The 72,089-nt window shown below is 38.0% G+C and overlaps 2 protein-coding genes across 2 annotated transcripts in view; one reads left to right on the forward strand and one right to left on the reverse strand.

Moving 5' to 3' along the window:
• Positions 1 to 46,629: 46,629 nt before the first annotated feature.
• Positions 46,630 to 54,819, forward strand: LOC110171710 (DEP domain-containing protein 1B). The gene is made up of 11 exons (XM_020937475.2): positions 46,630 to 46,798; positions 47,490 to 47,755; positions 49,214 to 49,358; positions 49,498 to 49,625; positions 49,709 to 49,839; positions 49,921 to 49,968; positions 50,073 to 50,213; positions 50,637 to 50,803; positions 51,656 to 51,832; positions 53,001 to 53,183; positions 53,506 to 54,819. Exons 1-11 carry the CDS (start codon positions 46,751 to 46,753, stop codon positions 53,668 to 53,670), a joined length of 1,599 nt encoding a protein of 532 aa, XP_020793134.1. The 5' UTR covers positions 46,630 to 46,750; the 3' UTR covers positions 53,671 to 54,819.
• Positions 54,820 to 66,192: 11,373 nt separating this feature from the next.
• The window catches only part of LOC110171844 (galanin receptor type 1), an 8,805-nt gene continuing 2,908 nt past the window's right edge, over positions 66,193 to 72,089 (reverse strand). The window contains exon 3 of the mRNA XM_020937638.1: positions 66,193 to 66,513. Within this exon, the coding sequence (XP_020793297.1) occupies positions 66,193 to 66,513 (321 nt within the window). The remainder of the gene's footprint in view (positions 66,514 to 72,089) is intronic.

Here is a 72,089-nt window from a genome sequence, read left to right on the forward strand (position 1 = left end):
GCTGCCTGACAGGTGTTGACTCTCCAGCCCCATAAATAGTGGTCTCTCAATGAGAAATGAACTAAATAAATGAAGACTGGGGCAGTAGATTGTGGCCGCAGGGCAATAACATGTGGTCATTCTGCAAGTTAAGGTGCTGTGACTTCTAGAGTCCTTGAAAAGATTCATCTGAAACAAAACAGAAAAAAACTCCATCTAACCTAAAAGCAGACAATATCTCATTCTCCATGGGTCTTATGCCACAAATGATTAAGATAGTCAGGTTAGAAGCATTCAGTTTGACATTGACATTCAGTGTTGACAAGAATTTGTCCAAATCTTAAATCTTCACCTATTCTTGCTTATACTATTTCAGGAATTAGAAGTGGAAGGTACACAAGACAAAGCGAGATGATAATGAGACATGACTGCTAAAACATGAGTGTTAAAAGTGAATACTTGGCCAGAATGCACTTTCATGGAAATGCAGGGCTCATGTCAAGCTGCGTGCAATCACCGCTAACATATGCATGACACCAGCCGGGCCGAGATGTTTGCTAATTTCCCCCTATTTTTTCTAAATTCCATTTTATTTGTACGCATTGATTTTGTGTGAGGATGGGAATAGCTGGCCATCAGAGCTGCAGGAATAAAACGCTGGCACTGACCTGTGCATAGATAATTCACCATGAAAGACAATCAATAAATAACAAACACTCCCTAATCAGCCCAGGAGCTGACAGAATGACATTCCATTATCCCCATCTGGCCCAGTGCAGTCAGAACAACAAACCTCAGAGGGCCAGGTTTCCCCAACACAGCGCTCTTACCAAAGCATGTTCTGGCCCTGTGTCACTTCATGGCACACACACCAACAGGGAAATAATTGCCTTACAGATGCAATGTGTCACTGCCGTACTAACAGCTTAAAATGTGGAAATGAGCAAAAAGGCAATAATAGTGATAACAGAATTGTAGAAATGCTAATGATAAGTCTAAGGCATATACAACATATTAGATTAAAGTGTTGGATACTGACTGGAGTCTACATGTCCATTTTTTTTTTTTTTTGCTTTGTTTTTTTTTTTTAGCTTGAAGCACCCACCCAAAGAAATACAGAATACAGAAATGTCCTGTATGGGCCAAGTGGTGACTATATATTTCCACTGTGTGAATGAGATGGCCAACTAAGCCTCAACCTTACAACTAACCAGCCATAGTACATAGTTGCAGGGGTAGGCTGTAACTCCTGGGAAGAAGAAAACCATTATCAAATGAGTCAGAATGGACAGACATCATCAGAGGTTCATCCAAAGTACTCCTCCATGCAAACACTTGTGAACAAAAAAATATTAAAAAACAGTAAAATAATGGATCCTTCCTAAAACAATGTTCACAGTTACCTTACGAGCATCTCTTTGTTAGTAAGGATGGATAGATATTATATCATTTGGAGTTAAAAAGGAGTTTAATATGTTCTTACTGAATTTTTGGTTAAACAAAAGTAGCCAGTTCCTTGCACTTAGATATCAATTGAATAAAAACTACACATTTTTAGCATGTGCCCTCCAAATGTTTTAAAGACATTATTTAAAAAAAAAAAAAACTCTTTACAACAAAGGCTTAGTGTTGAGAGATGCTAAATAAATGTTCTCATGTGAACACTTTTGATAACTCTTACAAATGAGACCCCCCTCGCGCTGTCGTACCTCCTGCTGATTCGAGCTGTACGGGCATACCGGCAGTTAAATCTCTCCGTCTAAGCGGTTTACTGTACACCTCCCCGACTGCGAGCTAACAATATACCAGTAGTCCATGTATACCCGTATTGTCACAGATGTGTTTGTGTGTGTTCTGGCATTTAACAAGGCAGCATCTGCAGCCAACAGCTCTTACTGGTGTGATTCACCGCTATTGAAAACAGGAAAACAGAATGATAGCAATGGAACAATTAACAATTGTGGTTTAGTAAAAAGGATGAATTGAGAAGCATAACCAATGCTTCTTAACATTGGCTTTGTATGACGACGCGATGGGGCGATTATGTCTGCACAAAGCAAGAATAAAAATGCTTTGTATGTCAACACGCATGATTCTGCAGATTATCTGTAATCTCCAGCCTTTGTGTTCCTTCCAGCGCAATCATTCAAGCACCTCATTGCATTAGCAGTTTTTATAATGAGCCAGATTGTTGCATGCACTCAAAATGAGCTTAGGATCACGTTGCAGTAAAAACCTATCCTTTTATAAATTTAAATATAGCACGGAAATAGCAACCAGTGAGTCATGTCTCTGTCCACTGTTCCATTTTAGAAATTAAACATTGTTAATTAATCTAATGGTGCTAATGTGGCGATACTTCCTGTCTGGGACCGTCTGCCTGGAATCAGAGTGTAACATAAGCCGCACCTCTCTGGGCTGAGAGGTGCTGCAGGCGGAGTGCTACAAGACTGCGCTGGTGTGTACTGACATCATAGACACGCTGTAGGTCTGCTTGGATGGCTTGTCTCTGCCTCTGATGGAGCATGGAAACAGACAATTTGGTATCACCAGGCCTGGCTCCTGCTACAAGGCTAATGACTTAAACATGGATAGCAGATCACAAATAAACAACGGAGCCACACGACAAGCCTTCCAGTCCAAGTAAGACAGTCTAGTAGATACACAGAGCAATGGGTTTGGGTCTGTGAAGGAATGATGTGGTTTGTGTGTCAATTGCCACTAACAGGTTCACTATAGGGCATATAACAATACAGGGAATGTTTGCAAAGATATAAATATACACATTAAAATGAAAGATGGAAGAAATCAATTTGCATGATTGATCCAAAATGTTTGTTTGGGTTGTCAAAAGTAGCAAAAATCTGATACTAATCAATACTAAAACTTGTACTGAAGCTAGATACTCATTTGAGCAGGTACCATTACTAAAAAAAAGCCACAGCACAGAAATGTCTTGAAGAGCTTTAGAATGATCATGAGCTGTTTTAGAACAAGAATAAGACCACATAAACTAGGATACACCCATGGACCATTATGGAACCTATCTGGAAAACTGAAGGATTATACAGATATAAGGGCACAGGGTAATACAGTATAAAAGAAAGTTGAAAATCACATTCTATTGCCTGTTTTTAATTATCATCAAGGTGTTGGAATTGGTATTGAGTATTGAGTCTATTCCTAGTATCAAGTATTTGTGACTGCATCGTGAAAACACTATGTTTTAAACCAACACAATGATAATTTATGATGCAGGTCCTATAAAAGTCTGTATTAATCTCCATACCATAGAGCATCCTTCTTTACACTCAGAGCATGCTTCACGTACTTTTGACATCTACTCGCTTTAAAAGTTATTCAATAATAAGTTTCTCTCAATTACTGCCACCTCTCACTTTAAAACTCCACTTTTCCTCTTGTGTCCAAAATGGTTTTCAGTCAGGGCTCATGGTGGGTAATGAAATAATCCCAAAATGACAGTGTGAAATTGGTGGTTGAACGGTGGTGGCGCTTGTCAGTGAGTCTCCATCTCGCTGTAATCTGCTGAAGTCACACACTATCAGGCCGTTGTATATATTTGTTTGAGGTGAGGCGGTTGGTGACAGGGGGTGAAATCATCTGTGTGGGAGTTATCGGATGTTCCAGTTTGTGCCCCCATAAAATCGACATTGGTCCCCCTGCGCCTCTCTATGGGCCGGTTAGAGGTGGCGAGTTGAAAGAGCAAACAAGAAGCCAAGCGGCCACTCACTGACTTAACCTCTGTCATCACAGTGCTCCAGTGTCAGCGCGGATCAAATCAAGATGAATGGGGCCTATCCTGGGCCACGGGAGGTTCGCCTCATTGGGCCCAATTTCATCAACGCCAGTAACTGTTCATATAGAAAGATTAATAGAGCATCCGAGCATGGGGCTGTGGAAGGAGGAAACGCACGGGCATACAAATAGGATTGTACGACATGGGTGAAAGAGAGTTATTATGGTGTGGTATGTCCAGAAGAGCAGGTTGAGGCGGCTCAGGAGGCCCAGCTTTAATGTCTAAGTGATAAAGGTGTATACTGATGAAATCATTTCTAAGACTGTAAAAAATAAATGTGAACTGGGTAAAACATTAACTGGGTAACGATTTCTATAAACTCCATTATACCAGTGTTACCTAGCGGACATTGTTGAGATTTAGTCTTGATTTGTTTTTAGGCTTTTGAAGTAAGACACATAATTTTTTCTTGCATTATCCAAAGTGTCAAAGCTTTTTTCATTAACAGATGGTAGATGTCAACAAACATGTGAAAAATAATCATTGTAATAGACAGTTGAGTGTCAACTAGGTAACATTACATAGCTGATCTTTTTTGGGTCATAATTCCTTAAATATTGACTTGTTTTGCATAATAAATTGTAGAAAGCGTCACTCAAATAAAACAACTGATATGTGTAAGTAATGCATGAATATAGGTATCAGTCATGGTAAACATTAAAATGCTTATTACTAATCATTAAACAGCTCAGAATACAACGTTTTAAATCCATCACCAAAAACACTACAGCCAGTGACAAAGGGACAGAAAACCTTTCAAACAAACGTGGTATCTTAAATGTCACACTTTGTGAACATTTCAATACGACGTGCCAATTACCCATTACCCAGTTGACAAAATAGTTATTTCAACACTTTTAATACATCAAAAATAATAAAAGTTATAGTTGGCCAAATAATTCTTTATGTCCCTTAGGGGTGTCCATTTTGAAAATATGTAATCACTTTAGCTAAAAACAACTTTTTTTGTTTTTTACTTTTTATTGATGAGAAATGTTATAGAATCATCCCTGTAATGTTTTAATTGAGCTATTTCTCCAATTTCACCAAAGAGTTTAAAAGCTTCGCTGGCAGTGGTTAGTTTCTCAATAAAATGGCCAATGATAAATTGACTTTTGATGAGAATGATGTTCGATATTTCAAAATCTGTAAAGCAATATGGATGAAGAGAGCTCTAAAGACAAGAAGTCAGTAAAGAGAACTAGTATATCTGTGACATAAAGTACTCATCCTTGAAGTTAAACAATTCAGTTGTATTATCATTTCATACACACTTTCTTGAAATTTGTATTGAAAATCGACTTAACAAGTGATTGTTACACAATATTTTAGGTATGCATGAATAGTAGTGCCTTGGGAAAAGGGTATGTTCACCAGGTGTTTCAATTTTACAATGAAACTGTAATAATCGTTTTTGCAGGACATAGATAAAATGGAGTCTGCTGGATGTGTGTGATATCATTTGATTTTCTATGCTTTTGTTACAGATGTTAAACCTCTCTAAGCGTGAACAGTGGGATCAGTGATTTCAAAGCAGATCATTGTCTACTTTGACTAAGAGGTTAAACCAGTGCTTTCCTGTGGCTATTATCTAGTCACAGCCATGTCAACAAGCTTATGTTTATGCCGTTACAACATCCCTTTATGGTTTTGGATGTAATCTTGTTAATGGCATAAGCTGCTCTGAGTGCTACTGCTGGTTAAGTGTGTGTATGTTATAGAGTATGTGGTTTATGCCTGCTGTATTATCCAGTCTGCAAATACATGCATATGAAATGTGCATTATTTTCTGCTATACAAATACAGTATACAGTAGAAACTGTACCACTCTCACAAAGAGTAATGAAGAGTAGAGTGGTTACCTCTTGACGTGAGACTGGCTTCACTATGAGGGTCGGTGAAAGTCTGCATGCTCCTGCATTTCTGTCGATTTCCTCCAGGTCTCTTTCATCATCCTAAAACATGTAACATGCAATAGTGAACAAAAAACTCCATTCATGAATGAATATGAAATATGGCTTTTTGCATGTTTTTTAGTCCAATCATGTATAGTGCTGTACACTGCATGTGCTGTTCCTGCGTCTCATGCACAGTCACTGACATCACATCCATTAATGAATTCAATAAATAAAGTGTTACAACAGCTCATTCATTACAGACTTTTTAGGACAAAATGATCAATCCCCCTGTATGCCCTAATGCACCTCTATAATCAATTTGAACTTCTTATGACAATTAACAAAGCTTTAGTGGCCACTCTGAAAACAGCTGACCATCTATTACGGTCTCCATCAAACTGACTGGCACTAATGGGCTGGCAACAGCTCCCTGCTCTCCCTAGCTGTCCTGACCAAACTGCATGTATGCAAACTAACCAAGAGGAAGGTTTGTGGAGCAAGACAAGGATCAATTCATATCAATTATACATGCTAACAAAGATGTATTCATTAATTCAGGTTCAAACAAGCCTTGTGCATATTCATGGTAAATGATGTTAACTATAGTGACCTCTAGGAGCAGAATTTTATACATTATTTGAATAACAAGGAGGAAACTCATTCTAGTCTGGACCTGAAAGCACCCTACTAAAGGCTTTATCAGAACTTTCACATATTTAAGAGAAAAAAGCGTGAATATTATTAAACAGGAAAGATCTCACAAACTGCTGAGTGTCTCTATATTAGAAGATAAGTTAAATGCTTTCTCTTTGTTTTTGAATTGGCAGACTTTATATGTCTTTTTCTCTGGCCTGTCCATCTCAAAGCCGTGTTTTACACAGCGGCCCCAGCGCCCACCCCGGGGCCCTGATCTCATGTCAGAGGCAGCATGTCTGCGCCACAGTTCAGCCCCGAGCATGTCTGCTGCATAATTAGAGAAGTGAATCTAGCCACTCTCCGTTTGGTAGAACAAGCCCTCCCCTCCCCCCTCTTCTGCTATACAAGGCTTAACGCCAGTGTGTCATGACTATAACAAAGGTGAGCGGAAGATGGTAATTAAAAATTAAAGTGGACAAGGGGAGGCTGGATACACCTCTTTTAACAGCAGGCAATCGGAGGGGAAAGAGAGAGGCTGTGCAGGGGGCAAACCAAATGAGGCACAACTACTAATGCTATGCTATAGGCTCTGAGTGTCATTTTACAATGGGTTTACCTGCTTTTAACATAAATGGAGGAATACCTGAAATTAAAATAATCAATGTGACAGGGAAAAAACTACTTTTTTTTTTTTTTTTTTTGATAGCGAAACAAGCAGATCACTAAAATGTGCAAAGAATATTTATAGCAAACCTGCAACCTGAGGCTGAAACAAACAGATTTGAATTATGAGGACACAGACATTTTACTATGGCCAGAGAGTGAATTCATCAGAAATTAAGAAAAAACACTGAAGTTGATATTATCTAAATTAAAATTATTATTTTTTTTCAATCACTGAGACTGGAAGATAATAAAAGTGGATTTCTCATTGATATATGGGATAGATTTCTTCCATTGGCCTCTAGGGTAATTTAATGATACCAGTCCTATAAAATTACACAACATCACTGCTTAATATTCATACAGTATTTGTGCCCATGACAAAACCACAAACAATTTAATTTCCAACATAAATGATAGGTCATGTTTTTTGTAATCATATTTAAGTTGCTTTGCCCATTTTATTACCTACTATACACAGATAACCAAATTCACAAAGAACAGGACACCTTTTCCTATTCCCTCTGGTGCTTGTGTGAGCAGAAAAGCAGCTTGTGAACAGGCAGGGGAAGCAAGCACTAACCTGGAAGTCTGTGCCAGCACACTAGAGTCTATTAAAGTGATGGCGGCAAGTAGTCCTAAATCATTCAAATCATGTAAACACTTTGCTGTTCATTGCTCCCTCCGTCCGGCCACCAGTGCACTGTTTTAGAGAATTACCTAAACCATTTACATAGCAGCAGGTCACAGTTGGGACTATTGGATTTTATGTGGGCCCCCAAATATAATTTAGCCCTCAGTGGGTGCATAGGAGTGTTTTAGGAGTGATAACAACCTCTTGCATTTACATATACATTTACTTTGTCTCTTGTCACTACGTCTTAACCTCTCTGTCCCGGTGTGTAGCGCAAATGAACCTGTCTGCGTCTCCTTTCCTTGCTGCTATACCTAACTCTCTTCTTCTTCTCATCCTCTGGCCTTAAATTGCGAAGCCCTATAGTTTTTTCAGGCCCCTCTGATGCAATTATGCAACCTGGATTGGCTTGACATGGACGCAGGATTGGAGGCGGATAGAAAGAAGAAAAAGAAAAAGCACACATACAAGCGCACACAAAGCCAATGCCTTTTGTGTATCAAGAAAATAAAGGGTTGAAATTGCCTCGGACCACTGCTCTGTCTTCTCACTATCATGCACATCGCCTCTGCATCAAGCCGTATACGGAGCTAGAACGACAGCCAGGCTTCTCTGAGATGGGACAGGATAAGACCCGACAGTTTCTATTATCAATAACAAGATAAAATACAGAGGTCTTTTATCTCTTAAAATGTAAATTTATACAAGGGTCCATATACCTCCAATGCTGTAAATATCTAACATCTCTTAAGACCGCAGAACTAGACTCAATTGATTTTTCCTCCCCTCCTCCTGGTTGCAACCATCTGCAAAATCTCCCAAGTCTGGCATAATATCAATGATGAAATTAAAAATCCTCCATTTGGTTAATTCTTGAGGGAGATCACCCCAGTTCAAGCTGTTTACTCTTTAAATTATATGATTGATTTCCTTTAAGGTTATTTGTTTATTTCAATGTTCATATCAGCTTTATCTAAATCATTTCTCAAGTTTATTGCATCGATTTGTTTCAGGGACACTGGACCTCTCTCCTCTGTTCCTTTCGTTTGTTCTTTCTGTAACCTTGTCCTAACCATATCACTTTGCCTCTGCTCATTTACATGAAATAAGCTTAGTAAATGCATTGATTTCCTTCTTTACGCTTTGGTGCCCAGTCCCTAGTTATTTGTAATGAATGTGCTTGGTATTTCATGGTGCTAAAGCATAATCAGCTCATAGTGGGCTGCATTTGCATTCTTTCATATATCTGCAACACTGCACACTTAGAAACAGACAAGTCTCAAAGTGTTTTAGGATGGAGAGTCTGATGGAGCAATGTCATATTCATTTAAAGCATTGTTGGACAGAGGGTAAAGCAGTTAATCAATGACGGGGTACTGATGAAAATATGTTTTTACTGCACAAAAATAGATTAGATACAGTTTAAGAAGTCAGATTATTTAAGGAATTTGTTACTCCACATTAAATTATTTTTCAGTCTACATCTAGTCAAAAACATCTGGAGTTGTGTTCACACCTTTTGCACATAAACCTTGCAAATTTTGGGTCCTTCTCTCAAACAGAAAACACTCCATTCCACCTTGTGATGTCATCTGGTAATACAGGAAGCGCTCCACTGTGTTTTTAAGCACCATACATCTTCATTAGAATCATCTGAATGATTTCAGCTGATCTCTAATGAACTAATGTTTTCTAGTTAAAGGTAAACTAGAAAACTTCATTTAATTTATTCATGACATCACAAGGTGGTAGAGAGCATTTTGAGCTTTGGAGATGTTGACAGACTAATAATGCAGGATTACTCAAACATGTGTGAATGAAACAAAACACAATTCAACATTTAACATGGATTAAAGCTCACAAGAGTCACATATATTATATCACATATTCACAATTAATATATTTTCAGTATTTTGGGAGTTGTCAAAAGTCCATAATATTTTTAACTTTTCCTCTGTTTAAAAATGATTAAATACAAACATAATAAGAACTTTGACCACTGTGCAATTACAGCTTTGGCATCTCTAATTTGAAGACTACGAAAAGTGAGTTATTAAGATCTTACAAATCAATGTAAAAGTGTAAATTATGGCTAATGATATATGACTTACAGTAAATGTATTTATTTCACCATTTTAATTTTAAAGGTGCACTGCGCAACTTTTCTGGAGGAGTGTCCACTACTTGTCTCTATAGAGATGTCATTGCTTTGCATGGAATGTTCCATGGTATGACATTAAACACATCCATCTTGCATTTACTCATTATGGGTGTTTCTATTGCACAAAATGTGGGGTTTTAATCTATTTTGTTATAACATTTGCAAGAGATAGCAGACCCTCCACCAAAAAAGTTACCAAGTGCACCTTTAACTTGGCTATTCATGGTCAACCTCCATTTAATTTAAGGCATCTCACATTGCCCCAAAAGTGTCTACAAAAAGGCCAAATGCCATATGGTTAGATTTGATAGCAATCTCCAGTAAATCATGCCTTGACACAAACTGCCACACAATATCATGTGCTTTAACCAGTGACCCAAGAAGTGGGCCAATCAAAGCTCCTGTCCAGTTTATAGCTCTTTGATTTTTTTTTGCTCCATGCCGCTGATCGTGGTGCAGCTTTTAGATAATACTAATAGATCACAGGCCAACGGGACGGGGCAGGATAATGGAGCTCTCATTGCGGGCTGATTAACTTGGCTGTAGGGTTTCCACCTCACCCCTTTCGGCATGATGGCCCTAATTAATAACGATTCCTCCCCAAAATGTGCAAATGGAACGATAAACGAAGGACCAACTAATTAACTGCAACCATTTCTACTAATCATTAGTTAACATCCCGTTTTGTCATCATTACACTGATGCGTGTGTAAGGGCAAGATAAAACAGGTCAGCCCTTTTTACACTGGCCCTACCATAAACCCGAGCGCCCATATTTCTTCCCTATAAACACTAACAAGTAATTAAAGACTGGGATAAAGTTGGAAAGTTCGATCGTTTAAATATTCTACTGTAAGTGTTGCCATTAGTTTTAAGTAAGTAAGTTGTGTTTACTGAAAAATTACTTCTTTGCTGTATGACTCTGAGTTTTAGATGGGATCACCACATTCTATAGGCCAATAATATTAGGGACTTTGTATATTATGCTATTTTCTTCTCTTTGTTATAATGCTGTTTCCTCTTCAAAGGCATACGTGGAGTTTTGTTTTGTTTCATTTATATGTTTTAACACAAACTGTGCATATTTAGGCAGAGCTCTTCTCTCAAACAGAAATCATTCTGTTTCACCTGGTCATGTCAGGTGTTAATACAGGAAGTGATCCACTGTGCTTTTAAACTCCACACACCTTCATTAGAATTATTTGGATGATTTCAGGCCTGAAATTGCCCCTCTGTGAACAAAAGGTAAAAGGTAGCTGTTAACCTGAAAACTACAAACATCTGGCATCACAAGGTAGAACAAAGCATTTTGATCTTTAGAGATTTAGCAAGATTAATAAACCAGGTTTACTCAAACATGTGTGAATGAAACCAAACACAACTCCAGGTATGTTTTTGAGGAGGTAACAGCATTTTAACATGTTTTAAGATTAAGCTTATGCTCACAAAGGTCTGTCTAGAGTCAAGAGTCTAATATAGGACCATTAATACAGACAACTAAAATGAAAATTGCTGATATTTGTTATAATATAATACAGTGAGTTCTTGAATGTTTCTTAATTTCTTATGAAAATATCATGTAATGAATATAGAAAACTAAACTGGCTTTTGCCCCCACCTGACAGTAAGACATCATCACATTCTAGATTGTGAAAACCATCAACACTGTAAAAAATTAGTCAACAATTTTATGCAAATCCTTCTGAAACTGTAGTACTTCTATTTGAGTTCTTTGTCCAGCACTGTCAAATTCACTTCAGGCGCGTTCTTTACATTAAGGCAATCTACGGTTTGTCTTCGCTTTGTTGAAGACTGTCAACACAGCGTCTTCACGTCCACAGAAGTCATTTGTTTCTGTGACTTTTCGCCAGCGCACCAGTGTTTTTTATGACCTTGCAATGCTGAGGCTCATTTGGAGGATGCTGGAGATGCAGTCTTCATACTCTTGGAATTTATGTGCTGTTTCCAGATGCTGAGGAATCGACAAAGCTCAATGATGAACAGGCAGCGTCAGCCTCACTGCCAATCAAAAAGTTAATAGTCTGTCCATCGTGAAGAGGAAATGAGCCCCTGGGCTTTAGCCGCACGTCTCTCCCCACTCAAATCCAACGCCTTTTGACTCCTGTCTGCGTTCACCGTGTCAATTCTCATTCTCTTCCGGTGAATATATAACCTCTTTAGAGAAGTTTGGCCAGTAATTTTATCATGATATTAACATAATGGCTGATCTTAAAGAGGCTAAATATAAGATTATCATATGTAGAGATAGACTGATATGGGCTTTTTTCATGTCCGATGTGATTGTTTAGAATACAGAGCAACCAGCTCTGCTGATATTTTGGGGCCAATACGTAGGTACAATTTTGATTATTTTCCCCAAATTCTGTAAATAAAATTTTGTACAAATTCACCCCTAGAACCTTTTACCCTAAAGATCAGTGTAGTCACATTTTGTGTGATGTTGGTGTTATGTTTTGATTTGTATTTTATATTACGATTTTGAATGTATTTCTTATTCTGGAAAGACAAAAATAATTCGGTCTATCTCTAATCAGATGTACCAATAATTAGCCTATATTTATTGAGAGGTTAGCAACCAGTAGACATCCTTTGCCAGTCCTGAGAGCACAAACACCTTCAGAGAGTTGTTTCAGGAACATTAAAAAACAAGTTTTGCCAGAATTGTATCTTTCTACATACATATGTCTTTTAAAGGTCCACTGTGTAACTTTTCTGGTGGAGGGTCTGTATTAAACCTTTCTATCTTCATGGAGACCAAACCAGACCAAGTTACAGGTCAGATCTGTGGAGAGGGAACCCTGATCACAGTCATAATATGTGTTTTTCTAGGTATTTTTGAGCTATTAAACCACCTGTAATTGAATAAATGTAAAGTAAAGCTGTCACACTGTCAAACATTCCAGGCAGAGGAGTGATATATCCATAGAAACAAGCAGGTGACAGACCCCCAACCATAAAGTTACACAGTGCACCTTTAATGTCCCAAATTTAAATACTTTTTTTTAGGTTTTATACTAAATTTTGATTCATGGTCTTAATAAGAAGCACTACTGCCTCTTCCTTTGCTTTGCCTTCAGCATTGTCTATAGCACCGTTTCTTATTGCACACCTTCATATGTGTATTTCTCAGCTTAAGGCAGTCTTTGTCAATGTTAAATTGGAAAGTAATCCCGTTATAACCTCGCCCGGGTTATATGTGCGACTGGGTGATTAAAATTACCCCAGAAAATTCCAAAGGAGCCATTATTTATTGGTGCATGAAAGACACAAAGGAGAAAGCTGACCTTTTATTGCTAATAATCCAAAACGCTTTAGAGAACACTATGTATGGTAATGAAAAAACTGTCGATAAGCCTTTCCAATGGCCTGATTTAGTAAAACTTTTATGAAGACAGTAAATTTCATGTCTTATTTGCTTGATCCTCCCAAAGACAGAGAACATGGGGAAATCAATAGTCCTCCTCTCTGGCACTGAATTTTGTCAGCCTCTAATTATTATCTGGCTTGTGGCAATGATCAGACGGTAATTGCAAGACTTGAGCTTTAGATGGCAGCGACAAGCCCAACATCTCCATGCAACGATCTGATTCAGGCCACACTATAGTGCATAGCATTATGACCACAAATAAATCATTATAAATTGTTGGATTTATTTAGTGTTTCTTTGGTATGTACTCAAAGTTATTCACATTAAAAGGAACTATTAATTTATGTTCACACATCAGTATACACTGGAAGCAAGAAAGGTAAGAGTCTTGCTCAAGGACACAACCACAATATGCATGGTGGGAAAAGGGGATCAAAATGTCAATGTCAGTGGGTGAATCATCACTAGTACTTATTGAGAATGCATATTATCTCATTCTTTTTAACTTTTTATGTTAGAAGAAAGAAGAATGTAGCTTTAGAGTTGGCAGACCGTTTGTCTAGCAAGCCAGAATTCAGATTTTTATAAGAATGGCCATGCTGGTCAAGACAGAAGTGGCCAAATTTTGATGCTGTAGGTGTAGATATCCTGGTCTGTTATGGTACTAGAATAACGAATAGGGGGATTTTTTTCTGAATTTTTGACATCTAACTTTAGAAATCAAAATTAAACTGATTCTTATCATGTTAAGGTGTGAGGGTACTAGGTTTGCTGGTCAATAAACTCAAATTAGACAAGTGACCATAATGTTATGGGTGATTGTGGTAAACATGCATCATTTGTTGTGCAGCCTACGCTCTGTGTGTGAGAGAGTAGTGTTTTTATGTTTAAATCATGAAACTCATCCAATGTGTCCCTCGTTAATGGCTTTTGTGGTCAATGGATTTGATGCAGGTCATTTACAGCCAAACAAAAGAGCAGAGTGAAAAAAAAAAACAAAAAAAAAACTGTGTCACTACTATTGATATTTCAGGGGCTGCATCATAAAGCTCGATAATCCTCTTTGACCAACACTTAAGTGGTGAAATTTATTAGAATGGCAACTGCATTATCATAAACAATATGCCTGTTAGATTATTTTACACTGACATGTCAGGTGCATTGTTAGGGCAACTTTTTCAATTATAATTACTTATATTGCATTCAGTTAGATATGTGAAACTGTTTTTTGGGCTGTTGAGATATGATTAGGACAGGAGTTTACACTGATATAACAAATGTGTGCAATAATGAAAAGTCTTTTTTTGTAATGAGCAGAATAGTGACTAAAACCCTATATTTAATTCGACAGTGGTCACTTGTTCATGGATCCCTTTTGGACATCACTGCTCAGCTGTGGCATTGACACAAGCGTCAGACAGAGTGAGGTTGACAGGCTGATGGGGCAGTGAGGGGGGTGAGGGGTGACAAATAATGGAAGGAATTAGAAATTAATGATTTCTCCAGTATGTAAATGGCAATTAAAGGACGGGCAGCGCTGCAGGCTCTTGGGCCCAAACTGCCTCCATTTGTTTGGATAAGGCCACAGCACATGCTCACACAGCAGCCTCCTAATGCATACTGAGGCCATGACACGCTCTTATATGGGCAAAAAAGAAAATAAATCTACAGCGCCTTGGACCAGATCAAATCAATCGGCCATGATGGCATGCCCGATCATTATGTGCTGCTTTGTTTGTTTAAATGAAGAGTGAGTGTGTCTGCCATATCGAGTTGAATTAGGCACTTTAAAAACGGTTGCCCGCAGCTTTCAGACACACAGCTACAGTAAAAACACACAACAATGGCAAATTTAGAAATCAATGTCCAACTTTCATTAGAAAGGTCAGCAATATGGATACATGCTGTCTAAGTGACACAGGCCAACAAGGCATGAAGGTAAGGCAAAATATGATACGATGTTTTTGTTGTTGTTTTTTTGTTTGTTTTGAGGGTTTTTTTGAGAAACAGGAAAGATTTAGGGCTATAAAGTGGTGGGTCAGTCATTTGTATGGGTTGTTAAGTTTGGAGTAGATATAGGCACGTTTATCACCATTGCTCTGTAATTAGTAATTTTGTTTTTAGGCGGGTTTCCTGAAAAGCCTGAGTATGGAAAAGGCACATTGACTGACGTTTAAAGGTTTGATGGTCAGTGACTCCAGTCCAGTCAGCTGTCATGAAATCAGATTAAACAGCACGTTTATGGATGTATGGAAAATAACATATTGAAGGTCTTATATTATGCAAAACTCTTGTGAGCTTTAAGTAATGTTAGAATGATTTTACCTTCTTAAAAACATACCTGGAGTTGTGTTTTGTTTCATACACCCTTTTGAGTAACCTATTAACATTAGTCTATCTACATCTCCAAAGCTCAAAATGCTCTGTTCCACCTTGTGATGCTATGATAGTGATAGTTTTCAAATTAGCTACCTTTTACCTTTTTGTTCAGTGGAGGTTGGCCATTCCAAATCTGAAATTATTCAAATGAGTTTAGTGAAGTTGTATGAACTCCTCCCCCACCGGGATGAGGCCCCTGGGAAGACCCAGGACACGCTGGAGGGACTGTCTCTTGGCTGGCCTGGAAATGCCTCGGGGTTCCCCCGGAGGAGCTGGAGGACGTGTCTGAGGTGAAGGAAGTCTGGGAGTCCCTGCCTGGATTGCTGCCCCCATGACCCGGCCCCAGATAAGCGGAAGAAAATGGATGGATGGATGAAGTTTAAAAACACAGTGAAGCACTCCATGTCTTACCACATGACATCATAATGTGAAACAGAGTGTTTTCTGTTTGAGAGAAGAACTCAGCCTAAATATGCAGATTTTGTGTGAATGTGTGAATGAAACAAAAACACAGCTGCAAATATGTTTGTGATGAGGAAACAAACATTATAACAAATCAGTAAATGGCATAATATTTGTCCTTTAGCCTAAAAGAAAAGAAAATCTAAGAAAACCTAAGTATTTTATGGTGTGTTTATTTACTTGCAATTCATTATTACCAAATTTGTTAGATACTTTAACTTTCTTTAAAATTTTAATGTTAAACAATTAGAACACATGTATGCTCTTGGGCTCACCTCCATTTGTCCCTGATCATCCTTCATCGTATCACTGTACCAGGGCTTTGAAATGACACAGTGCTAATGAATCCCTCACACTAGTTAAATGAGATGATGTATGATAGCCATTTGTTTTCTTTGATCCGTCTGCTATTAGCGCTGTGTAACTGTATGACTAATTAGTATGTGAACACTTCTGAAATAATTGGGTGTAATTAATCTGTCAGCCGAGTGAAAAAATGACTGTGTGTGACAGTTATGACAAATCGGCGTGTTGATATAATTATGTGTATTATGTAATGAGGGAGCGCTCAGTGTAATGAAGCCCGCATGTCTGATGTGATGTGAATCTGATTTGCCCAGATTATTCTCGTCTTTCACTGCTTGGTTTTCCTGTTTCTTTTGATTTCAACAAGGCAAGCTGCTTTCTTTGTGTACTGGATGAGCTGCCCAAATGATACTATCTGACTCTTGTGCTTTTTTTTCACAGTGGTTTCTATAGCAACCATGTCAAGTGATTGAGGTCAGAGGTCAAACTGACCAATAGCGAGAAAATTACATTTCTCTGAATGATTCCCCCTGAGCAGCTATTGAAATGGAGCCCTGGTCCTCTGATGGATACATCTTGTCATTCACAGTTTAGAAGGCAAAGGCAAAGTACAAACATGACACTGGGGGCTCAGCTTCTCAAACAAGAATAAACACACAACAGACCAGACTGTAAATACAGCACTTTGTAACTCTTCTATCATGTGCTTCATTAACAAAACCTGTATGCAACATCACATCACTTCAATGGTCCCTCTCAAATCTTTACACAGGAGGCATCTCCAAACACAAACACCAAGTTCCCACCTAACGAACTGTGTGCAGAAGGTCAGTGTGTGTCTGAACCAGAGCTTGGTCAATCCCTCAGCAGAGTTCAAGTGCCTCTCTCCACGGTCCTCCCCCTGCGGTCCTGAGAGACCAGGGCAGCATCGGCCTGAAAACACAGATAAAACCACGCATTGTGATTTATTGCTTATTGTGTAGCACAGACTGGAAAAACCAGATAGAACAAAATCCATTGCAAATTGAATTGTCTTTCTTTGACCACTTCAAAAACATACAAATTCTATGACAGAGGCCATAAATGACAAGGGTACAATAATCTACGTTGACCTGTCTGGCAGCCTGATAAGCCATCACTAAAAGCCCGGTCGATGCTAACTATTCATTTCTGAAATTATCTCCACATTGATCCAGGGACAAGTGGCAACCAGGCAGGGGCACACTGGCCTTAATACAATAATTATATAAAGGGTTACAAGCTCATCCTCTCGGCCAATAAAGACTGTCAGCAGCACCAGGAACTGTGCAACCCTACAATCCATCAGCACATTGACCCCTGACCCCACCTTACCGCCATTCAACCGACCTCCATAAAAGTTGCTTACGAAAGGAAACAATTGCTGGATATACCTCAATGGGCAGAGGTGGAAAACCAGCTCCATGTTCTGATAGGTTTTCCACATTTTATTATAAATAAGTTAAGCAATTTAAAGCTTCCATCTGTAATTAGAGTGGCAAACCCACCCTTGAAGTATTCTCACACTTCACCACTAGATGATATCTACATTATTTCTGTCTGATAGTGACCACAGGTGAGCCTGAGGCCAGGTGAGGAGAGGAGGGAACAGGTTTCACAACTGGCATCTACTGATTAAAAAAAATAATAATAAAAAATCAAAAAAAGTTACAGATGGTAGCTTTAAAACAAAGCAAATATGACATAAAATAAATGTGTATGGTTTATGGATGTGAATGATATGCAAATCAAATCTTTTTCTTTTTTTCAGATTTTCAAGATTTTCAGCTTCATGCCATCTAGTATTACCCAGTCACTGTCGTAGATGGTCCCTCTTTACCCAAATTTTCATGTAATAAAGTAAACATTGTCTTTGCCCAGTACATACATGATTATGAAAAGCTGTTCTCCAAAATTAGACTGTACTATCAGCATCTAATTATTAAACACAAACCAAGTGACACTAATGCACTGTTGGCATGCTAGTTGTAGTTAGTAGTGTAGAAGTTTGTAGTAACTCTACTCTGGCCTCTGAAATGTGGCACATATTTATAAACTCATCATGGGGAATGGATGCTAGGACTGTGTTAAGTGAAGAATACGTTGGGATCATTTCAGTTACAAATGAATGACGTCTGTTTTTTTGTTTTTTTATGTCTAGAGAAAACACTGTAAACTGTAATTATGTAATTATAATTAATAATTTAATAACTGAATGTAATAATGGATAATGTACTTTTAAAATTCTCACGCTCTCCTCGGGGTCACATTGACCCGAATATTATTTTTTTCCTTCACGCTCTCTTGGGGCAGGTCAGTCAGACCCAAAAATCTATTTTCAAATAAATTCTCACCAGATGAGAAAATACATTTTTGGGTCTGATTGACCCACTCCAAGAGAGCGAGAAGGAAAAAAAATCTTCGGGTCAATGTGACCCCAAGGAGAGCGTGAGGGATACAAGAAGAAACTGTTGTTTAGGTCACCTCATTATGAATGGTTAGAAACAAATTTCATGTATTTTTATTTATTTATTTTTTTATTCAGTTTCTATTAACCCTAACACTTAGCATGGCAAGAATCGAGTCTGAAAGAGAAATGTACTAATTTTGATAAGAAATGCCAGATGTATTTTGTATATGATTCATCATCCGTCTGGTGCATCTTAAGGATCCCCTGGTTTAATCTGAGGAATTATCAAAAATAAATTAATATTCAAGCCACCTGCCAAGGCTGAAGGAGGCTCAGAAACTAGCAGCATAGAAAACTAAAATAACATGCCATCTGTCAATATCAGACAATTCAATATAATACTAATAACAGTGTGAAATTTTACCATTTTCAGACTTCTTTCTAATTAATGAATAGTGAATTGAGCAGTTAAATAGATAAATAAATTACAAATGGTTGTCAATTATGAATCATCTTCATATGAACTGTAATATGCAAAAAGGGTAATAATGACCAGAAAACATACACGCATAGATTTCTGATTACTGGTAAATGAGTAAAGTATATATGTGCCTGGATTAGAAATGTTTTCATTATTTTATGTGCTATAAGACTGTCTGCTGTATGTGGGAGAGAGACGCTGCTGGTTTGATTCTCAAAGTCTGTAAGTATGGCCTGCTTTAGTATTATATTTGACACTGAATCTTAATGACACATAAGCAAAAACGGGTCTGATATCAGCTTCTCTTTTGCACACCAGACTTAACTTCTGCTTGTACTATATATAAAAGTGGATAGACAGTCTGGTTTCTTTAGAAATTAAAATTTTACGATGCATATTTGAAGTTTGAAAACCTGTTGGATGCAGTTAAAGGCAGGGTGGGTGAACATGCACTATGTCCACAGTTATCTTAATAGACTAATTGATCGTCTATTGAAGAGGCACGTTCCTCTGAGCAACAGCGAGACAGACCGGCTCCCATCAGACAGGCATGTGTTATCAAACTGTGGAGTCAATTAGAGACAGACACAGGGACAGAGAGAGGGAGCGAGAGGGAGAGAGGGTGAGAAAGAGAGGGAAGGGGAGAGAGACACAGGATGGGGGACACTGTGAGGACTGGCTCCAAGCTGTCAGCAGACTGTTTCTCTCTCTAAAGTCTCCAAGTCTCTGAGAGTTGGTGCAGGAGCAGACATAAAGGAGTCTGTGCAGCTGGGAGGATGAGGAAGATGATGAGAATGCAGTGTTGAACTGTCTGTGAAATGTGAGGTCTACCTGCATAATAACATCAAGAGAGATCAGCCGACCCAGAGTCTGCACCAAAAGCATCATTATGGAATTTCAGAGACCAAAGTGTAATAGTTAGTGGGTGTGTGTACATGTATATTTGTTTGATGAAATAGCTTGAGAACCTTTCTTTCTACTTGGCTGTGTCAGGGATTGCTTTTGTCTACTTGGGCAGCTGCTGACAGAAGGAGACAGGTACTTTTTTCTTCCTATGGCTATAAAACCCAGACACACATTAATTGTATTATTATTTATTTATTTATTTTATTTATTTATTTATTTTATTTGTTTTTTAAATTATTATTTTTATTTTTTTCCCAGATAAACTAAGATCAATAATATACTGATCATTAAAAGACAAAGGCAAAGCACTTGGAATACTTTGAAAGTGGAAAAGAGCTATATAAAAATGTGACCATCTAGCATTTACCAAAAAAATTATAAAAAATCAAAAACAAAGTGAAGTAACTTTGATGAACACTTATCTTCAAGCTAGGGTTTTGACCTTTCCTACTTTTCTTTCCTCAGTCAGCTGTAATACTTGCTGACTCTTTATTAAAATAATTTTTTGTCTAGTTATAACCTACAGTAATTAGAAACTTTTTCAAAAACAAAAGGGAAGTGAATATATCTTCTCATTTAAAATAATATGATCTCCGTGTCAGGCTGTCAAGTACACAGAAGACAGACAATTTTCAGTTACATCGCTCAATTGTAGTTAAATCAAAGTTGATTGGATTCTTTGAGTTGTTTCTGCTATTTTTATCTTCATTACATTTGATCAAAATCATATGCCCCAACATTCTGATCATTACTTTTAGAGAAGAGTTGTAAAGTGAACTTCAAACTCCAACACAAATTGGCTGAAATAATGTCACAACAAAGCCAGTGCTGTTTGATGGACAGCCAAAGAGCAAAACACACCTTAACAGAGTAAAGATAAAGCTATAGAGCTAGAAGAGATGAGAAGAGACTGGTGCGAGCGACTTTAGGTTGAGATGGCACAGGGTTAGCAGCAATTAGTTTTTCACACATATAGGGTCCTTTGTAACTTTTCATCTGTTATCTCCAGGATTCGCAACATTAAGGACCACTCTAAGGGTGAAGATTTCCTTAATGTGTATTCTAAATGCAGTTGTAATTGCATTAGCGATCATTTTCGATACCGCGACTAAATAGCTCTTTTCACAAAGAGGATGTAATAAATATTGAAGGGACGCACCAAGGCTTTATCCACCATTTGACTTAATTGCTTGAGAGCGAGTGACAATGGTGGGTTACTGGACTGTGGAGGACGAGCGTCTCTGCACAAGACAAACAGGCGATGTATCTATTATCTGAGGCGCGCTGGGGTCGCAGCCCTACGCCAAGACAGGGACCAGACACATTAGAGATCATGTGCAATTTAATCTTCCACACAAAATAAAAGAGCAGGATGGACAGAGAGGCAGCCTCACAAAAGGAGAAAGAAAGGACAGGACCACTTGGACAGGATGCTCCCCAAAGGATCCACTCAGCACCATGGGCTGTGGCTGATTCTCCTCTCTCCTCTGACACTTGTATTAATGGCATTTTGGCCTGGGACTGTAGATGCTGAAAAGTGATTGTAGAGAAGCAGCTGTGTCTTACTCCTTCTTTCTCATACTTTGCTTGTGTCTCTTTCCCTGACTCCTCTGTCCCCTCTCTGTCTGTCTGCCACATACACACTGAACTCTTCTATTCTCCATCCATTCCTTCAGTCATTACTGGTCAGCGTCAGTGCTTGAAAACTGTTGTGCTTGCCGAGCCGGTGTCATCACAAGTGGAATTAGCCATTTTCCCTGCACCTGATTGCAACAAGGCGACTCATTCCCACACTCCTATACACTCCATCAAGAGACACTGACAGAGGAGCTGCACTGACTTCTATTAAAGCATGATATAACAGTGGCACTTTAGCAGTGTGGGCCAGTGTGTCTGGGGTGCACCAATTGGAGGTACAACTTTAGACAGGCCAAAGTCACAAAGCATTTAATTGTCAATAAAATATTATCTGTGAAACATACAATTTTGAAAAATACTTCCCAATACATTGTTCATCTCTCATTTACAACAACAGTGAGTTCAGGCCTAGGCCACATTGCTGCTGATATGAAGTTATGACTAAGCAGCTTTAATGTTAATCCAGGCTGGGTGCGCTTAAATACACAGTGTTCATCAGGTGCAGATATTTATGCCAGATTTGACCCGATCTGAGGGATCACATGCAAAACAGTCCACCTCAAACAAACACAGCTTACAATGAGAAATGTATTTCCTCACAGATTAAAAGAAAAATTATAATCACAAGGGATTACTTCTAAAATCTTAATATGTTTTATCTGGGCCTTCGCTCAATGTAATCTTTTGTCTGATCTGGTCATTCTTGAGACGTTTTGTAGAAGATCATGAAATTGCACGAGAAATATAAATCTGCCTGTTATGCATTTATAGCTGGGAGATTACAAGATTTGCAGAGATTTGATGTGACTCTTGAGAAGAGTCATCGTAGGTGGCCTTGACATTCAAGTTAAAATGAGAACTTTAAACAACTATTACCACTGGCCAGTGCTTTGTAAAAATGTATGTGGCCTGTCACAGGGGAGAGAAAAAAACAAGAATCCAAGGCTCCCTCCTCAGTTAATGTATCATCATCTGAGTGGGCTGAATTGGAGTTATTAGAGTATTTCACTTCATTGCATGACCTCCTGTTCCTCCTCAGATCATGAATCCTATTCATTACCCAGTCCTTCTGGAGTGCCCGCCTTTATAATATTACTCCATTTATATTCTGAAGCAGGCTCCTGGGAGAGCGATCAGCGCTCCGAAACAGCGACCCCCTATAACCCAATCACAATATTTAAAGGGCAGCAAAGAGCTTTTTAATGCGCGTCGTAGATAACCATTTAAAGTGGATTGCTTTGGTTTAATATGACCTTAACAGGCTGGCAGTCACATGTGAAGAATGAATAAGCTAATAGAAGAGACGACAGGGAGAAAGAATGAAATCAAAAAGCTGAATATGAGAGATTTGTTTCAGTGCGCCACTGGCCTCTTGACGGCTGCTGAGAGGAGCATGATAGAGAATCACAGGCGTGTGAATCAAACAGGACAGCCCATGAATGAAGCTCCTGCCTGCATTTCTCTCTCCCCCTTTGGCAGAGTATGAACTGCTTTATCATGATAAAAGACAAGACAGGTATAAATGACACATTTACATTCGGCCATCAAAGGGAAACTTGTCTCAATCTGGATGAAAGCAGCCAGCCTCTGGTCTATTCAGTGTGTTGTGTGGAGCTCAGGCACTTACAGGCTGACACGGTGGCAAGTACAATGTTTGTTTGGATTGTGCAAAATGTCAATGTGGAGGGGCTTACATGCTTCCTGTTCATGGCATATTATTTAGATTCATGGGATCTGTGCAAACTGCCATCTCAGCACAGCTTGTAGGCAAATGCATCAGATCTATTTTTAGACAAACTCAGATGACCTTGACATAAATCACAGAGAATAACCAAAGGCATCACCTCATTTGAAATATGTGTGGCTTGTTTGCATGACAGGTGACAAAACAAAGAATATTTATTGGTGTCAGATATAAACCTATAGAATATGAACATATTGTGACTAATACAAGACCCAGTGTGAGTGGCATTAATTGGGCTAAACATTTAGTTCTGTCCATGGCTAATACTGCAACATAAATTGCAGTTGCTGGTCAAAAACTCCTGATTAAGAATTTAGCGTTTAGTCAATCTAGCTCTCTTTTGGTAGATTTTTAATTAGTAAATGAGCTGCCGTTATGGAGCAATGATTGATGCCCGGTAGTAAAGCTCAGGCCCTTCAGGGTGAGTGAATGACTGTGAGTGCTGTGTATGTAAGCATGAGCATAATGCGCATGATATATAAGGGCAATCTGAAAATGAGCCAGCAAATGAGCTACAGCCATTACATTAGTGTTTCACAGAGTGGAGTTAGTGCGTATAACCAGTATTAATTTGTAATTGGACATTTTATGTACTGATTGCTTGTCAAAAACACAAGCTTTGATTTAAGCGAATGGCCAAGTAGCTTTTGCTGATGTCAAAATGTTTCATGCTGATGCAATTTTAGCAGCGTGCCTTTAGAAAATATGAAGTGCGTCTGAGGAATTATAATTTTATTTTAGAAATGTTTTTAAGTGGCATTGTGTCTGGAGCCTGTAGTTATTACTATTATTATTATTATTATTATTATTATTATTATTATTATTTTGTTTTGGGGGAAACTATAAAGGAAAAAGAAGTTGTATGGTGCATAAGCAAGCAGTTTGAGGTTGGGCCAAAACCTCTCAGTCAGAGCACTGGCACTTATTCATTGTTGTGTTTCAAGACTTTAATTGAAACTAACTCCTGAACAGGATTTATGTAAATGAAACAATAATCACATCTTATTCTTGAATTGACATTTTCAGAGATTTTAAAGGATTTCTTTTTGGGTGCATCAGTCGTGTCCAAAGAGTCTTCCACCACTCTGAGCTCTGCCCCTCTTGAAGATTTGTTATAACAGTTATATTTATGTTACTGGATTACCATTACCACTTTGAGTAGGTTTATCAAACTTTTTGGAAAAGACAAACCGATTTGGTCCAATTAGGAAAGAATGAATGTGCAAAGTACCTCTTCAGTTCTGGTTTGTACTTGTGGACCAGTGCTTATAGGGATTGATAACCTCATATTGGTGTTCAATTGGTCACTGAAGAGCCTGTATAAATCATCCAAGTGGAAATACAAAGTGCATGATGAATGCTTATAGCAGACTAATGATGAAAACAATTATTTGGGCCTTTAACTTTTTATCTGTGTGCAAAATGGAGCCATTTTGAAGACAGAAATGGTGACAAATAACAGTAAGCGGCCGTGAAACGCTGCCGTTCACACTTTTGCAGATTAACGTCATTTGTATCAGTTTAGCGCCGGAGGGGCCCAAGTCGATGATGAAGGGGCTCTGAATTGGCCCTAGCTTCAGAGTAGTGGTGTGAAGACAAGGAGAAAGACTGTGAAAGTAAAGTGCATGCTGGATATAAGGACGTATTTGTCATGTGAACTGGGAAGAGGATCCAAAAGGGTCATGGGTGAAACTAAAGCAACAGAAACAGGGACGTTACATTTCCTCTGGTCACCCTTAAATAATGTCCGCAGGCCCAAGTTATTAACCTCTTTAAAACCTACAGAGCAGAGTCGCACAAGCCTCCATCAGGGCCTGTTGTGGTCAGGGGACAGATAGTGCAGATAATAGATGTGTATGTGAAGGAAGAGTGCACAGCAGATCCAGGGATGGGCTGGAGAAGTTGCAGAAGTGAGGTAAATAAAAGCAGAAATATCACAGGCACACATAATCAATGCACTTGAATTTTGTGCCTTGTACTTGTACTACGTGTATGAAGGTGTTATGGCCGCCTATAGCATCTCAGGGCTGGAGTGAGATGTTGCCGCACGCTCTGAGGGGTGTTATGGAGGCTAAGGATGCTGGTTCACGGAGGGTTCACCCATTACCCAGGCCCTGCAGCCAGCTGGGGGGCTAACCAGGATGATCACAGCCCTGCACAGGCACCAATGATTTTCACATCAAGCCGTCTGATGTACAGCTCCACCGTCTACCAATCGCTCTCACATATCGATTCTCCCTTAAATGAGCCTTCCCCGCTTTGTACCATGAGCAATAATTAAAAAAGCAGCGCATTGATTTTAACTAATATTATGAGAGATCAGGATGTGCACATGCTTACAAAACAGCTAAGGGGCTTCTGGCCGTCATCAGCAGCAGCGGAGGGGAAAAGGGAGGAAAAGAGAGGAAACGGCTGATTAAATTCAGCCAACAAAAGGACATGGGCGGACAAAAATCACCCTCTGCAAAACTCAGCATATCTGGGAGACAGACACACTCCAGGTTAAGGGGGAATCTACAATATACACGTTTATCATGTATTGGAGGCTTTTGCCATCAGCTGTGAGACCAATAATATTTTTAGAGTGCAAACAGAATATCTAAACATTTCTTTCAAACATTTTATAGTAAAATGCATACTAATGTATCATTTAACACTTTTACTAACAAATGTTAAGTCCTTTTTTTAAACATTGTGTGAGATGTTGTGATTTTTTTTTGCACTCCATTCTTTCATTTTCATTTTTCAAAATAAAGATTGCTAAAGCTCAAACAACTAATCCAAAATACATACAAGTAAAAATAACTGAGTATGCTGGCACATAAATATATTTTCAGATCTTTTTTTTTTTTTTTTTTTTTACTTTAGGCCTTAGCTCCACCCTCTGGTTTGGTTTGGCCACTTCAGGCGTCACATTTGCATAATTATGCAGGTAATCACTGTTAGACTATACAGACTATGTCAAAACAACAACTTTTCAGGGTAATTAATTCCAATCATGGAATTCAACATTTATAACAATCATATAGTCTGCATAATTAACTGTTTACAAAACTGAATAAAACTAGTTGGTCCTCACTGTAAGCACTGTTCAGTGTTCAAAGGATCAGGTAAAAGTGTCAACTTTAGATTATTTTGAGACACATCTAGTTTTAAAGTGACTTATAAAGGTATGCAAAACAAATCTTATGATATCACAGTGGAAATAACTTTAACTGCAGTTATTCTCAATGACACAGAACATAGAGAAGAGAGTATATGGGTCCATAGACATTAAGTGCCCTCTTCGGACCACTCCCTGCTCTCCTCCCTGCCCTCCGTTTCACTGGGCCTCTGTGACCAGCTCTGAAAATGCAAATGCGACACTTATGACATTTAAAGCTTGGACTGGCGAGCCTCGACATATGCTGCCCCACTCCGCTCGCTTTAACCTGAAAAGTCAGTGTCACGCTGGGGACATGGGTGGGATTCCCTTAACACTCTGAATCTGCACACTACGGTAGCCCCCAGTGGACACTTGTCTGCTGTATTTGGACCATTGAAGCTTTATATAAATGCACTAAGGGCTATTAAGGCTCACATAAAAAGTCCAAGGCTTTCTACACTGTGGGGGATCGCTCGCAGGCTAATCTTCAGCATATGGCCTGAGAACGTCGACAGGCATGAAATTACATCAAGGACATTTTTTGATAACTGTCAATACTTGCACAAAGACGATCAGCCTTATTGACGCCAAAGTCAAGGGCTGCTGTGTTTGTTGTATGCGTGTGTGTGTGTGTGTGTGTGTGTGTGTGTGTGTGTGTGCTGTGTGTATGTGTGTGAGGGGGAGCGGGTCGAGCCTGATGAGAAGCCTGCAATGTCAGACAGATGCCAGGGAGAGCGGATCCAGGGGGAGGCTGATCTGTATCAATATGACTAAATTGATATTGATAAGCATTGGGATTGCTATGGATTGTGTTAAGCAGTGCTATATAGAGAGGTCCTCAAAAAGGGACTGTGGTCAAAGAGACACTTTATTAAACAAGTTCTGGCCAAACAGATTAAAATTGAATTTATAATTTGGTATGGTAAATTGCAGCAATATTGTTTGTTGTGGGTTTCATTTGGAGAGATCCACAGTGAGGCATCAATTTCAGATAAATTGTTAACATTCTTATTTTCCAATTTGCATAATAGGGCTTTGAAAACAGTGTTTGCTGAAAGCTAAAATAAATATGATTAACTACAAATATGCAAAAATTAAATCACTTAATACTTCAGTTATTTTGAAGTTATTGTTATTAAATATTGCTAAACACATATTTGTCTCCAAAGGCAAAGGTCAGATGAAAGCAGAGACTTCAGTGAAATGAATTTGCAAGTGCTGAGATCTCCACAGACAAAATATGCATATGCAATTAAAGAATGCTATACTGCCATCTAGTGATCACCCAATAAGTGACAAGCGCTTCATGTTACATGTATAAGGAAAGCTGTTTTAAATTGTTATATTCCATCTTTGAAAATGAAGATAGACAATAAAGCACAATCAAAAGGCTGGACCATATGAAAAACAAAATACATTGGAGTAATTAATTGATCACCATTTTTTTATTCAATTTTTATTTATCTTAGTAAAACGAACATAATGAAAAGTTCTGTCAGTTTTAATGTCCTGATCATTAGCAATGCAGACTTTTAATCACTGTCATTTAACACAAAATATATATTTTTTAAATGTCAAATTTAAACTCCAAACTCCAAACATATGTTTTTAATAACAGAGGATTGGCTGTGGACCTCTTGGTTAAAACACACAAGTTAACCATTTAGAAATGACTAAATCTCAGTCTTAAATTGTATTAATTGCACAGTCGTATCAAGTAATACATTAGAATCCAAAAATACCATTTAAAACCTGAAACAAGTGATTTCTGTCCTGCACAAACAAATCTATTTAGGTTTAAAAATCAATACTTATGACGCACAGGCAGTATGCAAGTCATTATGCAAACTAAATGTCCGTTGTGCTGAGTCCCACAGGACAGTTGCATTGGCCTGAGAGCTTCCTGTCAGGGCTAAAAGACACTTTAGTTCAATTTCACCCAGCTGTTGGCTTTAAGAAGAAACAGATATGGCATTTTTGTTCATATTAATTCAAATGTGGGCCATAATAGAATCCTAAGGACCAAATGACCAAAACGGCTTGACATTTGATTTGAAATTTGATTATTTTGCCTGGGGCTGGGAATCACAAGGTCCTTCATGATTCAATACATGATACACGATATGATGTTATCACAATAAGGTGATACATGCAATAATCAATATATTACACATTATACATGATCACACATATGTGATATGCATTTTTTAAGAACCAAATACATTTAAACAACAATATTTCTATGTTAAACCACCACTTATGAATGTATGTATACTTATGTAAATATGTGAAGTGTATGACATAAACAAGTTTCCTTCCACTAAACAAGCAACAAAATTGGAGTGCTGTTCAAAAAAAAATTAATTGCTAAAAGATTCTCTTGGCAATATATCAATACAGCAGCCCACAATAACAATACAGTATCACCAAATTTAGTATCATGATATATAGATATTTCAATATTTTTGTACACCCCTAATTTTGACTATACCTTTAACATAATCCAGTTTCTTTGAGTAAAAAATATGCAACATCCACGGAAGTTTTCTTAAGTGCTGATACTAAATTGTGATCACATGATACAGAACTAGCCTGTAACTCATGAATACACAATAGTGCAGTGTGTGTGTGCTGTGTAATCGAATGCAAAACACTTACAATGGCTGTGTCCTGTGCGGGTCAGGCCTGTGCTGAATGAAGGCCTGACGTCACCGGGATGGGACGCCTCATTATTTGTGAATGAGCCCTTTCCTGTGCTGCCATACTGAAGCACTTATAGAGCCAACCAACACCGCGTGTGGTAAACAAATAAGTATTCTTTTCCCTCACTGCCATGCTGCTGTAGGAAACCGCTCCGTCTCAGAACAACTAGATGAAACTGTGTTTGGGAGCTAAAGAGGTGGCTTTACAACCTATACAGTTTGCTCACTTATTTTATGGGAATCAGCTAAAATGTGGTGTGGGTCTGAGACAGAAGTTGGTATGTGCATCACCTGAGTCCAAATTCCTGAGCACATATGTAAGCCTTGTGACGCATGAAGCACTGTGGCTAACTCCTTGCTGGTCCAATTAGCTTCCATTACGGGCCGCTAGCGTCGCTGAAACACTGTTGACACACATTTCAGCCTCTTTCATCCAGGCTCCTTTTCTACAACACACAGTTTTTAGCTTTGCGAATACACTACATGCACAGGCTGTACTTTACAGATATCAGCTGTTATCCCCATCCGCATCAGTCCCCAGGCACTATGCTAACAGCCTCCTCTACAAGCCAATTTACAAGGATTCTGGTCATGTTTACATTAGCCCTCTCTCAGTGCATGAAAAGAGCAGGGCCGCAGCACAGAATAGAAATGAGCAAATATGAATAATTCAGTCTTCCTCCTGGCCATTAACACGTTTCCCTTGAATAAAGTGATAATAGGTTATCATCTGTGAAATGGACATTTCATAACAGACACGGGGAGAAAAGTGTCTCCGGTTACACCAGAGGAAATTAATTTCACAGCACATCTGCTCCACAAAGCCATGGCCCTCCAATGCTAAGTATGAGAAAATGTAGTCGTTCAGCTCTGCTAGCTTTCTAATTAGATTAGCATGCTTATTTGAAGGTGGGAATCTTTAGTCTAGTCAAAGGAATTAGTGTTCCCCATTACACATACAGGCCTACCTAATATTTATAATAATGAAATGACTTAGCCAATTACGAAGGGTTAAAAATGCATTACTTTACCCTATTATGTTACCCATGGTACACTGTGAATGACCCATGTTGTGCCCTGCGTCTGGATGACCAGTTCTACATAACTCGATGTAATAACATCAGTGGCACCAGTTTAGGGCTTGTTCAGTTTTTTCAAAGGAAACCGCTTTAGCTCAAGGAGCAATCAAAAGTTTAATGAAAAAAGACCCAGGCTTTCTGTCTGTCTTTGTTGAAAAAGATAAACACTGCTGAAACAAATCAATCCTGAAATTGAAAACTTGTGGAAGCAGGATAAGGAAGTGACAGCAGTGTAAACAGTTATGATTTTGATGCTATCGCCATAAGGAGGTCTACAATGGAGCAGTGGGACTAAGACCTCTGAGGGACTTTATCCTGTTAACTTTGCTTCCTCCCTTTTCATTTTTTTCTATCATTTTTTGTTTTGTTTCGTTTTGTTGTTTACTGGTGGACAGCTGTAAATGATAAGAGATTGAAGACCATTATCTGAAATGGGGATCAGCAATCCCTCTGGTGCGTGGCTATGAGACTCAAAGAATCCGACTGGAGCCTTGTGAGTGGAGAGTGGAGTGGCCCAGGAGCTTAGCCTAGACCACAGGCCCATGTTTCTGTATTGACCTCTACTTGTAATTTCATCAAATGGTGATGAACATTTTTCTTAATCACATTACCAAACAGTGCCAGGAGTGAAAGTATAAGACTACAGTATAAAGCCTAGCTTTGGTGTGAATTCTAAACGCATAAAGAGCATGTTCCAGCAATCCAAACTACACCGAACAGTTGATCAGTAATAACTTTGAACATAACCTCTACATCCCAATCATGTGGTCAGTTAAAGAGCGATGCAGATAGCACCAGTACCTTGAGGTCTGAAATTAGGCATCTAAAATACTAACTAAATAATTCATATTTGTAAGTGAAAGTCATTGCACTTGAATGATTGTGCGGTCACTGTGGTCTTTATAAATTAATGTTGGGTCAGAAGCTGCATTGTTTTGCTTTGATAAAAACAAAAAAAAAAAAATAATAATAATAATAAAGATTAATTAACTTAAGAGGACAGAGAGGCTCTGCAACTATCAACTTTCAAAAGAGAGAAATGAACATTTTCCAAATTGAAGAAGAGACCGCATATTGATAAGCCAAGTAGTACTTTGTTTAATGAGTTCATGTTTTACATTGATCTATAAAGAAGGTCTAGTGTTAGCTCCCAGCACACCTTCCACACAGACTTCCACGACTACAAATTCTAGCCAAGGTTAAACTCAAAAGGCACACATTGTTCTCAATTGCAATTCATCACTTCTCCCTCTCTATCCAGCCCAGTCTTCTCCAGATTAAGGCCGTTGTATTATAAGACACAGAATTAAGCCTGCAGTGTCCTCAAGATATAGTCCAATTCACTGCTCTTAATTTTGCAATTCCACCACTGTGCTCGGTGCAAAGCCCTGCTTCTCCATCAAAACCATTAAGGCTGTTGAAGCCCAGAGTATCATCAACAATGACAGGTAAATATTTAGGCTGTCTTGCCAGAGCAAATAAGCCGGCCAAGGTCAAATGGCTGTGTTAGTCCATTCTAGTTTAGATCCATTGGTCTTAGGTTTCAGTTGGAGCAATGTACACAAATGCCCCGCTCGGAGAGGAATAGAGAAACTTGGACTAGCCCCGAATCATGATAAACACAATGTAACATTTACAATATTTAGATAAGGACTTCATTGTCATGCTGCTTTAACTTCATATCATTTTATGCATCAGAAACAACACATCATCGAGGGACGCAACAATCACATCTCAGAAAAAGGTCAGCTTAGCCTATTTGCAGCTTGGAAAATCATCTCATCTTAAGCAACAGATTTCCAAATGTGTCATTTATCATACCATCTGTCATACTGAAGAATCGCTCCTGTGTTGGGGAAAGAAAAAAAATCATAATTGGAGTTTTTATCTTTTTCCATTATTTCCTCCCACAAGCTCTGTCAACAAAATCAAAATGCCTTTTTGAGTCACATCAGGAAGTGCAGCTTTGGGCCCAGCCTCCATGGTCTCAAAGATAGACAGCAACGGATAAGAAGTAAGTGAGTTCTTTGGTTATATGTGTCAACAAGAGACTTTATGGCTTTGAAGTAATAAATCATAAAAAAAAAACTACTCAGTTCCTAAACAATTTATAGATAAGAGAGTTAGGAATCAAATCAATTTAAGTTTCTGTACACAAGGTCCCAGTGCGGGCTGCAAATAGTCAAGCATCACCCCATCTCAAACTATAGCCACTGTAAATGCAATAGTGTGGAAATTGGGGATGTCATCCACTGCACTGTGCTGTAAGGTGAGTGACAGGAATCATAATGGGTCAAAACTGCCTTTTAATACAAGTCATCTGTCTTATCAGAAAGTAACACGCTTATCACTAAACGTACTCATATATCATAAAAAACATATGCTCTGGCATTTTAAAATCACAAAATAATAGTTTGATAGTAGTCTGTTTTTATTCTAATGGGTGCATCTGTCATTCTAAATTGCATTGAGTTCAACAAATAACATTTATTTCCAAAACATAACAACCAGATTATGCTAAAAAGAAACACATAAAACACATTAAGAACTCATTTTCTCCAGCTGTCTTGACTCTTTTCGTCATTTTATAAATTTCAGCAAAACATAAGCTGCTCATTATCATCAAATAAATGTTTGGCTTGATGTTGATGACGGGATACAATAATTAACATTCCAAACACTGCAGAGTTTGTATTAATCTGATTGGAAATGACAATGTTGTATTCCACTTGACTTTACTTGACTAAGATGTGGAGAGTGAATTATAAACTAATACATTTACATATTATTAAAGGTTTACTTTCATTGACTTTGACCTCTTTAGCATGATCTCTCAAACCGTATTTTCTCATAATATACTTTGCAGTGTATCGAATTTTGTTATTCTGAAGCATGTTTGTTTAACATAGTAATCCTCAAAGATATGAAAACTTAATATTAAAATGATGTCTTTATTTTTCCAAGTCAAAGTTGCGATTCTGCAAACTACACTTCCGTAGACGCCAATATCCATAAAATGCATTTCCTATTTACTCAATTCCTAAAGTTGCCCCAATGTCACTTCTTCTTTAAACTTGTGAATAAATTAATATTTTAAATCTAAAAAGGCGCTGCTCGGCCATGGCCCTTGTTTCGACGCGGGGCCATCCATCACGGACTTAAGTGTCAGCATTAAATTATCGCCTGCTATTATGACAGCAACATTACTCATCAGGATTAGGGCCTTAGCCAAACAGGAGCTCCGCGGCTGCCGCACATCTCCTGCTCCCATATCGATCGCTGTTCCCTCCATTACCAACACACTGGGGCTATCTGCATGACACCGGCACACCGCGCATGTTGATGATGCTCTTGTCTGTTGGTAGGATGCTTGTATCATGAGGTATAGGGGAGAGAGGGGAGGAGAAGAGAGGAGAGGAGGGGGGGCACGGAACACGGGAGGAAAAGCAGGAGATAAAGAGGGACTGTATGCAGAGGCTCTCCTGAGAGTGCAGCTATAATGAAGTGCTGGATAGGTTTAATACGAACAACAGAAGGGGCCACTGCCGTAGTCAAGTGCTGTTAATATCGCCTCCGTTCCTTAAGCAAATCAACTTATCTGGCAACGCCTGTGTTTTCGATAAGGAGCGAGGATGAGGTCCGCGGAGAACAGCGTGATTTAGATGTTGTTTAAAGTGAATATCCAGATAGCTCAAAAAACACTATGCTATGATGTGGATCTTATGTGCGAAGGGGCCTGGGTGTTTTTGTACTCGACAGAGCGTGCACTGAAGACTGGGGAGAGACAGATAAAAGTGCATTGGTTTTTCTGCATAAATCCCTCATTTCTCTGCCCTTGCCTTGCAGAAGCCTCAAACGTGCCACAAGACATTACTTAAATAATGCCTGAAGGTGCAACGCCACTGACGGTGTCCCCCTTCGTTCAATTTGAAACGCATCAAATCCTCTCTAATTCCACATTTCAGGCTTTTTAAATTGCCCTGCGCTCTGAAACGTAACCGAAGGCTTCAACTTTGTTTCCAGACTTTTTTCCCCCGTATTTTCTATTAATGTCAACTTTGAGAGGATGAGATAGGAGAGTGAATAAAGCCATTTTCTCTTTGTTGTAAATGTCTTTTCCACAGTCACACAGGAGCATCCAAGGATGTTCAAAGTGAGCCTGTTTTACAAAAGTGGACATCTTCAGGGACTTGGATGTGGCATGTGTCTCTCAAACAAAAAGATCTCTCAGGCCGCTGTTCCTTTTGGGAAAACAATGGACAGTACAACAAAGTGTCTCATTACAGCACTTTAAGTGGCCTTTGTCTGATGGTTTTAGCACTATGCTTCAAATGGGCAAAGTCAACTGAAGACACAAACTAATTCTAATCTACAGCAGTACAGGACTCAGAACAAGTGTGCAATCAGATTTGACTTTTAAGTAGTTCATCAGTGACCATTTCAATTATGTATGTTTTTTTTTTTTCTTTTAAGGACATGTGACATTCATTTAGGGGAGGGCAATACACTGAAAATATTAAAATTTTCTTGGACACAGATCACAATTTTGACTTTTCACAGTTCATGCAGTTACTATGTATATATTTCTTTTAGTCTGCTTCCGAATGCTGATGTGATTGGCTAAACCCACCTGTCACTTCTCCAACAGGAGACATGGTAATTGTAATGATAACTAAAAAGTCTCAACTTGAGCCCTCAGCTAAACACTGGCTTCCTTACATGACCTTTCGTACTACAAACAGGTCTCCAAATATTTATTCCCAGGGGTGCAAGGGAAAAAGCTTATTCAGTGTCCTCAAAATGAAAAATGTTATCAAAGAAGTCAAGGAATGTAGAGAAGACGCAGTCTTTGTTTCCTACCTTTAACTCGTCTTATCGCTCTATTACAAATCTCTCTACTCGGACCAACGTCATTTTTCTCTCATGTTGCTATCAAATGCCCCTGCCCCCATGTGTATCGACCACCCTCCTCCCGGAGATCAATACTGAGCCTATGGAGGCTGGAACAAAAACTGTAATTACTCACAAAGCAACAAATTCCTTGGCGATAACAGCTTATTTCATTCATTATAGCAACAAAGAAAAATACTCACATCCACGTACTTATAGAACAGAGGGAGTGGAAATCATGCTGGCTTATTTGCAGCTTGTTTGTCAGAGACTATATGAAACTATAGGTGATCAATGTGAAAACCAAATCCATGTAAATGAACATTTGGAGTTTTGAATTGAGAAGGCAAACTTGGTCCTCTTTATCCTTGAATCCACTCAACAATATATGGGACAAGGAGCAAGACCAGAACAAAATCCATTTTGAACTGCATCTGGAAGAGATGAATTATTTTCCACCATGAGAAATAAGGTGAGCAATAAAACCTTTCATGATACAAAAGGGTGAGGAAGGATAACAAACAAGTGGGTGAGATTTGCTGCCTTTCAGCAACCCTCTTAAGTGGTAATGGGATAACCCCGGACACGTCAAGAGCCTATCAAACTGCCCCTCACATTCGACCCCTGGGTGAGACAGGAAGGGCCCGCTTTGTTTGGAGCAATTGGGTGCTGTGTGCAGGGCCGTAATGAAGTGACCTGAAATAATGGAAAGCCCTGGGCCCCGTGCGGATGATTTTTGCTGGATAAGAGCAGGGATCCTGATTTGGAGTCACAGTTCATTTCATTTTTCGCCTCTGATGAGATCTCCTCCGTTATCTGATAAAATTGAACAGCCATTACCGACAGGGGCTCAGGCCGGCCAAGCGGTAAAGCACTGCCGACTGCTCCTAACAGAAATCCTATACACTCCACTTTGTCAGCAGTTTTGAATTCATCGTTGCTGGGGGTTGAGCCAGATGATAGGAATAATCTGGGCCCAACCAAGATTGACACTTCATTTCAGAAATCAATATTTACAATTTACTTCTTTCAAAGTTCATTCTGGGAGAAGATTCCATATTATCCTTTCCAAATAAGATGATCATATCTCTACCCACTTCTGGAATGGCTTTTCCCAAAATGTGAATTTTTTTGGTTTGGGAGGAAAAAAATCAATGTTGCCATTGTGGGTTGTAATCTGCCCTTTGATGACAGTAAATCTTTATCTTTTTATAGGCAAACGGCTGTGGGCCGCTGACACCATTTCCTCCAGAACAAAGCCCCTCGGCCCGTGTGGACTCTAGCAGATACATAGAGGCCTAATGTGGCTGGACATGCCACCGACGGGTCATTAATCAGAAACTCTGACAGCCACCTCTTCCCAATCTGGCCCCGACTTCAGCCCCTCGACAAGCCCACTAAGCCACTACCCACAGGAGGCCACGCGGAGCACGGGACACGGGACAGGCCGATTGGACGGCCACTGGGAAGACAGGATGGAGAAGATGAGGAGAGGCTCGACAAAGCCCTGGTATAAAGGGACTCTGGCCTGATGGCTCTGGCTTACAGATAAGAGATGTGGGAATCACACAAGTGTTTCAGATAGTGTACAGTACACAGCGGGTCAAGATGGGAGAGATCACAGGATAAAAGGAAATACAAATTCCTACAGAGCTAGTATGAATTATTGGAATAAATTGGAATTGAATTAATTTATTTTTTAGTAAATATAACTATTGAATATAACAATTAACAATATTACATCACCCTGGATTTCTAATCATCAATAATGCGGTCAAAGCGTATGTTTTGGAGAAGAGGAAGAAATGTGACTGTTATTTCTGTTTGATGGCAATTGGCTTTTTAATGTTAAGGACATTACTACAGAATCCATTTGTATTAGTTTTAAATACAACACTATAAAATAAAAATATATGATTGAGCAATACAAGAAAAAAATGTGAAAAAAGTGCTTCATTCTCTGTCACAGTATTGTCCAATCCTATATAAAAAAAATTCTCTTACCTCTCTGAACAGGAACTGATGCTCGGGGTTGGATACATTATCTCTGTGGCTGGAGTCTGCATGACTTCACTGTGTTGCTGAGGGCTCCTATCAAAAAAAGAAATCTTAAGTGAATCATTTTATCTGTGCATGTCCAGCTCATACCCAACTTGGCCTGTAGGTGGCAAAATAGGTCAGAGCCAGGATAATAATAGTCATAGTGTGATAGTGCTGAAAGATTTTGAAGCATCATTTGAGAGGAGACTGAAATATGAACTGATAAACTAATACAAGTCAGTCAATAGCCAATTAGTTAAGAGATTATTTCTACTGCACAGTGAGATTTTTGTTGACATATGAGGTCTGAGGGCTTCTCGATAGAATATTTACCATACAATTATTATTTGACATTTTGATTCAATAATCCCACCATCTTTGTGATAAAACCTCCTTTTGCATGTATTTTTATAGTCTGTATTGTCCAGTACAATGTACAGTCAAATACAATGAGGATTATAGTTATTTTAATTGTTGACTAGTCACTATTATTCCAATAATAATTAATAACAGCCCTAATCTAATTAGGCCTGTTATTAATTTATGTTATTAATGGCCTTTGCCATTTGAAAATTTCACTGATTTCGGTTGTGATATATTGCGCAGTCCAACAGTGCACTATAATCTAATCGCTGAAGTGGGTTTTGAGCTATTTCTCAGTGATAAACAGGGAATCCCATTTACAAGATGAGATATCACATGATCAAGGCCCTTTCAGTAGAGGTGTAGCTCCTGGACCTATTCTTTCTGTAAAGGCAATCGGTTCATTTTGGGTCTCATCTCAAAAAAGACTCTGAGCAAAATGTTACCTTTTTTTCTATTCCTTAATTTCATTCCCTAGTACTCCCCGTTTTCCTGCAACATTTTGTTCACTCGGCCTGTTTCTTTGAGCCATATAGAGGTGCGATAAAAGCAGGCATTAGCAGCCATCATCAGAGTATACCCTCAGAGGTACAGCGTGATGCAGTTAAAGGAGAAATAACTAATCACAACTTTGGCTTCACTGAAAACCTTAACGCGATTTGGAGCGAAGTTAGGCCCCAGTGAGCATGTGTGTTATCCGATTTTCATTGTTCTTTGGGATGGAAGTGATGTTCCAAATCATCTTATAGGCACAGCTAATCTGGTTTCAATTGATCACGGGTTTGCAGAAGAACCATTTTCTCATCGTCTGTCAGGTGCCCGGGGATAGCATAAAACAAATGTATCTTTGAGAGATCTATGTGATTATGAATACAGCTTTTTTCTGTAAGAGAAATCCCATTTATGAACCAAGTGTACTCCATTAATGCGCCACTTCAGCATAAGCCCCGGTGGACAAAATAAAATACTGCACTTCTTTGTATTGACTGGGTAAAATGAAATAATCTATGATGCATGAACAAGCACTAAATGAAATAATAATGTCCTTAGCGGTGAAAAACGGATTGCTGGTACAGTAATTGAGCAGATTTATTTCCACCCGTTGGTAAATGGGGAGGGAGAGGGGTGGGTGGAGGTGGCGGTCGCCTGCTGAAAACTGCCCTGCTATTTTATTTAATCTCATATTGGAGGAATTATTGGCTGGTAATCTATTGTTAAACATCATTTAGGGTGATGGATTGGGGACGTCAGGCTTTGCCCCTACACGATCAATTCATATCTCATTAGTGCGTATTATTTAGAATTGGCATAGTTGCCCTGCAGGGACACAGCTGGAGAGAGCCACTGGAGGGCCCTCGGCTGCTGCTAAAATGAAGTGTCACGTACTGTAGCTTATGACCTCATAACTGCATAATATAAAACACTTCTGCTATGGGATATTGATTCGGTTCAGGTCAATGTAGGAAAAAAAAATCATAAAGATTAAGGCTCATAGAGCTGTGGAGCCATTAGCACCCTCAAGAAAAAGCCATTGAAAGAAGAGAATAATAGCGAAGTAAGTCAGCGGTATATTATTTGCTGTATTGGGAAAACAGAGTCATATGGAGTAATAAGTGTGATTGATCCAAATCGTAAAAAGGAAAGCAAAACATATTAGTAGCTTCAATTAAATTCAACTGATGGATTATGACAGCAAGTATTTCATGTAAAGATTGGGTTACAAAAGCATTTTATTACATTGCAAATCCAATTTGATTATGAATGTTAAAAGTTTTACTTGGTAGATGGCCCACATTAAATAAGACATTAAAAAAAAAATCAAATAAATAAATATTCTACCTTTAGATACCAGGTGGCTACAGCTTAAAGCTGCTTTGGGTCGTGGGTAGGGTACATTCTGCACAATGGCCAATACTCATATCTAGGTGATGCACACACATGCTAGACTCACCAATCCTTATATTTCACTGGTGGGAGGAAGTCACAGTTTGCAGTCTTCTGAAATGGTCCATCTGCTAAAACAAGAAGGAATACATTTAAAAAAATAAAAAATTAAAAAAAATAAAAATATATTACTGAAAATGAATATAATACTGACATCAGAGCTATACCTCTTATAGTGACCTGCCTATGCCCTGCTTAAATAAAAACCTTTGTGCTAATAGGGCTGAGTGGTCTGAGATGGCTGTGAGATGTGATCAATATCCTGGAGCAGATCCACGCTGAGCAGCAGAAGCCTCCTGTGCTCACTGAGCCAGCACACAAAAGGAAAAGTGTCATATTGTGATCTTTATCCAGTAATCGCCCTGACACACAGTCAAGTGATATATATGTCCAGCTGCTCCAGGGCTTCAGCCTGTCTGCACTGAGGACCACAACTAACATCTCTGCTCACCCCAGAAACAGTAAATTTAAATATATTCTTTTGTTTTGATGAAGTTGTCATTCCACCAACATAACAGGTTAAACACAATCAGAATCAGGAAATAACTTTCCAGAGTAGTCAGTTTATATATAAATGGACATAGCTAACTCACTAGTCACCACATTTCAAATGGGAAGTGAGCACGGAGGAGCTTCCGGTTCCATAGACTCTGGATTCAATTGACTTTATATTGAAAAACTGTCACCCCTCTCTTTGTAAATGCTGCAGTGAGCTCCATCATTTTGGTCTAAAAATGTTCGGATTAACCGGCTCTACATGATCCTGATGTTTTAATTTTGCTATTATGTCTGTTAATTTTGCAATTTTGTCTGTTCTATTCCTAACATGGAACTCGGCTCAAAATAACGAGCATAAATAATGTACATAAGTAAAGAGTAAACTCCATTGTAGAAATGTTTGAGGCCCTGTCACAATCTCTCAAGTGATCAAAACTGTAGAGGAAAAAATAAAGCTAAAGCTAATTAACTAACGATACAGCCAAGCTTTATTAACATTACTACAACAGGTGTAAACAGAGTCTCTAAAGATATACTACAAGGATATGAGCCAAAGTACAACTGCACAGGACTGGAAACTTTTCTGGCAGTACAAAGCTGACATCTACTGGGCAACCACAGAAGTAAGGCACCATGGATTTATTTTATAATAATCTCAAAATTCATAACAATGGTAAAATATGCAATACATATAAAATTATAATCACAATACATCCTTGAAATATGCACAAAATTAAAACATTCAGTAGTGCTAGTTGCCTTTACAAAGCTTGTATTTGAGAGGCCTCTAATAAGTTATTCATAACGTCCATTTACCCCTCATGCATTTTTAATTGGTCAGACATAGCCTTTATGTCATGATATTGAGGCGTATATTTACTGTGTGATATTTAATGGTGCTGATGATTAATAGTGACCTGAAGGTTGGCACATTACATTCCAGTAGACACTTCACTTTCTAATTGACAATAAATAATTCTGGAAACCATTAGAGTCACTTGTGGCTGTTATAAAAGCTTGAAGATATGAGTAAAAGATGTGGTATTCGATAACCATGTTCTGCACTCTACTACTACAACATACTTCCAATGTGACTATATTGTAACAAAAGTATGACAAAAGTATGACTTCATGATCAAGAATCAAATCTACTTTTCATAGTCAATTCCTGTCAGACTGAGAAGAGTGAGAACTTTGTTTTAATGCAATATATTTATTTTCTTGCTATAACAATGATTTCTTTAGCCAGTATTGCTCTATCTATATTTTGGAGATACAGTATATTGTGTCGCTCTAGTGGTTCTACAGTGTCATAAGGTACTTTTTTTTCTGCTTTTAATTGTCAGTAACTTTGCACATAGGGTATTTTCATTAGAAGCTGAGTAGACTATCATTGATTTTTTTTTTTTTCAGAGCCATACAGTATGTCCTTACCTTGAATGTCAGAGGTGTTCATCACTGTTTTTCAATATTTGCTCACCATTGTGCCACGTCATCACTCAGCGAGATGTGTGAGCTTTTGCAAAATGCCCTTTCAGCACTAAACGCTGACGGCATGCTTTAGTTTATGGTGAATCTATAATTTGGATCCTTAAAAATACTCCCCCTGTACTTGTTAAATCTCCAAAATGGCCGACTGCCCTGTTAATAGTGACCTACTGTAAACTTGCATAACCTTTGCCTAGCGAGCGTACTGTCTTACAAGAGGCGTCCACTGCACACTTCTAACATTTCTTTAATCACATTTACAGATGTAATACTGTAATACTGCTGCGAGGACATGGGACAAGTGATACGACAGGGACCGGACAGGAGTGGAAATGTCTGCAGGCGCGTAGCAATTAAAACACTCTTAGGCTGTGTTAAGTTTCCAGTTTTGCCTTTGTGTAAAATAAATAAACAAGTAAAAGTACATAGAAATATCAACCAAAACAGCTTATCCTGTGTTTAAAGGCATACACTCCAAGCTCATCTAAGGCATATGTATATTGCAGAGTATAGGTACCAGCACCTTTCTTTCATGCTGCCATATTTGACTGAGCTTTGGCTATTGAGTTTCTAGATGAATGTCCTCTATTCTACAAGACACCTGTCTCTTATCGGCCTCTTATCTGTGCGGATCGAAGCATGCAGACTCTTGAATTACCTATCCATACAATGTCATCTGTTTGTCCCCCAAGTTGGGGAAACCCGACCTTGAAATCAGAGGCGATTAAAATAAATAAATGAAACCCTAATCAAAAATGCTACTCTCCTCTGGACGGGTGTCAAGGATGATCCGTCCTGATTTGATTTTGTTTCCAAACCACATGATGCATTCGGACAATTAAAATTTTAGCAAGTCATTCGCTGATAGCCTGTGAGTGAGTGCTCCTGGGCCGCTCTGGGTTTTGGGTTTCTTGTGGTTCTGCCGACACTCTGAGGACAGGTTATTTATGTTGGCCCTCTGCCATGTCTGAAAAACCATGTTTCAGAGTGTGTCTGGAGTCCACAGCAAGGTCAAAAGTGTTCACGAGCAGAACAGACACTAAGCTTTAGGTTTAACACAGCAACTCAAACTGATGTGCTTTTCCACATAATATGCTAAACTAAATTTAAGGCCAACAACACAAGCACAAGCAATCTCTTATATTAATTACTACGAACACGTGGAGATGCCATGCACTATAGTCCAGGGGAATGGTCCCATCACATGAGCTGGGCTTTGCTGTGCAGACTTCCACTGAATGCCTGTCCCACTCTTCACCCCCATTTAACTCTATACTAGTGCAATTCTCTAAAATAATGTATTGAGCTGTTTCTGATTTAAATACATCTTTTCTCTAGAGCAACTATAGTGCTGACTTAAACTAAACTGCAGACAGCCCCTGTATGTTAACACTTGTGCACTGTTTTACAGCCAGTGAGGCATGGTACAGCACTGCAGAGATAAAGAAATGAAAGTGAATGAAATTCAGATGAAGTCATCAGGTATAATCTGCTGCTGCAGAGCAACACTGCTGGGACCAGTGATAGGGGATACAGCAATGCCCACAAATGGCTGTGCACCAACCCGTGACACCCCTCTTACCTTCAGGGGTCTGTGGAGAATAAAGTGACAGCACTGATGATGTCATCAAAGAGGGCCCTGGGATGATGTTTTAATACAATCTGTTGAAAAGGGTTTGCTAGTTTAATGTGAACTGAAGCATGCAACTCCTCTAGAGGCTGCAAAACTTTTGTCTGCTTAAAGTGAATGGTCTTATTTTAAATAATGAAATACGCATTGTGCTCAAGAGCTTCTGGCTGTCTATGAAGCAGACAGAGCCATTTCTGTGTTTGCATTACGCTCTATTGAGTTTTCCCCATTGAATTTTAATCTCACAAAAACAAAACAAAAAAATCTTCAGAATGAGGCCAAGAGGAAATGACTAATTAAGAACTTCACATGGATTTAGAAAGTCTTAACTTTGTTTAGTTTGTGTGTGCATCATACAGAGAATGCCTGTGAGGTTTTCAGAGTCTGTGCAAAAGGTTACGGCAAGCTCAAGTAACATTTTACCTAATTAGACATAATCTGTAAGTTCATGGCTGGGCTGTCATCATAAAGCATATCCTATTGCAAAGTATTACGTAACTGATTACTGTAACTGTCAGGTGAAGGGGGCGGGGGGGTACGCAGTTCCCAAGAAACAAAAAGACAACACTGCCATCAAGTGGTAGATTGTATACATTACATTGTGGATTCACCCCACTTCATGGATTTGATTTGATTTATTTTAGAGTAGTAAATGTTTCATCATCTACATCAAAATTACGAAATCAACAACTATACAACCAGAAAAGTGCCAGAGTCCTTGGTCAGTCTTGGACAGAAATAACAATACTAACTCTTACAACCCACGGGTGATGTAACAATGGGATAACAGCTAGCTATCACCATGCAAGTATAACACCATCTTCTTATCTCTCCGCTGTCTCTGATTATAGCTCCATGGCTCCCACAGGTAAATCACAGCACTCACCTCAGACACGTGTTCTTTTGTCATGGAGTTTCTGTTAGCTGGCGGTGCTAGTTAGCTTAGGCCACTTTTTTTTTTTTGCATACTCTTGGAGACTATAGCAACTTATTTTCAGTGTTATGCATTCACATGTCTGTTTGTTTTTTTGTAACAGAGTAGGCCGGATTGGATTGGAGCCGTCATAAGTGGCACACGTGGTTCAGTTTTATTTCATGAACGCAAGGGGGCACTGCAGTACCTAAAACAGCCTCTCTCTTCCTTCTGAGTGTTGGTGCTGAGTGCTCTACACTGTCCCCATGGTGTTTCACTGTCCAGCCATAGCACACCCAGGCCAACATTAGAAATACAAATTTGCTCTTAATGTTTTACCTGATAAAATAATTAGTTCAAAGCTGGTAAGTTTGTTAAGTCTTTGACCTCAGTTTTTGACCCTATGATGAGCAATGCCAGAAATGAATGTGAGTGTACCCTAAATCAATATAGGATTGAAGCATGAACAGAGTTTTAAAATTTATTGGGTCCATTGTGGTCACTTGCTATTTGGACAGCCACGGGATTTTTCGTTTTGTTTACACTAGCAGTTCGAAGCATTTTAAGATACTGATTTACTGATTTATGTATTTTGGGCAAGTAAAAGATGTACATTCTTTTACAATGAAATATAACATTAATGAAATAATAGCAGAGATAACAACAACAAAACAAAAAAATACAACATTGGCCCAAAAAGGAGTGGGAAACTTATTTAATCCCAGCTCCCTCTTCTACAAATACAGATACAAAACTATGTAACTTCCTTTAGTCACTGCTTATATTTTAGTGAAATCTGAAAAATCCCATATCATAGGCTATTTAAGAAATTATGAAACAAGCTCAATAAAAATTTGTTTGTGGGGAAGACAGGGAACACGAGGAGAGTTGTAGTACCACCTTAGCTAATCAGAGGCCAGACAGGACAACAATGCTCATATCAGTGTTGGCTAATTTCCTCCTGATCTCATGTTTGCATTTTCAGGGCTGTGAACAGGAATATGCAGGTTTCAGGAAATGAGGAAAAACTGATTTTGAGGCCCAAACTAAATTGTGTGGTATGGGATGGAAATGTTTCAGACAAGTCACAGAATATGTAGGGTGAAAGAGTAGTCTCTCTGGAAAAATGTGACAACTCTTCCATCTTCTTATTTCAAATCATATTGAGCTGAGTTAATCATCGGACCAGCTTGGGGAGGGTTTTAACGATCATCCCCCTACAACATAACAACAAAACAGTTTCCAAAGTGCTGCATAATACAAACAAAACATATCCAATAGAAATATAAAATAAAGCTCTATTTAATTAATTTAATTTAATCCACAAGCCCTCATTAAGACAATAAAACTAGACAAACCAAATAAAAAAATTAAATAGGTGTAGCCTACAAATGTAGGTATTTTGTGTAAAAAGTTGAGTTGTAGCTCAAAAACTGAATGAGCTTTGTGTTCACACAAAGTGTTACAACCATCCTCAGTCTCCTCTATTAAAGTGGTGTGAATGACTCTAGCTTTTCTTCAGTACAGGGGAAAAGAAATTGCATGCAGTGCAATGAGTGGTCCTATAATTTGACTGCAAACATCAATCAAATAAAACTCAACTGCATCCAAAATGCCTCTGCCAATTACCTTTATGTGTCCATCAAAGGTTCTCAATAGGCCTATGGTAACCTCTGCTATATGCTTATCTGAATATGTACCCACAAGTCCAATATGTATAATTAGGGCAGCAACAATTAATATCAGAATAAATAAATTAAATAATTGTAATAATAATTGTAATCATCTTGAAATGTTCTAACAAACTGGCAAGAAAAGAATAAACAAATTGTGATGATTTTCATGAATAAACTACCATCTAGCTTACTCTCATTAGCTTAAAGCACTGCTTTCATGTGTTTTAATTTAAGGTCCTCATTTAAAGTTAGGATGATAGATGTAAGCTATGAAGTATGAAGGACTGTGTGAGTAAAGCAAAGCACAATACCACAAGCACATTCTTTAGATCAGAAGTGAATGTCTTGAACAGTCGCATGTTTCTGGGATACATGGGCCCTAACAGTCCATCCAGGGTCCTCAATCAAACTGGACCTTTGTGTCAGCTTTAAGGGGACCCCAGAGGTTTCAAAAGCAGATCCAAATAGTCTGAATTATAATGAAGGCATAGGCTGTAGACCTACGTTTGCTTTATTCAGTTGCTTATCATGTTTAATTAGCCATGGTTTATTATTACTACCATAACTACTATTACTACAAACTAAAGTAACTCGACTCTTTCCGAACCAATCCGTTCTTTTTCTGTGTGGTCGGTTTCTATGGTGACAGTTTTATCTCTTCCGTAATGCGGCGTCCCTCGGGAGTCACGTGACCCTCTTCTCGTCTAATCACGTTGTCCAAACGAAGTGACGCAGGAAATTCAAAGTTGGCAGTCGAGGCAACGTTCTCTTGTGTACACTTTTCTGCACTGTGCCAAAGCTCAGGATTATTACTGATCTGTAGTTTTAATGTACTCCCTATAGGGCATTTATTGGCTGAGCGATGGACGGTAAATTCATCGGTCCAGGTCCTTACAGAGCGACGAAGCTGGTAAGTTTGTCCTTAGCCATTCACTAACCTGTAACGGAATGTTTATTACATTGACAGACGATATCAGCTGTAGATACATGGCACAGAGGCTGATGATCGTCCTATTGTTAGCAAAGGTTCATTTATATTTCGCTGTGAAACTCATTAGACACCAAGTGTTTTCCTGTTTGCTCTTTAAATGTGAATATCTCCTTTTCAACACAACAACTAACTCAGTTAAAGTCAAACTGGTTCCTTTCTGTTGTTTTGAAAGCATTACTTTGTGAGGCTACATAAAATAAGAACATTCACATTATGTTTATGTTCTGAATATGTTGAAAACAAAACACCCATTTGTACATTCAAATGTAAAATCACTGCTGTCTGAAAGCCCATTACACTGAAATAGCTGTAAAATAGAATAGGCTTTATGACTCACAGCCAGGCAGCCTTGTTTTATTTATTTCTGTAATACTTACTTTACCTTCACCTTGCAATCTACTCCCCAGGCATTTCCAAATGTGATAAATTTTATGGTTGTTCGGATTTTAATGCCTGACACAACAGCCTGGGAACATTGACTTGCAGGCACACAACTGTTTCTTAACCATTTCGTGGTGACTAACTGTGGAGAGAATGAATATTTTATGACAAAGTAAAAGATGATGGTTGATTATTCAAGCATAACCCAATAGCTCTCTCTTTCTTACAGTGGAATGAGACCATTAAGCTCTTCCGTAGTGGTATGCCACTGAGAAGGCACTGGGCACACTTCCGCTGCTATGATTGCAGTTTCACGGGATCTGAGGCTGTCGATTATTTGCACGACCTTCTGCGCCGCAATTACAATTTTGGACCAGAGGTGACTCGCTACCAAACACTGCAGTTACTAAAGAAGTTCTTAAAGGCTCATGTTATTGAAGATATTAAGGGACGTTATGGCACAGAGGACTTCGAGGACAGTGGTCACCTATTCAGGTACTAGTGTGATGAATTTTGAAATGCTGGTGTGAACAAGTACACTTTAAAGAGACATATACTCTATAAATATAGTATCATCCAAGACTGCTGATGCTTTTAGTTTGAACCATATGCATGGATTTCAGAGCGAGGACAAATTTGCATCGTTGCTACAATAATTAGCATGTCAAAAATATGATATATTTTAAATTGTGAAAGCTATGAATTAGGTATTTTATCCATAATGATAATCAAGCTACCAAAAATATTTAAAAATTGAGTATACTTACTTTTGGTTGCATTATAGGACCTATATTACACTATTTTCTGATCTATGTTAATATAATATTATTATATTAACATATATATAATATATTATATATTATATAAACATATTATATTATAATATGTTTCCTCATCAAAATATACCTGGAGTTTTTTTGTTTCACTGTCACATGCCAAGAGGAGCCAGCCTAGGTGACTCAGGCATTTGTTCTAGATGCTTCCTGGCTGCCTCTCAAGGGACGTGTTCTGGGCATGTCCCACTGGAAGGCAGGACATGTTGGTGGAGGAAGTGTTGGGGTCGAGAGAAGTATGGGAGTCCCAACTCAGACTGCTCTCCCCATGGCCTGGCTCTGAATAAGATGAAGAAGATGGATAGATGGATGACACATATTTAATACACAAACTTTGCATATTTATGCTGGGAAGTTCTCCTCTGTGTTTTTAAACTCCATACACCTTCACTTGCATCATTTGGATAATTGCCGCATTGGAATTTCCAATCTCCACTGACCAAAGTGTAAATGTTAGCTGTGAAAACTATCACTACATGACATCACAAGGTGGAACAGAGCATTCTGCTCTTTGGAAACACAGATAGTAATAAACCAAGTTTACTCAGACGTGTGAATGAAACAAAACACAACTCCAGGTATGTTTTTGAGGAGGTAACAACACGGCCAATATGGCTTAAACATGGTTTAAAGCTCACATGAATCCATTTAGTGTAATGTGGGACCTTTAACTTTTTCAAAATGTTTTACAGGCACAATTTGTTTGTAAAAGTTAAAGCTGCACTACGTAAGTTTTTTTGGCAGAGGGTTTGTTGTCTCGATGTTTCCATGTAGAAGTTATTGCGTTGCCTAGAATGTGCCACAGTTCGGCATTAAACTTGTTTGTCTTTATTAAATTACAGAAGTTTTTGTTGGTAAAAACACTTTGAAAGGCATACATTCCTACTGAGTGGTGTCACCTTTAACTTAGTCTGGTGGTGCCATGCTTTTTATTGGCAAAACAATAACATATCCATGGAAACAAGCAGGTGGCAGATGACCCACTTGAAAAGTTACAAAGTGCATATTTTGTGTATTTGTGTATATATCCCTATGAACATCTCACTATCAAACAAAACATCACCATTTCAAAGATTTTGTCCCATATGGATGATTTTATACAAAATTTACTGTCTTCCAGATTCCCCACCATGTCTCCACTGAAATCTATTCCTACAAGATCCCTGTTGCGGGACAGCAATGACCTGCCCAGACTCATTCGCTGGGATGATTATGAAGAACTGCCTCAAAAGGAAAACACTGCCCCGTCAAAGCCTGCTGTCTTGGTGAGATGATTTCCTCTCATTCCAGCTGTCATCTTTCAGAAAGTTTGTGAAGGCAGATAGGGATGAAAATATGATTCTCTTATGATGGATGCTTTTGCTTTTGTTCTATAAGAAAATAATGCGCATTTCTTTGGTTCAGACCTCTGATTTATGGAATAAGAGACACAGTGTTGCAATAGGAGATGTACACGAGTGCAAGCTTATAAGGAGAAAAGAGGTAACTCCTAAGCAAGTGGACCACATCTGGAAAACCATGACAATCGCACAGTATGTAAACCTTCTTGTCTTCATGTTTTATTAAAAGTCATATAGAAATAATTTGTATCTTTAAAATATAATTGCTATTTCAGCTTGCAGAGGGTCCTGGGACTGAAGACACTTGAAGGTGTTCTAAACCCAGAGCATGTGAATGGGAAACATATAGAGCACAATGTGACCAAAGTCAATAAGACAGGTATAGTGGTGTTGGATAACAAAGCAGGTAATGTGTTTTCCCCGTTGACTAACTGCTCTGTGCTTTTGCTATTACTGAACTAACCTGCATCCCGTTTCATATTTGCAGAGGATATGCCTTATTGGGTTGTGTCAGCAATGAAATGTCTTGCCAACTGTAAGTACTCTGTCTCAGGCAAAATGGCCCTTTTGGCATTTTTATCTCTTTGCTTAAGGCTGTATTTTCACTGCAAAGAATTCCTGAATTTGCTTCATTTTCAGGGCCCAATGGCAACGACTCCAAACAGCCTGTGTACCCGGGTTTTGAGAGAGATGTTTTGAAAACCGTAGCAGAATATTTTCAAAGGCTTAAACAACCTTTACTGACGTTTCATCTGTATGAAGTCTTTGTCAACATTCTGAGTGAGTGCTATTCTTGTATGTATCATCTTTCTGGTCCAGGGAGTGTTTAAGTACAATGCAATGTATTCTGCACTGTAAAGTGCCTTAGCATTTTCTGTACTTCTCTACATTAGCTTATCTGTACCAAAAAACCACACTAGCCAGACTTGATCCCCTGCTGACCTGCATGGATTGCGATCACAATCTAATCTCATCATTGCCATGTTAAACCATTCGGTTCTTATAAATGCCTGTTTTTTTACTTCCTATACTTATTTTGTATTTCTTATTATATTATTGTTTGACTGAACTATCCATTCACTATATGTTCCTTATATTACTTCAAGGGGCCAAAATGAAGAGATTTCAGTCCACCTATAAGTATGCCTAATTTATACACTGTTTATTCATGTCCCTAACTCAGTTTCCTCTATTGTGTTGCAGGTCTGTTGTCTGATCAGGAGGTTGCAACTGAGGCTCTTCAGATCAGCTGTTTGTTATTGCCTCCTCCAAACCGCAGACGGCTTCAGCTCTTACTGCGGCTCATGGCCCGCGTTTCCCAGAATCAACAACTGCCACTACTAAATGACACTATTCCCACTCGCACTCTGGTACACACCACTTCTGCTCTGTCTCAGAACAGCTTTATACTATTTGTCATACTGCGTTTCAATATAGAATAGAATAAACTTTATTTCACTGACGGAAATCTGTCTTGGACTCAGTGCAACATTGTAATACCTCAAAACTATTAGGTTTATCTGTGTTGAAAATTACATTATTATCGTGATGTTATGAGGGATGGTAGAGGAGAGAGGAAGGGACACATGATTACTGTATCAAAATTGGTATCAAGGATTATGCTTTTTCCTTATTGGTGTTGAAATCAAATTTTATATTTCTAGACAGTTCTTATCTTTAGCATGTTTAGCATTTAGCAACTTTTTACTACTATAGTCAAAGATTTTTTAACATTGCACAAATACACAGTACAGATTTTAAAGTTAATGGACCTGGCTTGAAAGTGCTTTTCTAACTAACAATAATTAGGCTGTCATAATGAGTTCCATCTTAATGCCTGGAGCACATTGCCTCTTCACTTTTCCTGTCTTAACACAGCTTTGGACTTTAATTTAATATCAAAGCATTAATCTTTCATATTCAATTTTATTTATTTTTTTCTCTATTTGGCAAATACGTATTTTACCCAATTAAAATGATTAAACGCTTGCCTTAAAGATTAAGCAAAGTCAGTTTAACAACGAATACTTTTAAATTTTAAATTAGTACCTTTGTGGTATCCATCACTATTCCATTTGACATTGCTGTAATATTGAATGGAAACAGTCACCACTTGAGTGACATGAGTTACTCACCTCTGTTTTTTATAAAAGCAATTTCCCTAAGAGTTTAATACAGATAATTGAGGCCTAGTGCTCTTTGTTGTTTGTTTGTGTTGACAGATGATACAGATGTTCTCACAGTGTGTTCTGGGATCTGTGGATGAGATGGACTTGGATGAACTATTGTCCACTAAACTGGTGACCTTTATGATGGAACACTACAACACCATTTTTCAAGTGCCACCCAAACTTCGCTCCCAGGTTGAGGAGCACCTGTCCCACCTACGCAGAGTGCAGGTTATTAAAGGGCACCCCACACAAGTAAAATGATTTATGTTGTTATATTAAACATCACTGCACCAACAGAGGTAGGATCATGTATGTTTTTCCTTTAATTAAAATTTCTTAGATTATAAAATACTCTTGAGATGCCCTACCATTATCATTAATTTGTAATACTGTAATGCCAGTAATATCAGCTGCAATATTTTAGAATTACTGTTATGATAGACAGAGTAATATATTCTGTATTATGTGTTTAATTCAATTTAAAGCGAGACTTGCATATTTTGAATCTTACCTATATGGGATTTTTAATTTGCATACCTGTGGCACTGAATAACACTTGTCATGGCCAGCTAAAATGCTTATGCCACTGTTAGTTTTTGTCTAGCTGTGTCAATTGGCATGAGTGGACATGTTCAAACTGACTGCAGAAAAGTGTGATGTCTAACACAGAGCTGATCCAATATCACAGAGTAGAATCACTGTTGAATAGTGCATTCTTGTTTTTGCTTTTTAAATTGTGTGTGAAACTGTTAAACAATGGAAATATAACAACACACGGCTTTTGTTTTTATGGAGCTTGTTAGCAGCAGTTGGGTGCTGAAATAGAAAATGTCTGTCTTGCTAGGCTGATGGACTAGAGCTTTTTCATGTTTGTCATCCAGTGTGCCTTTATGGGTAGTGGTGGATTACAGGACTGACTTCATCAGAGAGGGCAGAACGTACTGTACTGATATGTTAGAAATTTGGTCATTATAGATTTTCTTTTTTATTCAAAATTGATGTTTACTGTGTGTTATTTTAAGGCTTCATACACAATTATTACTCACCTACAGAATCAGTAGTTCTACTAAATTCTTTACTATTGTGAGGTAGAAGTGGCTCCCCAGCTCAAGCCTGGACCCCCATTCTAGACTACAGTTCTCTCTAGATTGCACAGTTCTGTAAATACTTATTTTCTGTGGGATCGGATTGGCCACACAATATCTAAAACAAGCTGCATTTCATATCAGTTCACACTCAGGTTACTGTTCATGTTGTGTAACTGTCACCTGTGTCTACTCTATACAATAACCGATAGTTTTGTCATTGTAGTGTATTACAGCTTATAGCTGCACTGGCTTTCAGAACAAGGTTTAAAGTAACCAAGTAGTCTATCTGTGCTTTTGTCTTTCTGCAGATCAAGTACGCTGGCACCGACACAGACTTCAGTGCCTCCCCAGCGTTTTGTAAACAGATCAGAAGAGTGGAGGCTGAGGAGCCCAGGGTGATTGGCACACAGACCCCCCTGCAGGAGCTGCTGGAGGGACTCATCGCAGACAAGGAGCTGCCCATGCGGGACAAAAGAAAGAGGCTCAAACAGGTGAGGAGGTGTTCAAAGCCAAGAAAGACTTGGATATCTGAACCTTGAAATGAAGCAAAGTTACTGAACTAACAGAAATGCTCCAAATATTTTCACTTTGTCACAATAGCTTTTGAATCCCGTACATGAGTAAATAGTCTGTAAGTGTATGCAGCTAGCACAGCTCAAATTGACTGTCTCACAATGTAATAACCTTTACAGAGAGTTAATATGGAAGTCCATAGCTCACTGAGTTGAATCCTGTCTCCAAAGCTCTTCACCTCAAAGTGATGTTTTGCAAAAAAGCTTTTGTGTAATTCAGATACATTTTCTCTTTTGACAGTTCCAGAAGTCTTATCCGGAGATCTACCAAAATCGATTCCCCACCCAGGAGAGCAAAGCTGCTGTTATACCTGAGAAAGCCCCTAGAATTAAACCACATCAGATGCTCTTCAACTTCAAAAAATCATTCCAGCCCTTTCAAAGGAGCTGGAGTTTCAGAGCATAGAGCCTCTGCTGTAAACGAAATAAATATATACTGTTACTGTCATGTCAGCAATCTGACTATGAGTGAACTGGTCACCACGTGTTTAGGAGGAATTACATGAAAATTTAAACTAATCAACTCAAAGCAATAATAATATACATATATGTAGCTTGGAAACTTGAAAAATAATGAACCACTAATGTGTTATAGTAATATTTTCCCTTTAAGAGTTATTTGTAGCTAGCATGAATACATTTCATGAATTTGAAGAGGTAACATAATGTCTTATCTGTGGTAGAAGCATACCATACTCTTAATGTGTATGTTCATTTCATAATATGTATTATTTTTCTCTATTATGTGTAATATGATACATTTTCATTGACACAATTGTCATGACACATAAACAAACCAGAGCACTGCATATCCCCAAATCTATTTCAAGTGGGTACATTGTCAATACTGTATTATACATTTATTTGTAATTTGTGGCTTTGGTCACAGAACATTTTCTTGTTGATCAAAGAGTTTTTTTACTGGATGATTTTGGCAGCTTGCAGTATGATTTAGCACTATTTTTTTTGTAAGAAACTACTCAATAATGAACATATCAAGGCATATGGGATTGTCAGTTTGTTTGTTTGTTTGTTTTTTCAAAAAGTGTGGTACTTAATTTCTGATCTGAAATTTTCACTACAAAAACTTTATATTGTATTTTCTTAAATCCAACAGCACTGATATTTCCTTTATACCTATTGGTATTGATTGGCCCTATGTCTGCTGTCTATGCTCGGCTGTCTTATTATGTTTTACTCTTTCAGTAGTATTCGTCTTTGATTCTTTTTGGTGTATTATTCATGTTTTCACTGTTGTCTCATCTGATTCTAATGTGTGTCATTCATTGTTGAATGGGTCAACCAATCAACTTTTATTATTTTCTACAATTATTAAGAAGTTGTTTTTAATCCAATGCTGGAATGCCTGTTACTGTAACTTAAATTGCTGGATTTTTAAAAATAATGATGCTGGTAGTATACATTTCGTGAATAGATTTCTTTGCATACTTCAAAAAGGGATGAAATGTGGCATTTAACAGGACCCTTGAGCAATTACTGGTGTAACTGATGTGGGTCACTACTGTAGAACAGTAATAAAACAGTTATCGGTTTACCTGCTTTGTTTTTTGTGACTCATATATTCTGCTGATGCCTGTGTAGTAAGTTTGACCAAGGCTAAGTACATGCACATATAATCTTCAGGATTAGTTCACCACCTGCCCACAAAGCAGCTTTAGGAATCTTGATGACACTTTGTATGTTTCCTGATCATTTGTGAGATAGGTGGTGTAGAGAAGTCAAACATTATACTTAGATATAATATTAGGAACAATCAAATAAATTTTATCATTATAAATTATATTATTTAAAGCTAAACTACTTTTGACAAATAGTAAGTAAGAAATTGTTGGTTGAGGTATTTTCTTCCAATAAAAAAAAAAAAATAAATATATAATATATATATATAATATATATATATATATATATATATATATATATTATATATATATATATATATATATATATATATATATATATATATATATTACAAGTAAAGCAAACTAATCCACCAACTGTACGTGTACCCATGAGTATTAATTAGACGCCATCAAAACCATGTGGCTTCATCCTTAATTTAACCAGCAGGTGGCGCCAGTGTTCGGCATTACTGTTGTGTTTCTAAAGGGTGAGAAGTTTTGATGCCACTCACGGAGCTCAATTCCCCGCAGTCAGACGGTGCTTTATCTGAGACAGGATCTTTTGGGGGCCCTTAATTAAGATAAATTATTCTCTACTCAAATGACTAACACTAGTTGTAGTTTCTGAGCCAATCTCAGTTTTGCAGACAGAATTTTCAGGGGGAAAAAATGGCGCAGACAGAAAAATGATACAGTATTTTTCACCGATGGATTTTGAATGCTGTATTTATCGATTTTTAGATGGAATAAAATAGCGGGCAAACTTTGAGGTGACGGTCAAAGGGACATGTAGCGTGTCAAATTTTATAATCCACACTAAATCAGTAGTTTTAGTAGGCAAAGCTAATAGCAGCAGGCCTATGTCATAAACCCACATTTATCCTATAATTTTATAATTGTATTTTGATGAAAACTCCCTGCAAGTGTGGGCCTTAGATGAGGCACAGACTGGACAATGACTAGTGATAATAGAGCTGACACAGACATACTGTAAACAATTTTATCAGCAAAATAAAAGTGAAAGTAAAAATTCTGAGCTGCAATAAATTGTATAGACCTCACAAATGTGATTTATGGCAGCACTTCTCCAACCTGAGGTTGTATACTGTTGCTGTGTCGTTGGGCAAGACACCCACTTTGCCTTCATTGTCGGTGTAAATTGAGCATGTGTTTGTGAGAGATGCAGATCTGCACAGCAAGTTCAAAAGAGTTAAATTCACGGTGTTAGTGTTGTGAGTAAAGTGAAGAAAATCCAGATATGTTTCAACATAGTAAAGACTTATTTCAACTATCACAGTGCTGTAGAGTAAAATAAGTAGTTGACATAAAATGAGTAGTTGTTGATTCACAGTATTAACGACAAACACTTAGAAAGTGTCTATTTTGAATGTTACACTACATCAGTTTTGGACTTTTGTAACGTTTCCAGCGGGAGAGCTGCAGTCCAAAAGAGAAGCCACATTTCACCGTTCGAAGCTAAGCTAACATCTTGTTTTTCAGCAGAACCTGAACTCAACGAGCCTCAAGTCCAACCACCTGAGCTCTCACAGGCCCCGGGTCAGATTACTTTACCTTTTTAGGACTCTCTGCAGTTAACTTAATTCATAAAAATACTAAATATATTTGGTCTAATGCTAGTAGTAGTAAGCTAACTAACTTAGCTGTGACAGTCAACGTTACCGTCATTGATGTTCATGAAACTTGGGTAAAATAGCCACAAATTGTACTAAATTAAGAGTAACTTTACTTCAAAAAGTCTAAGTAAAAAGTGGAAGTCCAAAAAATGTGTTGAGTAGCTAAGAGTAAAAGTATTCGGGGAAACTACTCCTCAAGTAAGTTAGAAGTAACTGGATGAAACTTCTGATTTGTCATTTAAAGTTAATGCAATTTCGAGGATGAAACATGAAATAGTACTCACGTCTGCTATTTTCACAGTGGGAAGAAAGTACAATATCTATAAACAGTGACTCAAGTAAACGTATTAGGTCATCATTGTAACGCTAGTGGCACGTGCCCTACACTCTGTATGTAACGCGATGATATAGAACAGTTATGAGCTATTTATGCACAATTTCAAGTGATCAATACAAAAATGTTGGTGGTAAAATAATGTGTCCTACGTTTATTTCATTGTTGTCACCTGTTGTCCGGGTTTTACATGTTTTTTTCCATGGTTGTACATGGTTTTACAGTGCCTCTCTCCTCAAATGAAATGTAAAGTTAAATCAAAACAAGTTTATATCTCATATGGCAACGCACAGACATTCCACGGTTGCCAGTAGTTGCATATATAAACCCCAGTTTTGGAATTTTCTGCCATTCTCCGTCTGCGCTTCCAGAGGGAAGATTTCACCGGCCGAAGCTAAGCTAACAGCTAATAGCGTTTGTTTTTCAGCAGAACCTGAACTCAACAAGCCTCAAGTCCAACCACTTGAGCTCTCACTTGCCCCGGGTCAGATTACTTTACCTTTTTAGGACTCTCTGCAGTTAACTTAATTCATAAAAATTTAAAAATACTAAATATATTTGGTCTAATGCGAGTAGTAGTAAGCTAGCTAACTTAGCTTTGACAGTTAATGTTGCCATCACTGATGTCCTTCAAAATTGGGTAAAATAGCCTCAAATTGTACTAAATTAAGAGTAACGTTACTTCAAAAAAAAAAAAAAAATTCTCAAGTCTAAGTAAAAAGTAGAAGTCCAAAAAATGTGTTGAGTAGCTAAGAGTAAAAGTATTCGGGGAAACTACTCTTCAAGTAAGTTAGAAGTAACTGGATGAAACATCTGATTTGTCATTTAAAGTAAATGCAATTTCGAGGATGAAACATGAAATAGTACTCATGTCTGCTATTTTCACAGTGGGAAGAAAGTACAATATCTGTAAATAGTGACTCAAATAATGTATTAGGTCATAATACATTACGTCATTGTAATGCTAGTGGCACATGCCCTACACTGTATATGTAACGCGATGATTTAGAACAGTTATGAGCTATTTATGAGATATTTCTACACAATTTCAAGTGGTAAATACAAAAAATGTTCGTGGTAAAATAATGTATCCTACATTTATTTGATTGTTGTCACCTGTTGTCCGGGTTTTACATGTTTTTTTCCTTGGTTGTACATGGTTTTACAGCGCCTCTCTCCTCAAATGAAATGTAAAGTTAAATCAAAACAAGTTTATATCTCTTATGGCAATGCACAGACATTCCACGGTTGCCAGTAGTTGCATATATACTGAAGTGAACCTGCATACTTTTGTGTGGTGTGTTGAGGTAGGATATTGTATCAAGTGGAGAATTATTAAAATGATTTGAATCAAAAGGTTAGTAGTATTCTGTAAAAATAAAATATATTAAAGTATGACCCAATACAATGTCTTAACATGCTATTGACCTTTAGTCAAAAAGAGTAATGATACATTCTTTTTTTTTTTTTTTTTTGTATTTTCTTTAGGGTGAGTGTCTTGCTGCTGGTTCACATGCATCCCCAGGTCCTAAAGGCTACAGTGGAAAGATGAAGGCTCAAGCCATTAACCATCTCGTCAGAGATTTGCAGGTATGTCATGAAATGGTTAAATGTGGAACTGAAATGTAACCTCACCAATAATTTCGTAACTGACTAATTTAATTTTATATATGTGCTAAGTAGTTGTAATTTTTTCCTAAATCTCATTCTATTTTCGTGATTAATGGCATTTATGTGTTTTGTTTCTTTTGGGTCTTGCATTTGAAAATAATATTTTCTAAGGGGCTACATTTTTTTCAAATTACCCTTCAAGTTATTTTTTTTTTAATGGTTCCTGTATACAAAATAATGCAGTTCATGCAACAGAATAACCTGCTTAATAGGAACAAACAAATAATAATGATATATGCACCATAATATGTTTACTATATATTTACGTTTTAATTTTTATTCAGGGATCATTTAATATTGCATAGCCCGTTTTGCCAGGTGGTTACTTGAATATGTTATATTTATTCTGTTCCATATTTTACTTTACAGATCGGTATGGACACATTTCTTGCTGGTTGAGCTTGGACGGCCTTTCTACCTGTGACTGAAGTGGAAAGGACAAAGGTTTTTTATGTCATCATTGACCTGGCTGAATTTGGTGAACACTTCAAGGTACTTGGTCCTCAGACTCTCACAAACTTTACTACTAAACTGTCTACAACATGGACTTTGGATGTGTCAAAAGAAACCCAAAGAGTGAAAGACTGACTCTTGAGGTAAAAAGTTTCTGCAATGTTAATGTTTCATAATGAGCAGAACTGCCTCTATTGTGAACATTGTTATGTTTATATCATGGAGAGAAGATCTTGTCAGACATGCTCCTCTCATTTTTGGAGATGAGCATGCCTGAATTCCATTCAAAACAAGATCTTGATTCATCCATTGACTGCTTGCATTGAAAAATCAACTTTAAAAAAATAAATGACAATCATTATGACCAACTGTTGAGGGCACAGAGACTTCCTGCTGTCAGTTGGATTTTGCAAAAATAGTATTGTCATAGAGGGATTAAAAGGGATTATGAACTAGAATGACCACAGCATTTACACTGTATTTAGTGAAGAAAGAGTTACTACTGAATAGTGTAACATGAAGAACACTCTACACTATTTCTACTTCATAAAGTGTTAACTTTAAAGTGTTAAAACATGGCAATATAGAGTTATTAGTTTTTCCTCTATACACTAGTGTCAGTATACGAGTTGAATTAACACTCAAATTTGCTGTGTATGTATGTTCATTTAGGATACATGAGCTGTCTCAAATTATAAACACATTTTAAAAATCAATCATTTGTATTCTCACACCAAGTATACGCGTCACTTTAATATCAATCTCCACCTTTGCTTTTGTTGAGGGAACAAGTTCAGATTTCTTTGGATGGAGATAACAACTGAAACTGAAGTGAGGATGTGTGTTAAAACACTATGCCTGAGGATAAACTAGGCTATTGCTGGGTTTCAGATGACATCACAGTATTTTATAGCCCAACATTATTTAATACAATTGTGAATTTACCTTTTGGATATTTTATGGCAAAGGGTAATGTGATTAATAGGGAAATTTGGCGCTTGCCCCCCATTTGGGAGTATGACACTGTATAGTCTGAAAACTACCCATACTGTACAACAAAATGTACACAAAATCAAGCCTGCAGTCTATTAAATATCCAGCCTGCTTCAGTACCTAAACAAATAAAACGATCTATTCAGAAAAGATAGAAAAGGCCCATTGGGGGTCAAATTTGCCACCACATTCACATTCCCTCAATTGTTACAAGCTGTCTGGATCAGCGTTAGCAGGTATAACAGATTTCGAAGTAGCGGTGCAGAAGAAGGAACTGTTATCATTGGGGACATTGCAAAGGCATCAGGGCACCATCCACTGTGAATACTGATCAACCATTTTGTCGTACATCACCCAGCCAACAGTCAAATTAAGTGTGGCGTGTCGGTAACAATGGATATTAAAGTACCCTGCAGAGACTGACCAACAAAGACTTCTCATCCTCAATGAGGCTCAGAATGTAGTTTGAGGTAATAAGAAAGAAATACTTCAGTGCTCATGTTTCTTCACTTCTGCTACTTTTTGTACCTCTCAGAAAACTTGGATAACTCATGTTTAAATGTGCACTATGTAGCTTTTCTGGTGGAGGGCCCTTTACCTCCTTGAGTCCATGGAACTGTTAATGTCTATAACTGCATAAAAGCAAGATAAATAAGTTTAATGCCACTGGAGAACATTTCACACAAAGCAATAACATCTCCATGGAAAAAAAAAATCTGATGATAGACCCCCCCCTTAAAAAGAAAAATAATATTAATTTTAAGTGAAAAAAGAAAAACAAAACGTGAATCTCATTTACAAAAGCCTACATGTGACAGGATATAATGAATGACAATGATGACCTCATATATCTCTTCTGTCTCACATTTACTGTGCTGATCTACACAACCATAAATATCTGCACCTATTATGCATTCAATACTTACTTGTTATACATCTCATATGTTTGCTTATTTACTTTTATTTTACTTTTGCTGTTTTGGGAATAGAATGAAATAATCGAGAGAAACAGATCAGGAGTCTAATAATAACTACGGGCCTGATACTGTATTTACTGTAAAGTGTTCCAAATATTCAGCAAGATATTTGCAGGCTCCACTCCACCAGTCCACCAGCGTGCAAGTAGAACTACACGATTTCAATGGTAATGGTCTCAATGGCTCTGATTGTTAAGCTCCAATATGCCCTGTAATGCATTATACTCTTGGGCACTTTGTCAGGCTGCTCTCCACTTTCAAGAGCACATGTGTCCAGGCCAAATCTTCCTAAGTGCTGGTGAGACAGTGTGCACTCTCCAGTAGGAAGCCCACCATGTTCCTTTGAGAGTTTTTCTGGGAATAGACACGTCGCTGTGATAATTGGCTCTGCACTAGAGGGGTCTTTAGCACTGCCGTGTTATTCAGTGGGAGGAAGGATGTGGATAGAGATAGATAGATAGATGGGTGGATGGATATATATTTTTTAAAGAAATATGACAGCCTTTTATCTATGTTCTATTGCACCTTTATAGGACAAAATATGAATATAACCAGATAAAACCGACTTGTTCTGATTGTAAAATATTGCCAGGACACAGAAACACTGGAGATGTTGGCACTACAATGTGTGGTTTTGTGCACAGATTCTTGATACTGTCTTTCAAAATAGAGGTCTATGGTGAACTCTTGGCATTATTTACCATTTCCCCAGGCTCCCAAAGTGTCTCAACAAATCCAAACTTCACAGAGACACAGTCACTCATTGTTAGTCATCTGTTGAGTCACAAAAGGTGCATCAAGTACAAAATACAATAGTAGTTATTTTCACAAAAAAAACTCCAGGATCAAACCCCCAAAAAAGCTATGAACAAGATGTCCATGTCTCACTCTACAGGGATGTCTCATATCCTTTGTTTGTTGGATGCGGTGGCCATATTTGTTCAGTATATTGCACGTAGATAAAACCGAATCCATTTATTATTTGTTACATAAACTCAAGCTGAAAGAAGAAAATGAAGATACATGGGTAATATTTCTTATTACGTCGATCTAATCTCGTTGAAGTGGCAATGCGGCATAAAACGAAGAACAAAAAACTGCAGCTGTGTTTCAAAGAGACGCTATTACAATGAAGTAATAGAGCTTATGCAAGGAGAGGTGTTTATGTCTTAATCGGGTTCACTTTTAAAGGAGAAAGGGTTCATTACAGTTTAATGAATATCAACTCCGCCTCATTTTATACTTTGAATGCACTGAATTGGAGTTTTTAATAGGCACTTTAGTCAAGAGTTAGTTTTAACCTTGCAATATAATTTCTTTCCTGATTCAGACCCAATATTGCAGCATTCTTCCCTGTCTTAATATATTCAGTCTCATGACAGTCCAAGTGAACATAACAGGAACCTTAGACCAATAGTTTCAGATACGGTAATGATGGTTAATAATACTATATTTTTTGTGTGTGCCAAATGAAAACAATGTGAGGAACCACCAGTGAAATTGATATTTTTCATCTTTCAAAACTCCATGTGACTTAGTGAATTTGGCACACGGAATTTTCCAAAGCACAGTACTCAAGAGTGTGTTGATACGTTGAGAATAGGAAAGTTCTCTCACTCTACATAGACTGCCACTTCACACTGTCATCTGCATTTCAAAAATAAACCATAAACTAAAAGCTAAACATTTTGCTGTTTTTTATAATCTATATTTTGTGGTGGCTGATTTTTACCTGGTACAGTCATTTCTTGGAGACACAGTCTATGTATGATGACACATTACATAAGCTCATGGGTCAAATGTGTTCAATTTTATTAGATTTTCTCCTTTGAATATATAGTTTTGTTTATATTCTAGTTGAGTAATTTATTATTCTCTCAATGTCCCATGTTAAGCACTGTCACTTCACACCAAGAAAGTCTCAGGTTCTATTTCATGTGGGTTCGTTCTGTGTGGTGCATCTCAGGTCATGATGTCCCTTTAGGTCAGCCTACACAATCTTACTGAAGGTGTAAGATTTTAATTGGCTGGAAAAGTAAAGCTCAAATGATCCTACACACTAAAACCCTTATAAATAGCATGTAAATAAAAAGTACTCCAAATACATTGCTTGAGTAGAGGGTAGTGTACTGTCAAATGAGTTTATTTGCAGAAAAGTGCAGTGAGTTCTTCCATCACAGTCAGCCTCACAGTCAGTGGGGTGAGAAAAATACTTCAGCAATGTATTTGGTTAAAGAATACTGAATACCCAAATTTAAATGTATTTTGTGATGCATGGTCCTGATACATGGCCCAATCAGAGTACTGTATTATGAATACTCTCAGTACTTTTACACTAGTGTTAAAAAGTGTAAAAAATTACAATTAGAAATAGATTGATTTTAGTTGCACTGTTTCTTATGCATTTATGTACGCCTAATTAGAGGCAAAAAATCACACATGCATGTTTTCTCTTTTTTTCCCCACTAATACCATGCAGTTCAAAGCTGAAATTGCATGATGAAGTACTGTCATGTATTTATTTAAAATTAGGCAAGTAACTGTATTCTGAATACCACCAAATGAAAGAGTAACTGCACCGGAATACAGGTACAGGAACTTAGTATTCAGAATGTGTATTTTTGGTACATTTTGCCATTCAGTTACTTCCCAACACTGCTCTGGTTGGTCACATCTCAATTGCAATCTGAACACTTACTATGGGGTACAAATAGAACAGGATTATTGCAAATAGATTAAATGTGCACATTAGAAGTGCAGACACATCATATAATGTTTTAGAAGAACTAGCTTTAATGACGTTTATGTAACTTAATTATGTTTAAGTGTCCAATGTCCTTTCTAGGCTGTTAGGTGCAAGGTAGGTGCAGAACAGCTGTTGTTGTAGCGCACTTAGGACCCATTGGTGTAATTGGGTGCCAGGAAATGTCTGCCTGTGTGTAATCAGCCTAAACCCAATTCTAAAGGGAACAGAACTGGTGGGAGCTAGGATGGTTATTTTCTCTACAGACAAGGCCGCAAAACACTGGGAGAGGATGGTGATATTTTGTGCTAAAACACAACTCATTTATAGAACCCACTGTGCTGTTTTGATGAGAAGATCTTTTTAAAAAACATTCAAATTTCCAAAACAGAAAATGAAAATGTCAAGAAAATGCCACTGGAGGTTTAATAAAGCATATATAGACACAAGTAAATATTTAACATATTTTCACATTCCACATTACATACATTTTTTCACACAGAAATTGTTTTTCCACAGTGTGAATTTACTGACTTCACTGTTAATGTTGAACCGACAAAGTAAACTGTACAGCAAGTATTTATACACATGTCAGTAAATCTAGGCAGACTTGAGTGGTTAGTGATGAGAGAGCACCGTGGTTCAACTGCAAGCTGGAGTTGTTATTTTGATCATGTGCTCTTTACATACTGGAGTTTGGCATAGACAGTAAAAATGGACCAACATACCCATTATATTTTCATTATACACTATATACACTGATCTGTCTAATTTATCGATTAATTTCCATTTTCAGTTCTTTCATTAAAAAGGAAACAAATCTACCATATACTGTAGATTTTTTTTTTTTTCTTTTTGCGGTGTTTGCTGTGGTCACTGCATACTGTTATTGTGCCCTTTAGCAAGACATTTTATCTAACTTGCCTGTATGTTTTAGAATAGGATGTGCAATTGCTGGTGATCGCAAGCACATGAGTGTCTCAGAAGACTTTAATCACGAAGATCATAATAGTAATGCCCAAATGTAGTGTTAGAAATTACTTCAGAATAAATCAGATAATCAATTGAATGGAACTTCATCAAGATAAACCAATGGGGATCTGTTTAATCTAATCCATGAAATGTAGCCAAATGTATGGGAGGAATGGGTAGAATGGCAAGAATATACTCAAGTAAGACTGTGGTACACAGAAGTTCAAAGTTTAAAGTAAAGTAAAAATGTGGGAAATGTGTACTAAATATTAAAAATGTTATTGTCAACCAACATAAAGCATTTGTCAGTTGGTTACTCACACCGGGAGTGAATTAGTAAAACGTTTACTTAAATATCACTTCACTGTAAAACATAACTCAAGTAGGAATAAAAGAATGGTATCTGTAAACAACTCAGATGTAAAAAATCACCACTGACAAAATGATAATAGAAGATTATAAAATAAGACTGGTAACTGCTTGAAAGGTTTCACTTTTAATTCCATTTTTCTAGAGTGTTTCTATTTATCGATGTGTGCTTGTAGCGTTACAAGCACCATTTATCCCTGTCAACACATTATTTCTTGGTCCACTGTTCCTCCTGTCCACCGACGTCAATGTTAAATGTACTGTTTTTAGTTTATTATCCCCTTCACATCTTTGACATTGTTTTTTGCATTAATTTTACAGTCCATTTTACAAGCACATTTTTAAACCTCTGCCCCTTCATTGATGTAGCTGATGACTGGCTGTAGTCTTTGTCTTCTGAGTGAAAAATCTTCATCTTTAAACATTGCATTATGAAAACCAGGCTTGATCTTACAGTGTATTGAGGTAAAGCTGCTGTGTGGAGACGGCTTGGCACATCACATTGATACAACATTGTTAATTCTTCACTCCCATTGGCTGTCCTGTCTGAGTGTTTCCATGGTTATAAAGGGTGCATTAGAAGTGTCCAAAAGCCTGGCTCAGTCATACAGCACGACACAATCTGGAAAAAAAGGCATTCAAATATAGAGTGAAGCTAGATATCATTCGTTATATTTACAAGCAAAAATAATGGCAATTTTACAGATGCAAACATTTTCATTCTCATTGAAGAAATAACTATCATAGTGGTATCATAACCCTTTAATAGGGCCACATTGTGTCAGTGGATATCACGGCTGATTAGCAGTGGTGGGGAAATTAGATTTGGTAACCATACGTATTTGTCTCAATTGTGGGTCTACTGTTTAGATCAAATACTCAATTTAAAGTAAATCTTATTTAACAGTTTTAAAATCCAGACTATGAATGTTGTTCCATTGTTAATATCAGCAAAGAAAATGAGTTAGATAAAACGTTATTAACTATGATCTCAAAGCATATGACAAGACCCAATATAACAAACAGCGCTTATGTGGAATAAGTACTGCTGATTTCAAATTCAAGCAGCCACAATTAGCAATAGAAAGTCATAATGATTTCGCCAACAAATTAACTGCGGATGCTAAATTGCCATTCCCAAGTCAGACATTGGTGCAGTTAGTGGACGGCGGCGTTTCCGGCTTGCTACGTATCTCCTTGATATCGTTAAGTGGGGAGTCGCTCGTACCGATCTGGCATTTGAACACTTGCTTGTAAGCTTTCCTGAAGTTCTCAGACAGAAAGGCATAGATGATTGGGTTGACCGATGAGTTGCTGTAGGCCAGACAGTGAGCAGCCACACGCAGCACAAAGGAGGCCTGGTTCAGAGGGAATGTCCCAAACTCCGCCCACAGGTGCACCACGTGATGAGGCAGCCAGGAGATGCAGAAGACCACCACCACTACCAGCACTGTCTGGGCCGTCTGCAGAGAGAAACACAACAGCCATTGATTTATACATAGAAAGAGTTGAAAATATGTTATTATTAATATCTTATTATCAAAAGGTGTTGTAGCGGCTGTATTGATTTGGGAGGATGTCACACATGTATGTCACTGCCAATCACACCCTACAACCTTTACATCTCAACCAATCATCGCTCATGTTTTTCATACACAGCCTCTCCCCTCAGACATAGTGGCACTGATGGTAACATAGTACAAGCATAAGAATAATTTTGACATCATAATATAGATATTTATTACTTTATGAAGATGTGAGTCTTATCACCGGTGAATCTCCCTGATTTCTAAGGGTAGTGATTGACAGGTGGAATAGCCAATCAGAGATGTGCATGGTGCAGCTGTACTGAAAGAAATTTAAGAAATAAATATCACAGGAGATTGAAAAACATCATGCATTTCTGCAGAATAAGTGAGCAAAGCACTGTACTCTGTTAATCTGTCTTGGGATAAATTTAATTTGATTTGTAAATGACATGTGACCAATGAATTCCTTCGTCACTGAAATAAACAAATCTGGTTGCAAGCTCATGTTTGGTCAGGCTTGAGATGCGACAGAGCATGTGGGACCAGATGGATATCAGTCTGTTTAAAAAATACAGAGATAACAGTCTGGATTTATCAGGCAACAGAAGACAGGAATAAGGTTCTTTTTAAGACATCTTTAAAAATCCTCGCACTTCAATTTGATTGTCATTGGTTTTCATCTGTACTAAAATGCAATTGTCCTAAATTCTGCTCAAAGAGAAATACGCCCTCCAGCTTCTTACCCATTCATCACCAATCTCATCTACTTTATGTTCTGAGATTATACAAACAGTCTTTACAGACTATATTTTTTATAACTTCCTTCTCCTCACTGATGTATAGCCTAACAGCCACAAACAAATGAGAGAGAGGAAGATGGACGGATTTTTCCAAAAGCACTTAACTGTAGCCTGGTACCTCCAGAATGAATCATAGCACTGACAGGCCTAGATCTATACTCAAGTGATTATGTCTATGGTGCCTGACATTTAAGAGATTTCACTTCACATATAATTTGCAGCCTTTTTACTTTGCATTGAAATGAAATGAAGCAAACTCCAAATCATGTTCCCATTGAGACTCTCAATTGATTTATGGTGTTTGGAAAGTTGATGCACAGATTTCAAGATACTGAGAGTACTTTTCTCATATTGGGAAAGATAAAACCTACACAGTCTGTATTGGTGCAGTATTATCCGCAGAACCCCACTGTTTTATGGGGTGTGTCCTGCAATAAACAAGATGTGCAGTCAGATGTGGTAATGGACATATTCCAGTAATGCCATTATGTGAGTTTGTCAAGTGTATCAAAACATCGAAACACAGATAAGAGCTATTTTCTTTCAAACAATATCTGCATTCAGCTATTATACAGTTCAAAATAGTAACAAGTACACATCGAATTTTAAAAGATTTGACTACCATGGATTAGTTTTTTATTTTGATAATTTGCTGTGAAATAATGATGACACAGAATGAGATGGAGCTAGCTGAAATTCAGCCTGGAAGACCTAACTTTGATCCTACCTCACCCTTCTCCAGTGTTCACCTGCTCCCAGCCTTCATCACCCCACTCCGATTACTCCTCCCGACCACTTACCATACCTCTTCCTCATCCAATCAGCTCCCAGTCTGCCCAGTTTAAATCCCCATTGCAGATGCATGGTCAGTTCAGTTCAGTTTATGCCCCATCTCTTCCGCAACACCCCTTTGACTTGTTATCTTCCCCATCACTCTCCTCATCCTATCACCGTCCCCTTCAGGCTCTTCATCCTCACCTCTACCATCTCCAGTGCCTCCATGCCCCGGGGTGAAGATCTCTCCTAAGCATTATCTAATCAACCATGCTCTTCTTCCGTCGGGGTCTGAGCGTCAAAGATAACTCATTCAATAAAGCTTGCTAATACTTTTTTCTTTGTGTCTGTCTGAGTCTCTCCAGGTTCAAAAGAAGTTAGTTGAGTTGGCCCACTTTATAAAATCAGAAGACATAAGGCTTAAAGGAAAACATCCTTTTGTACAGCTGACAGGGAAAGCAGCACGTTAGATGCATTTTAAACTGGAAGTGCAACTGCAGCCTTGTGCTGAGAGCAATCAATGAGAGCTTCCTTGTCCTTTTGGCTTATTAGTGCAGAGTCTTTTATGAGTGCAGTTTAGCACTCATTACTCTATGACCTCATTTGAACCAATAAGGTGAGCACCACGTGGGGTAACGACTATTGGCATCGAGGAACAAAGGTACAATCATATACTGTAGTCTGTGGGTAATTGCAACTCTAACTACATTTTGAACTTCATTGGCCTAGACAGGAATAATGGTCAAAAGATGCATTGATGTTCACACACTTTGCCATACAGTGAATGGTGAGTGAAGTAGCATTAATAGGAGCTATATTGTAGGTAGTAAGATTGACTTCAGTTGGTTTTGTGTATACAAAATTAGTCACGGGGTTCAGGGTAATGAAAATATATTACTGCTGCCAGAGTAATAAACATTTCCAAATAAAACTGAATATTTAATTTTTTCAATGGTCCCTAAACTCCCCCAACATGTCACCTTTAAACAGAAAGCTGAAACCCATGAGAAGAAGCAACAGGTGAGGTTTCCAAGTGAATAATATATTTTTTATATATATATAATCATTTTCAAACAAATTTAAGATGGGAATAAAGAAATTCTACTAATAAATTTTAAAGACATAAAAATAACTTGATGTGTTTTTTTAATGACAGTATTTATGAGCTAGAGTCTTCAGCAGAGAGGGAGACTCACCTTTCATACAGATTTTCTTCTCAAAAGCAACAGTATGAATCTTTCTTTATTCTCACATTCATGTCACAAATCAAACAGTCACTCCTCATTTCCTCTTGTTCATTTTCAGTGTTACAAACCCTTGGACTGCAGTATTGCTTCATTTCTACAGCTGAAATAAACCTAATTTCCAGAGGCAGAGTGAAAAAAGAGTTCAAATCAACTTTTATGGAGGGATGTTTGTGACCCTCCATTTCCATGGAGATATCTCCATGTTTCCATTGAGATGTTACACAGTATGGAATTACACTTATCCACTGTGTATTTATTCTTCTTTTTGTGAGCATGAACAGATCTGACCTGTGACTTGGCCTGGTGGTGTCATCCTCTTGTCTCCAAAGGGATGAATACATTTAATGCCTTACCATATAACAAACTATTGGCAATGTCCATGACAACAAGCAGATGCTGAACCCTCCATATTAACGGTTACATAGTGTAATTAAGCCACCAAGTATTTATACAAAGTGATCAGGCATCAGGTACTAACCACAACCAATAAAGTACAGCCAGCCTCCACAATATGACTATATACACATGATGCTGTGTACTACATGCATATCCACCTCCAGTAACCAGTAACAGGAGCCTTGATAATCTGAGCTGTTCATCAGTGGTTATGTTAAGTCATGCTCTATACAACAATGCACATGTCTTTAAAGGAGTCACAAGTATAATCACCTGTCCCCTGTAACAGAGAACAGAGTGTTATATAATCAACACCATAGAAGAGCACTATAGAAAGTGTCTGACGGAGGCGGTTGTTTTGTTTTTTTGACTCCTGAAGGGAAAACCCAACATGAAAATAGGGAAAAGAAGATGCTGGAGGTCTCTCTTGCCCATGGATTTTCACATCATCTGTGTTTTTATGCCCTCCTGAGCATCATTAGCCTGTGGGGCACCAGCAGTGCCCCTCTCTCTCTTCAATGAACACTCAGTATTATCAGCGACACTATTATGTTGTGTGATAGATAAATGCCACCCACTGATTCATATTTAAAGGTCATTGGTCCAGAGATACAATAAACAGCCCAATGTCAGCAGCATGGGAAAGACTCTCATAGTTACCCATGTGTGAAGGACAATGTTTTCATTGGACAGTTTGCATTTGTCTTTGCAACACACTGGGGACATTAAATAAGCTCACATTATATATATAGATCCAAGATAGAGGGGGTTGGTCCAAGCCATTTTCTTTCAGAAATGGAAATATTAAAAGCAATAGAACAATAAGACGATAAGGCATGTGCAAAACGGAGTTAATTAAAAAATAAACTGTATTTCACTATCTAACAGTCACTTCCAGTAAGGATAAAGGCTGTGGTTTCATTTCATTATTTCTATTAAAAAAAAAAAAAAGTAAAGATTATAGAAAGGCCATAATGTCATTACTATCCCTGTGCACTTGAGCAAGACATACATTGCTTGCTCCAAGACATCTTATATCTACTACTTGATAATGCATTGGCCTTAGCAATATTGTCAACATCATAATGGCCACTTTAAACTCTTTTTGCACTTTTGCACCAAAGTGGTGAGTTGAAGCTGAAGATCAGGGCACAACACATACGTTGGTTCCTTTAAGTGGTGCTTTTAACAGGCACTAGGCACTTAGCAGGATGTAATGTGCTCTGCAATTTGCTTTGTCACTTTGCAGTCTATTGGGTACAATATGTTATTTCTGTCTATAGCTCGGGTACGTGCAAGGATGTCCTAGGCTGGCATCAATGGGCTTATACAACATCACCTATTGATGAAGCCTATGGATTCAGCATAAATTTAATTTACAGATTATTTGGGAGAGAAATGCATTTATATGAGATGATAGAAATATACACTTCTAGTGATAATGCAGCCGCAGCTGTATCTGTGTTGCACAGTGTACTGCTGTCAGTTTCCTAAAGAGCGTGGCTATATTACTAACCTGGATCCAGCGTCCCAACTCGACCTAGATGCCAATTTCTGAACTGATAGGTAAACTTTTAATCAAGTGTAGCCACAGCTGAAAGAACAGAGCTTCATGATGAATTCCGTGGGTCAAGAGGAGCACACAAGCAAAGTCAGAGTTCAAGTGGTACTGGACTGTGCTCAGCAATGACAGTGCCTTATCCAAGGCTGAAGTTTAAACTTCACATGGACGTAATAATACTGTCAGACTGTGAGCCGTAAATAGTTTTGGGGATTTTTTTTTTCAACATTTTGTCACATCCTAAGAACATAAATAAATAAAAGTTTTCATAAACTTGTGATTGCAATGAGCAATGAGAAGTGTCCCAACTGAAGTATGGACACACAGGAGATTTTAATGTAAATGAATGGTTGGGAAAACAGTAATACCTTCCCAGCTATGCACTTTACATTGCCCAAAATCATACACTCATAAATTAGATAAGATGTATTGCATTCCTAATGCACTATGGTGTAAATGATGACCAATTAAAATGGCAAAGTGTTTTCATTTAGTACGGAGACATGCATTATACTGAGACTACTTAAATTCACATCTCCATTGAGAATATGTGATTTGCTATCTAAGGAATTCATCAGCACTGTTGCTTGCAGATGCTATTGAAATGTAGCAGAGATTGCCAAATATTAATTTTCATAATTACCCAAAACCATCTGTACTCGCCGTCTGGACTTCTAACTGACTCACAGTGAGAGAAACCCAGGACTTACATCATAACTGGCTTTAAATGCA

The sequence above is a fragment of the Boleophthalmus pectinirostris genome, unplaced genomic scaffold (genome assembly GCF_026225935.1).
Source record: "Boleophthalmus pectinirostris isolate CB_2022bp ecotype Guang Dong unplaced genomic scaffold, ASM2622593v1 HiC_scaffold_6, whole genome shotgun sequence".
Taxonomy (NCBI): Eukaryota; Metazoa; Chordata; class Actinopteri; order Gobiiformes; family Gobiidae; genus Boleophthalmus; species Boleophthalmus pectinirostris.

What these genes read in the sequence shown, in the direction of transcription:
- LOC110171710 (XM_020937475.2), top strand. Translation starts at nt 46,751, where the DNA reads ATGGACGGTAAATTCATCGGTCCAGGTCCTTACAGAGCGACGAAGCTG. An exon ending in CTTACAGAGCGACGAAGCTG is followed by an intron (nt 46,799 to 47,489) that starts GTAAGTTTGTCC and finishes TCTTTCTTACAG; the next exon opens with TGGAATGAGACCATTAAGCT. An exon ending in CGTCAAAGCCTGCTGTCTTG is followed by an intron (nt 49,359 to 49,497) that starts GTGAGATGATTT and finishes TCTTTGGTTCAG; the next exon opens with ACCTCTGATTTATGGAATAA.